Here is a 72,089-nt window from a genome sequence, read left to right on the forward strand (position 1 = left end):
AGCAGAATTAGGATATGGATATTGTTAGGTTATAGCCCAATCCATTGGCATTCCCATCAAGCTTAACAGGTTGAGTACTGTTTAGTATTGTTTAGAGGGGCGTTCATCAGGTACTAGTTAACAGAGGCTCTTTGGGGAAAAATCTATCACTTTCTCTATCAGACTTCTGACGAGTGTGTTGTTTGTTGTTGCTGCTGGTGCTGCTGTTTTGAGCTAGAGGAGGCTATAGGCCATCCCATCCCTTTTGCCAACCCACCCAACCTATGCAGGAGCCTAGGATTAATTAAAATCGATGGGGTCAACAATTGGGGTCGATGTATGCCCAGTAGATCCAAATCCTTGCTGCTCTCATGCATTACGAGAATTTCTACCATCTAAGCTAATATTGTAGCAAGTAGGCTTCTTCTATAATGCTGCAACAATTGACATGAGTGAAACAACTTGAATTGGAAAGAAATATATAAATTCTTGCATGGGACATTTAGTCAAAGGGTATGTTAATTGAAGGGTCCTATCTTGTCAATATATGACTTTGCACATCTTAACTTGCATACCTAAAGATTACTGCAATTTTAGCTTATAAGTATATGATTCTTGCATTGTGGTTTTTGTCGCATGACTCGTTTATTCTTGCTCGGTAAAATTGCGGAAGGAGATTGAATTCTTAAATGTATGACGAAATCCACCGAGGATGATTTCATGTTTATCTTTTTGACGCAACCAAGATGTCATATACACCTCAACTTGCTTTTGAATCAAAAGGATCACTATACTTTATCTTGCTTTTTAATTAAAAGAAAATTTTTTTTAAGTTTGACAAATCGCATCTGCTAAATGTTTGAGAATCTTCCATCTAGGAACATAAGCCATATAGTCAAGATAAGGAGATAGTGAACAAGTTGAGGTTTAATTTCATACACGAATTCTTCTTAGGATGCACCAACAAACTTGACTTGTACTGAAAAAGACCTGGGGTTGAAGCCTAGATCTTACAAAATAACAACCATGTCTCTTTCCAATACTATTTGCTTTACCAACAGAAGATTCCACTCATTGAATAGAAGCTGTTAGTAGTGCCCCTTTCTTCCCTCTGAAAGATTACCATCCTTATTCTAGATGCTAAATTGGGATTGGATATCCAATGTTGCCTTATCCACTCCGTACACTGTAGATGGGCAGCAAAGTTCACTTGCTCTGGACTAATATTACTCAACTTGATTCATGTTTGTTTCTATTATAACAATTAACACACACCACTCCCAGTTTTTATCAGCGAAGGAAAATATCACAAGATTTAGTATAGCTTAATATTTCACAGATTTTTCTTTTAATTTTGGCGGAGGGTATGTTTGGTTGCAATGAAATCCATGAAAAAGATAAAAGAAGAAGTGGGATTATCTCTTGGCTTTCCAAATAAATCATATAAAAATTAAATTATAGGCATATTCCCCTCAAATAACTTTATCAATTAAATTAGTCAAACTGTAAACGTGGCAGCCAAAGGAATCGAGATCACTTGCATGCACTCCACATAGCAAGCCACATGGCGTTATCCTACTCCTCTCTTACCGAATCTACGCATATATAAAGCACAGGATAAACTTCAACCCTGAATTTGTTTCATCAAATCAAACAGTAGCAAAGAAGTGAGAGGCGGAAAAGGAAAAGAAGATGCAGGCAGCCAGGGAGAAGGTGAAGGACTTGGCGAGCACAGCTAAGGAGAAGATGAAAGAACACAAGGTCACGGCGGAGGAGAAGGCCGAGAAGGCCGCCGCCCGGACGGAGGAGGAGAAGGAGATTGCTCACGAGCGAGCCAAGGCTAAGAAGGCCCAGGCCAAGATGGAGCTGCACCAGGAGAAGGCTCAGCATAAGGAAGAGACTGCTGCCCACCGTGCTGCCCATGTACCTCTCTTTGGCAGTCACCGCCAACCACCAGTCGTCGCTGCTCCAGCTTCGGCCGGAACGGCCGGCACCTCTCCAGCTACGGCCGGAACCACCGTCCCCACTTATCCTGGCTCCGGCATCCACCCTATTGGCAATAAGTACCTGTAGGTTTTCTTGGATGTGTATATAGTCTATGTTATGTTGGATATTTTCAAAATAAAGAGATGATGTTTGATTACAAAAGAGGGCTGGGTCAAATTCGAAGACTTGTTATTACGCGCCTGGGAGCCTGGTCTTCTTTTTCAAGCTTTCCATTTTTCTCCAGTTGAATGCTAATCCTTCATGATGATGATGGGAAGTGGATGGTGAACTGGTGATATCACTTTTATTTTTCTTATTTTCAAAATAAAAATATGGATTTATTTATATTTAATTTTTAATTTTTTAGAAATATAAATATATTTGGTATGATCATTATTTTTAAAATATAAATAAAATAATAATAGTTGGGAGGATGGTGATGATGATGTTGTGGTTGAGGTGATTGGTGGTGGCAATGTTGATAGTTTTGATGAGAGGAATAATGGTGGTGACTTATGACATTGGTTCGAGGTATAAATTTTTATTTAAAAATAATATAAATAATTTCTTATTCATTGCCACCAAATAAAAAAATGTCAGATTTTTTTTTTTAAAAGAGAAAAGAGGATGAGTAACACATTACAACCAAAAAACGCATTTTAAAGAAGTGAATATAGAATTAGAAAGCTAAGGCAAGCTCCAATTCTAGGTTTATTGAATGTTATATGCAAAACATCAGGATCTATTGGTCAAAAATAATTTATTATCGATCCCTTATTTTGGTGCCATATTTAATTATAAGTCCCTAGTCTTTTTCCATTTTTATAAAGTCTGTAGAAAAGATACAAAAATGTATAAAGGCGCTGGATTTTTTTTCTCTTTATTCTATAAATATTAAAAAGGAAAAACATATTTTTTTGTACAATGAAGTTGTCATCCAATTTTTGATATCAATTTGATCAATAAAGTCAACATATCGAGAGACAGATGGAGCTCAACATCGCCTGTGGCTATCATGTGGTTGTAAGTAATCGGGTGGAAAAATTAAAGATGGGCAAAAGTCAACTAGTTAGATCCTCTTCTTCAATTAAATTTTAAATGAAAAGGAGACTCAACTAATTACTTCGCTCTAGTCCTCTGTCCCTCCAAGTTGATATTTCCAACTTGAAGATTATGTGACACATTGGTTCAAAATTGAAACTTACAAGAACACATATGACTATGCAATATAACCAGTCAATGGACCAAGGCTATAGGCAAAGTTTGGGTGTGAGCCACTAGAACCACCACCTTTTAGAAGACCCCCTGGTAGACCCAAAAAGCAAAGTAGAGGCTCAGAAGAGCCTAAGAATCCATATTGGTTGTTTAAGGAGGGAACAATATTGACTTGCTCCTAGTGTCGCATGGTTGGTCATAACAAAAGAGTATGCAAAGGTCTTAACTGCAGCTCCTACCATTAGCCTAAGCAAGAAGAGGCAAGGTGCACAGTCCATAGCTCCCAAGAGATAGTGCATGTATATGATTGCCCTTTTTCACTTTATTAGAGTATGCTATATGCTATTTAAATGACTTTCTACATTAGTAATCTCAGATTGAATATCAGAGGCAAACTAGCAGTGCAAAGAAAAAATCAATGGCATATCAACAGCAAAGGAGGAAGTAGAAAAGGAAAGTAACTGATAAGCATTTTTTTTTCTTCTGAAATTACCTTAGAAACATACTAACAAAGACTGTTTAATGGGTGATGTAGGCCTCAACAACTCATGTTGACTATGGTTTGTATGCTTCAGATCAGAGTGAAGCTTTTTTTTGTGGCTGAGAGGTGCAGGGTGAATGTGGGTTCTACTTCTACATCTAGTGTTATGCAACAGATGAGAGAAATGTTAAAGTCAATGTGGTGTCATGTTGTTTCATGAATAGCCTAACCTGTTTCTTTATGTAGAATAAAGGTATCTTAAGCTTGTTAGTCAACCATTAATTATGGTGGTTTAGCCTGAGAGGCAAACATTTATTTATCTTGACATAAATTTATGATGTGTAATTTGCATTGGATGTGGCTTTGTAGGACCCTAACAAAGATAGCACCACAAGGAACAACACCATAAGAGACAGCACCACAAGGTCTGATGAATAAAGATGGACTGGTATAAGCAACCAAACATCAGTGATGAAGTCAATTAGTCAAGCCAAACATCACAGAACTAAACATAGAGCGTCATAATTTTGGGTTGTGGTTGTTGCCTTGAGACTTGTTTGCGGAGCATAGAATGTAGATTGTAGGTGAAATTGTCTAACTTAGTGAAATTGTATTGACTTAGTGAATGTTAGAGTTGGCCAATGGAAACCAAACATCTTTTGTAACTAACAACTATGATAATGTTGTTTTTGCACAACGGTAACTTACAAGATTATTGATTCAATTATTTTCATATTTCTGCTTTTGTACTTGTCATTCAGCTTTAGGTATTGCCCCATCTACAATTGCTTTCAGAGTTGTTTCTGTTATTATGTTTTAGGTAATGCTCCCACTTTAAGAGCATATGATTTGCACAAGGACAAAAAGCATGTACAAGTTGTTGGATAAACAGAAAGCAAGTATAGGAAGAAAGAAACAAATGAATTAACATCATCATCATTCTATTTAAAAACTAAGAAAGAAAGAACCCTACGTATAAAGGAACAAGGTCAGAAAGCATGTTCATTTAAAAATTAAGCACGTATAGATTACATTAAGCTTGGTACTAAACTAAAATGAATTACACCATCATCATTCCAAAACAATCCTAAGTTCTTGAATTACACCATCATACTAAACATTCTAAACAACCCAAAAACATATTAAACCCAAATGACAACAACCTTTGCGCATCCACAAGTTTATGAATTATGCCATCATGCTAACATCATCATTACAAAACAAGATTATCACCCAAAAAGACACAACCCATGATAGAAATAGTGCAAATAAAGCCATTTTCCTGAAACTTCATAAGCTTTGTCTCACAAGCAGAAGCGCACAAACTTGCATTTTCTCTCCTTAACCTCTGAATTTCGTCATGTAATTCAAGTATCACTATCATCGATCGAGCACACATAGGAGGGTCTATCCAACCGAAATACCCATAATATGTCTCCTCATCCTACACAATCAAACCATCCAATAATTGAATAAGAATTAACATTTGACAAATAATGCCTTCGGTTCCATTAAATTATATTTACATAGTATTTAGGGCAACCTACAAACCTCCTGCTAGGATTATCATCAGTCTACGAGGTCCACTATTGAACAAATGCATTGCATTTGCATTTTTTATGACCAACATTGCTTTTCTCGGATTGAGCGAAGTATCGGAATGGAGATGGAACATTGCTTGTTTATGAAGAGCCCGAACTATTGCTAGATGACTGTATTTATGGCTTAGAAGGAGCCAAAATCATGAGAATAGAATTTTTCTTTCATACCTGGAACGAACGGTTTCTCCTTTGGCTTCCCCTTTCCATCTCCAACCATTTTTCTTTCCCCTTGAAACTCTAGTCGAGGTAGATGGAAAAATGGGCAAAGAAAGGTAATGCTGGAAATAGAACTAAATTTCTATCTTGATTCTTTATTAATGTCATAAGATGCCCTGTTAGCAATGCTTTACTCTTTAATTTGCCACATTAGATTATTTACAAGCCATGGATAGACAATGTTGAGCTCCATCTATTTGATTGCCTAATTTTGCTTGAATTTTACACTTTATTGACCAATTAACACAATCAAAAATTGGATGACTCAAATTGCTGATACCCTAAACTTCATGGTACAAAAACATATCTTTTCCTATGGAAGAAAAGGCCCAAAACCTTAGTTCGCACTAATTCCCAATCAAAACAAAAAGAGTACCTCTTGCTTGTTTTTCACAAGTGATCTATTTTTTCTTGGCGGGGTGATGTGTGTTAAGGAGAAAAATGGTAGAAGCTAAAGCAAAAAAATTAAAATTTAAAAAAATGTTTAATTGCAAAGTTAAAGCAAAAACTTAAAAAAAAAATTCTCACTATCATTCTCAGAAATTATAGCTACCAATATCGGCAGAACCGATACCGGACACCGTACCGATTGTCCCGCAGAACGAGTCAGTATAGACTTGTGCCGTACCAATACAGTAGAAAAGGTAAGTGAGAGAGAAAAAGAGAGAGAGGAGGAAAGAGGGAGGGACCGTGCCGGGCCCGTACCGACACAGTAAAATAGGCAAGGGAGAGAAAAAAGAGAGAGAGAAGGAGGAAAGAGAAAGGAAGGCCGGCAGAGGCCTATTGAAGGCCAGCAACTCGGGCAGGAGGCGGAGAAAAGCTCTGCGGCCGAAAAATAGGGCAAATCTCCTATTTCATTTATAATAGAGTCCGATCTCTTTTTTTGTTTGCGATTTTTAAGTAAAGCTGTTTCCTGGCCACAAAGCCTAGAGGAGCATCCTCCGTGCAGTTGGCCGGCCTACACCTCCCTCTCTCTTCCTTTCTCTTCCTCTCTGTCCCTCCTCGCTCTCTCTCTCTCTCTCTCTCCTTTTCTCTTTCCTTCTCCTTCACTCCCTTCGACAATAAATTTTGTTTTCATTGCTGGAACCATGCCGGTCAGCTACCAGGATAGCTCGGAACGGCTGGAACTACCCGGTTCGAGACGATTCCGCCAACCCAGGTAGCTAAAGTAATATTCACTAGGTGGAGAAGATCACACATGAAGGACAGATCACACTAAATGCAATCATATATTTGCAACAATGATTGTTTAGTTTTGTATTACAGCAACACCAATTTTACCCTCCAACATGCCTTGGAGGTGATGATAAGTGTCGACTAAGCTCCAGCACTCCGATGCGTGACGCCAATTTCTACTGACCATTGGAGATTCTTAACGGTAGCACTGTCACAAAGGCCCGCCGATTTCCCGTTCAAACCCACCGCAATTTCCCTTGGTATTCCAATCTCTGCTTGATGTTCCCATCAACAGCCATAACCTGTTTCCTCATGGCCATGGCAGTGGATCGGGTATTGTACTTCACCTGAAACCTGGGAAGTGTCATCTGTGTATTAATGCTGTGAGCCTCGGGTCCGATCTCGTCCAAGAATTCATCTGCTACGTCTCCATCCTCATCGATCCTTAGTTTCCTTGTATACCACCTGAATCCCTGAACCAAGGAAAAAAACCCAGGAGGAAATAAAAGAGTAGCCATGTAGTACAGCATCTGAAGGCCCTTAGAGATGACCACTAAATGTAAACCAGGTATTAGAAAGCCTTTGGTTTATGAGACAAGCCACGCGGAGCTTATCTGACAAAGTTGAGCAAAGAGAAAATTAGTTCCCATTAAGAATGGACAGTATAGGAAGGTTCACAAAGCTGAGTTGTAGATTTGCACTTGTTGGTTATGTTTACAGTGAAGAGGTAAAGAGTTAACAGTAGGAGCATCATGAGTATGAAAGATCAGAATCAATAAGAGACAGCAACTAATTAGAAAGTTGACCACAAGACTGGGCTTAGCTTGAGCAACTATATTATCTTGGTAGCATACATCTTGATCGAAGATCACACGTCCATCAGATAATACACTATCAGCTAGAATTAAAATCAGTAGAGGCATTTTTTCCGAGAGGCTTTTACCTGATTGCCTTTTGATTGCCTTTTTTCTTCCAAACCAATTGGTGACACAACAACGGTTAACAAATTGACAGTTGCCTGTTCATCTCAAACATCAAAGACTGCAGTATTTGATTCATGTTGCACCTGATGAATCATAACTAAAGCAAAAACTAGGACACTAGTACTCTTGTAAATTTATTATAAAAAAGGTTTTAAGAAATATTCCTCATGCAAAGGCACACGCATCCACCCAGTACAGCAAGCAATTAGATTCAGGCATTGTTATTTTCCTCAATTATCTTTCAGTGATACAGTAGATAGACCAGTGCATACTCTAACCTTGCTCCTTATGCTGATGGCATGTCGACCTAAAGCTCAACAAAGAAATTCAATTCTGACATGTTATTGAAGCTCTTTAGACATGTCTTCCACTCTACACGTCTTTATCCACTGCAGATTATATCCAGAGTCCAGACTGTAGGCTCCCTATCTCTCGACACTAGTCTATGCATTATTATACTTCACATAATGTTTTTTTCCAATTTTCTTTTTCTAATTATGAATTTCGGCATTAAATCTCCACATATATAGCAAGCCTTTTCATAATGAATCAAATGGCATTGACAAATTCATATGAACCATCTATAACACTATGCAATGAAACTAAAAACATTTTGTCAATCTGATAAGCATTCCTAGGATATGCCAACTAACTGGCTTGACCTCTTTATTTCACTTATGTACAAAATGCACCGCCAGTGGCAAGATGAACTATAAAGTACAAACATAACAAGCAAGCCTATCTGATTCATATGTGTTCGAAAATATGTATCCTTATTTTCCCATATCTACAATTCCTATTTTGTAAGATTAGCTTCACCTCCATGAAATCTTTACTGTCAATTATGTGCTTTCTCGATCCATTCTTTAGAAATACTGTTGCTTTTCTTAGGCTCCTAATGGAACCCTTGCTAAGAAACTCCTGGCCTTGACTTTTACTAATCATATTTCACCAAAATTCTATCATCCTTACCCCATAGTAACCTACAGTGATCTCTCTTTCTCTCTCCCCTTTTGATCATTGCTAATTTTAAAAAGAATCATTCTAACCTTTGCCAAAGCCCTGCCTCTTTAAGATGCATACTTGACATTAGTTAATAGCATTCACAATCTTCTGTAATATCTGTTTTATAAGTGTGTGATTTGGCTTAAGGCTCTCAACAATTTCTTATAAAACTTGTTATTTAATGATTCCACTTAGTATCAATTAAAACAAATTTATTTTCGCTTCTTTCCCCTAGAAGAGGCCTTCAAATCATGTCAAAGGATCTGAAAAGAGAAGGAAACACCTAGTAACAGAGAAGGCAGTTGTAAAGAATAACTCAGGAAGCTTGAGGCTATGCTAGATGTTTCAGTTGATGTGCTGATTGGCAAATAAGAATCAATAGAAAAGACCTCAAATTGACAGGAGGATTCTCTCCAACAACTTGCCATTGAATGATGAAAAATTCTCACTCCAAGATTTCACCACCATATTCTAAACATCTTTTTGTCTCATTTCCTAGCACTTAGCGTATATAGACAGCTGGCACTATTTATGTTGTCAATCATCATCCCATTAAAAATGTATGATTGTATTATGTTAATCCTTTCTTTAACAAAAATTACCTATTTATGATAAGATGGATCCACTTTTAAAGCCATCAAATTCTCTCATATGCCACCACAAAATCAACAATCACATCTCCCATCACATTAACATTTCCAATCTAATCTGCTAATGTGACATCTTAAATTCTCTACTATTTTCCATAATGACAACATAAGGTTCCATAAACATAAATATTCTCATCTTCTAGAGTTCCTCACATTCATCTCATCCATGCATCATCTCTTGATTCTTAACTCTAATCCCATTTTATTGCGTAAGCACTAAAACCATCAGTCACCCCCTTTTATAAGTTTAGATTTGCTGTAGATATAGTGCCTAAGAAGAAAACAACACATTAATCACATGAGAAAGAGAATTAGTCAGTGCTGACACCAACACTTCCATACTATTTCCCTTTATCCATTGTATATACAAGTTATAATGATTGTCCTTCCCGACATGGTCCTTCCAATGAAGACCTGCACATTCCAAGATGGAAATCAGATTCATATTTTGTAAAGCTACCTCCTTTAGTCTTCATCCACCTCATCCTATTTGGAGTGGAATCTGTTTACTTATCATTGCAAATAAAAACCAATGCACTAAACAGAAAGACTTCAATGCATTGATCTTACAAAAAATACATCAAACATTAACACCCCCCTCCTCTTCTCCTGAGGAGGAAAGAAAAAAAGAAAAAGTGCACAACGTTCATATAACAAAATTTAAGTGCAACAGTATTAATATGAATTACATTTTAAATGACAGTGGTTGGTAGAAGAGCTTCAAGTAATGCTATGAAACGAGTACCTGGGGATGAATAATAGCTGAGCAAAGTAAAAATTCATACCCCTATGATCAAGGTCCGTCCTACTATCAGGTCAGATATCCATCAAAACCTTGTTACTAAAAAGATCCGAGATGCATATGGTGGATGATGTCCTATCAATGCCTCATCACATAGGAATTCTCATGCATAGTTAATTTTGCTCCAATTCATACATAAATGAAGAAGATTGTGTTGACATGTGGTTGCATTGGCAACTCATAAACAAGGGATACTTAATGAAATCTTTCCACACAGGCAAATCCATGGACCGAAAGTTCCATATACATATTGATTGCCTACTATACACATGTTGTTTCTCTTTTCTCTCATCTACACAAGCTCTTCAGTCCTCTCTTCCTCCACTTATCACGTTTACATGTAATATACATACCTATTCCTAAATGCTTCCTTCGACTCTCATTCATTATTCTTTTCTAGGTGGGAAATTTTGACAGTAACAATTAAAGTCACAGACAGTTCCAGAATTTCTTTATGAAGTTCAAATTTAATAATCAGATATTTCTCTTATACAAATTCGTTATTTCAATAGCTCCCTTAACTTTTTTTTCCTGCAAAATGATTCAGAAAGCCTGAAATTATGTTAAAGGTTGCCCTTAGTAAGATTATTGGTAAACAAGGTTCATAATGCCAACATTTAAGTACTTCAACAAGGCTTGATGACTATGATTATGGTCTCTTTTGAAAGATTCAGCATTCCTACAATCCTTCTTTAAAATTTCGGCACCATGTTCTCAGGCATCTTCTAGTCACATCTCTGACACTTAGTTTACAGTTTAATGGTAGATATCATCCATTAGTTCTCAAATTATAACCATTAATCTAATATTTTTGTCACCTTTCTTATTTGTATACATAGTCTATTTTATGATAAATTTCACCACATGTTTAGTGTCACCAGATATCATATGCCACTACAAATCAATAACAGCATCTTCCATCACATTGTGATTTTCAATCCACTACTTGACATGTCACATCTCAAACTTTTTATTGTCTTCCATAACTTGATGTAGACAACAAGCACTGACACATGGGTATGTATAAAAGAAGAAATCAACTTCATATGAAATTATAAGACTCTCCTCAATCATATATATGCCTATAGATACTATTAACCCCAGTTCTTCTGCTCCATTTGCCTTGATCTCTAGCATGTGTGTGTTATAGTCATCATCCTCCTCTACATGCACATATTAGCAAATGGTACTTCAAATAAGATCCCCAAGTTCCGAGAGCATGTAATAGCCTTCTCTACCCACCTCATCCTATTTGATGTAGAACCCCACATTTATCATTGCTATTAGAAATTGATGCATTATAATGAAAATACAAGATCTCGATATCTTTGTAAATTATAACTCAAACTTTATTAGTTCCCTCCTAACGTCCATCAAAAATTAAGGGCAAAGTCATCGATTGAATATATATGGAAGACTTCAATAACATTATCAAGGCCGTATTTTCATGGCCCTGTCTCATATCTTGTGTAGCCCTCAAACTTTGAGCTTCTTCTTTGATCAAGAATGCATGCAACAAAGAAAGTTTGATAAAACAATCACTAAATGCAATTCTTGGTTAATTCATTGATATCCAGATGAGCATTATAATACGTATTCGCTTTGGTAATTTAATCTCTGCAAGGTTTTCACATACTGGAGTCCACTTCATATATAATTACTCATACAGACATATCATCCCTAGGAACAGTCCGGTCCGGTCTTATTTCCTTTACCGCTTCCCCGTGTTACAAACCTACCCGCCCCAAAATAATACACATCTAACATCCTTTATCACCCATTCACCAAGCTTTTCTTGCTAAACACTTAAAAACAATCACGGTTAAACTCTACGAGAAAAAAAAAATCCTTTCTTTCTATTATCACTTAAATAAATGCATCCAAAGGCACAAATAAATCCCCAAAAAACCCAAATTTGCATCATGTAAAACAAAACCTCGGAAACTCCAATTCAAGAAACAACGGTTCTCGAGAAACCTATCACACAATTCATCAAGAAATCAAAACACAGCAAACAAAATCCCCCATTTCTCATCAATAAGATAAAGAATCAAAAAGGAAGAAAAAGGGCAAGCACCTGGACTCCGCCTTCGCCGGGACTGCAAGGAATGAGAACGGGCCCGACGCTAGACCTCTCAACGACGTGAGGGACCTGGACGCTGAAACCTTTGGCGCGGCCGCGCGGCAATCTCTTCCCCATCCGATCCTCCTCCTCCACCTCGCCGCCGCCGCCGCCGTCGGGCTCGTTGCCGTCGTCCCTTCCGATGCCAAGAAAGCCAGCCATCCTACGGAAGAATCCCATTGGGATCCAACCCTAGAAGAACAACCAATCGACGAAGAGATTTATATGAGAGAGAGAGAGAGAGAGAGAGAGAGAGAGGTGGTGGTGGGTGGGTTTTCTTATCTTATTTGGGGTTTTAACAGCGGGAAGAAGGAGAGAGAGAGAGACATAGAGAGAGAGAGAGAAAGGGGTGTGGTTTCTTTTTCTAAACAAAAAAAAAAAACAGAGGTGGAATTGAGAATTCCCGAAATGCCCCCACCTGGAGTGAATTTTGGAGATTTTGGTTACCAAAATGCCACTATTTGGTCCTGTCAGAAACTTGGGTGCGACCGTGCCATGTCCTACGGTTGCCTGATCGTTTCAATTATGCTTCGCATAAATTACTTAATTAACCTCTTGAATGGTAGAATTCTCTTAATATTTTCATAACAAAGATTTTTTTTTTTTGTTTTAAGGATAAATAAGAAGCCAACACACCTACTTATCTTGCATCAAAATTATTTTGTGTCAAGGTTAAGTAACGTCTCATATGTGATGCATGCGCGAAGGTAATTCCTGGTGAATAATCATATATATTGCATAAGTGAAAACCTAGCTATTGTGTTGTAACTTCAAGAAAATATAGCATTGGAAGGGGGGAAAATGGTAATGTCGATAATGATACGGTTAATGCTTGAAAATTATATAAAGCATTTGGAAAGCTTTTTTCTATCCTTAAAGTTTCATAGTCGTTATAAATATAAAATAAGATAAAGCAAAGTTTATTTTTTGGTCATACCATGGTTATGTAAGCTGGTGTAGGTAAAGATAGTTGCTATTGACTAGTTCTATTATATTATTACCACTTTTTATGTACTATCAAAAGCAACCATTATATGCCATCTTTCCTCTTTAGACCTCAAATATGGATAGTAGAATTTTCTTTTTGTCGACTTGTTCCATGCTAACTTTAGGTTATTAGAATGTTCATTAATTTCTTTTTATTTCAAAAGATATTATATATATATATATATATATATATATATATTTGAAATAAATGACCAAATGAATTTCAAGAGTTATGATAATTCTTGGAGAAGGAAATGAAAAATTAGTTAGTTAACCAACTATAATCCTCATTATTGTAGAATCACTTTTCTATGGACAGATTTAGGATATGTTATTGTGCATTTTTTACCTAGTTTATGGCCATGTGTTTGCCGTGTCAATGGAGATGCATATCGTTAAGCACACGATAAACTCTATATCAAGATTGAGCATGCCTCCTCTTGTTCACATTTGAAAGAAGAAAATAGAAATATTAGAAGAGGAAAAAACTTAAAAAGCTATATTTTTGTGTGTGTGTGTGTGTGTGTGAGAGAGAGAGAGAGAGAGAATAGATGATTTCTAGTTGGCTGCTACTATTGACCCTTCAACATTTGATGATGCACATGAAATCTGATCTCTTTTCTCCTTAGCTTTTCTCCTGCTAGAACCTAAACCAATAATTAAGAAGACTCAGATCAACATATCTAAAGTAGCTCGGACTAAAAGGTTATTGTTGTTGAGGTGATAACAGCAATAACTATGAAAGTGTTGAAAAACCTACCCTACTACTTGACCCCCAAGCAGCAGAAAAGCTTAAAGCTGCCTAACTATTGATATGAAAGCAAGATACAAGAGTTTTGACCTTGCCATTGTCCAATCTCTCCCTTGCTCATTTGAGAATGAGAGCAATCTTGTGGTCGACATCAAGGTTCTAAATGAGTCAATCAACTCATTCAGGTTATCTCAACCAACAACAACTTTGCCTTTTTGTCATCGTGGCTAGGAGAAGGAGCCACATACCAGCAAGAAGGGACTAATAGGAGTTATCAGCAATGTGAAAAGACTCAATAGCAATGATTGGTGAGGATAGAGATAGTGGGAATACCCCATTTCCTTGTCTCCAACAAGCCTTCTTATGAGTTTTATCTTTAACTACATTGAATTTCCTCATTCTATTAAGAATGGACTTTTAAGACATGCTCTATGATTCATAATTCTGTTCAGGCATTAGTAGTACACGGCTGCATATTGAATGAATGATATGCAATAACGTATCGTAGAAAGATTGCTTCTTGAAAGGTAAACCTATTTCCATCTAGTGGTGGATCTATTTGGAATGCGATTATCTTTCCTACCAATGAGTTTGCTCTTGGGAAAGATCTAAGGATCAAAGCTTAGTGGGAGCATATTACCGTCAAATTATAAGTGTTCATAGATGAAGATTTGTTTGACTAGTGCATTCTAATAGCTAATCATTCTACCTTCGTATGTGCTTCTTCCTGTAGTCTAGGATGCATGTAAATGGGAGAAAGAAAATGAACGAAAGCAATGTTGGAAGAAGACTTTCGAGCTCCTTTAAGGAAAGATAAAAGATGAGAATGATGATATACCTTCATATTAGTAATGCATCTTTACAAGAGTTTCACATGCAAGATATTCCAATTTTCTTATAATTACTCATCATATGCATCATTTCTTGAAACGGTTCCATCTTATCTACTTGTGTTATAAATTGACCTTTTCTCAAATAATACATCATGCTTTACTTGCTATGCACTAACATGTAGATAAACTATCAAAAAGGGGTTATTTGTTACTCTTATTAGTTAAACTTAAACTAATGCTAATCCAAAGGCACAAATAAACCCTAAAAGGACAACTTTCAATATTGATAAAACTCCAATTCAAGAAATTGCTTTTCTTGAGAAAATGTAAATTTTGGAGTTTTGGTTATCAAAATGCCTCTATTATTGAAATTGCGAGTTTACTTGCATCATCCTCACGAGGCCAAGAAATCCGGTGATTCTTATGAAGAAACCTTAAATAAATCTAACGTTAGAAAAAGAAACAACTGGAGAAGAAATTTTATTTGAGGGAGAGATAATGGTGAGTGTTTTTCCTTTTCTTTTGATACTTTCGACAGTGGGAGAAGACTCTTGATCAGTACAGAAGTATACTATGCCATATTGTACTAAACCGATAAGATATTCGATATCGAAATTGTGGATATTGCTTGTATAGTCATATACTGATTTAATGATGATGGTTTTTTGGAGGTAAACCAAACACAATATGGAGATGTTTGTAACCAACGGAAGTGTGGTCATGTTTTTTAAAGAATTTTGTTGCAAGCGTCCCAACGTGAAGATCAGCTTCGTTCGCCCAATGCCAAACCTGTGAATCGTTCTACTGTCACGTGTGCTCCCCGGGTAATCTAAGACGCACGTGGGTGAAGGAAAGAGGCGAGCGAAGGGAACCGTGGACGAAGACTTCCGAGCTCCGACCGCGCTCAGAACCACGTACCAATTCTTCTCCCTTTTCTCTCTCCAGGTCGCATCGCGAAAACCTTATCTCGATCTTTGAAACCCTAGATCTGAGATCCCCTGTTCTTGTTACAAGAGAAGGGAACCATCTTTATCTTCCTCCGGCGACTGGCATCTCTCTCTCTCTCCCTTCTTCTCTCTGGGAGATAGGGCTATAATCGCCGTGATCTGGGGTTCCGGAGCCCTTCGTTCGTCTCGGTGCCGGAAATCGGGCTTCAGAAGAGATGCCTGTGGCCGCGTCGGCCATATACTTCCTTAATCTTCGCGGGGATGTCCTCATCAACCGCCTTTACCGCGATGACGTCGGGTAAGAACGATTTCTGGAAACCATGGTTCGTGAGATTTAAGTCTGATTTGATTTCTTGGTGTAATAATGAAATTTGGGCGTTGATGATATCTCATCTGCGATAAAATTTTGATTTTTTTGGGAGAATGTTGAGTTGATATGCGGAATTACTTGTGGCATGATGTAAGAACGAATTAAAATTGTCCGATTATTCACCAAATTGGAGGAAAGAAGGATCCGTTGAACATCGGACTTCTTGGTTCGAAGCCACACTTGGCTTTTGGTGAACTACAATTGAAAGAGGGGAAGAATGAAACCCTTTTTTTTTTTTGGTACAAAGAATGCCACCCTTATGTTTTGTATAAATGTACAAAGAATGGTGGATGTTTTCCCATTGTATCAAAGCGCGGGCCTTTTTAATTAAATAGCCACATATTACTAGTTCTCCATTATGATCAGATTCACACAATGGGAACATGAAGCTAAAGGAGAAAAAAATGTGATAATGTCGCATGTACTGCATGTTGTAGAGTGATGCTCTTGAATTTTTATAAGCATTAAAGGAAATAAATTATTTATCTCCTATTTTTTATAAAATCAGTTACATCTTGGGTTGGAACTTGTACTTTGGGTCTTGTCTCTGCAGAGAAGCCTTTATGTAGAGGGTCTAACGAGGTGAATAAAAGAGATCAGAGGGAAAACCTGTTGATCAACTGTCTTTCTCCTCCTCAATCAACTTGTGTTTGTTTCAAGATTTGATAATGAGGGAGCAAAAGTTGAATGGATTGTGGTGTACTTCTTCTAAACCTATACTCTAAAGTAGTGAATCACAATAGTGATAGGAGTATAGAGCTAGGATGCCCCAAATTTGCCACACTACTTGATTTCTTTTATATCCTTAATATTCTTAAATTTTTAAATTTAATTTGCAAACAATTTGCTTTCCTCTGACATTATTTCGTTTTATGCACTTCGGTCTATCATTTCTAAAAAACCTGCATTAGCAATCATCTGGATTCTTCTTTTATCATTTCTGCCTAGTAGATACCTAATATACTGTATCATAATGTACCACAATCAGTTATACTGCATGTTTTCTTGTAATGACATGCATGGTTTCTCTAAAATTGCGCCTTATCCAGTGGCAATATGGTGGACGCATTCCGAATGCATATAATGCAGACAAAAGAACTTGGTACTTGTCCTGTTCGGCAAATTGGAGGGTGTTCTTTCCTTTACATGAGAATCAGTAATGTCTACATTGTGATTGTTGTTAGCAGCAATGCCAATGTTGCTTGTGCTTTCAAGTTCGTTGTTGAGGTATGCCTAGTATCCGCCTTTCGATTTCAAAGTGCTGTTACTCCTGTCTTCCTCTATTTATATGGTTAGTTCACATGCAAGCACCCTTGCCCGAAAATAGCATCATAGCAGGTGTAGTAAAGGGGTACCAACATAAATTTCTAGTTTTTGTTATCTTAAAAGTACTTCCCTTCCCCAACTCCACCCCACTTGATGTATATGTACATATTACATTTGATGAGTATTGACATGCTTTGATTTTACATTGCAAATTCCATCAAATTTCTACTTTGCATGACTATTATATTGGTGACCAGGTTTTTGTGTGTTGCTTTCCTTATGGTTAATTTTTACTGCTGTAATTTTTAAAAATACAAGGACAAAGAGTTCACTAAAGCATCACAGCAAGTGTGCTTGGGTTGCCGTGGGTCATGTTTATCTGGGTGAATACAATCTTTCACTTTTGATAATGAATTTAAATCATCTCAAACCTTGTTGTAAACATCACGTGGATTGCAAACATTAAGGTTGGGACAGCTAATCCTTAGATGAGATGAAAATATTAAGAAATAATGTGTATGTCTAAAATCAGAATGAAATCAAATGTTAATTGGCTGAGGCAGGGTTGTGTGCATTGAGGCTGGAGGAAAAGAATTACCCATTGTTTTATATGGCTTTAGAAAACTAAGACGGAAGAGGATGTATTTGCAACGGATGCTTATCAATTGAATGAAAAAGAATGGAAGGGAATGTAGGAAAGGAAGACATTGCTTCCACTAGTTATGGGAGTTGTCGGTGGTTGGTAAGAAGGTCAGAGAATAGGCTGCTTCAAAGCAGGTTTACGGGCATTTTTTTGTTGGATCAGTCAAGGCTTAGTGTTGCCCAGTAGATACAACCCAAGAGGGGGGGTGAATTGGGTCTTTTAAAACTTTTATGCTACTTCTAAAACTTTTTGATTAACTATGCTAAGTTGTATAGATGCACAGTGAAAGTTAAACTTAGCAAGGGTTTGATGTATAGACTGCGACTTGATTAAATATGCTTGCAACTAAAGGATGTGCGGATAAGAATTAAGCAAGCAATTTATCTAAGTAAGTAAGTGTGTTAGTTAGACAATAACTAGAGGCATTACAAACACAAAGGACATATAGTGGTTCGGTGCACCCCAGCACCTACATCCACTCCCCAAGACCTCTTGGGAATTTCACTATAATCCTACCGATTACAGCCGGTTGTTTTACAAGCTCACAACCCAACTTGTTGTTTTACGAGCGCACAACGAACTCGGTCGGTTTTCCCAGGCTCACCGACTAGAACCAACCCCGATTGTTTTCCCGGGCTCACAATCAAACCCTTACACGTTGGTTTTACCCTCGGCTCACCAACAAACCTATCTCCGTTGGTTTTCCCCTTTGGCTCACCAACAAACCTATCTCCGTTGGTTTTCCCTTTGGCTCACCAACAAACCTTACACCGTTGGTTTTCCCTTTGGCTCACCAACAAACCTTTAACACCGTTGGTTTTTCTTTGGCTCACCAACAAACCTTAACCCCTTGATTCAATCCCTTGATTGAATCAAGTTACAAGATATTAAAACAAAGTATAAAACAAAACAAAGCTTCTTAAACAAGCAAATATGACAATATAAACAAATAGAGTAAAGAGAAGCCCTCAAACGAGTTTTGAACATGGAGGAGCTCGGCTTCTTCTTTACTTGATCCTCCTCTGATTTGGCATGAAGTAGAGGATCCCCGAGGCAGCACACGGATGGAGAGGAAGCTTTCGGATTCACTTGGATGCTCTTCTTCTCTCTATTTCGTTTTGGATGGCCCTTTTGTGCTTATGGGAGATTTCCTTTGTAATCTCTTTGAGATCTCTTTCCTAGATGATCTCTCCCACTTCCATGCCTTCTCCCCTAGCTCTCCTCTTGTTTTTATAGCTTTAGATGGCGTGGAAACAAGAATCTAGCCGTTAGAGACAAAAATAGAGCCGTTGGACACAGTCTGCACTTCCTGACAATATTACCGTTGGGATCGGAGTCGACTCGCGCGATCAGGAGTCGACTCGCCTGTTGCAGGAGTCGACTCGTGCTTTACTGGAGACGACTCGGCCACTGTTCCAAATTTGAATTATGGTGCATCCTCGACTGGGAGTCGACTCGTCTTAACCCGGAGTCGACTCGCCAACTTCTGGAGCTGACTTGGCAATTTCGGAGTCGGCTCATCCACTGAAGTCCGTGGATCCAATTTTGAATTTTGTCCTCTCGAGTCGACTCGACTGTCCTGGGAGTCGACTCGAATCTCAGACCCCGAACTCCCGATCCTCTGTCTTTTGGCTCGTCCAGTCTTGGAGTCGACTCGAACTTCCTTGGAGTCGACTCGGCTCTCAGTTTGTGAAACACAACCTTCTGCCATCTTGGTGTAGCGCTGCCTTGGAGTCGACTCGAGCTGTCTGGGAGTCGACTCGAATCTCAGAGGCAGTAACTTGGTTTTCTGTCTGTTGATGGTCGCGGAGTCTCGGAGTCGACTCGTGCAATGCGGGAGTCGACTCGAATCTCAGAGTCCCAAAAATGCTCTCTGACTTTTTCCTTGTGTTCCGCTGAGAGTCGACTCTTGCTTTCTTCGGAGTCGACCTACCAACCATCGGAGTCGACTCGCGTTCCACTGGAGTCGACTCGAATCTCAGACCCGAAAACTGCTCTCTGACTTTTCTGCCTGTGACTCCTAGGAGTCGACTCATACTTCTCCGGAGTCGACTCATACTTCTCTGGAGTCGACTCGAATTCCACTGGAGTCGACTCGAAGACTGTTCTTTTGAATTTTTCTTTTGATTTTACTCCTCCAATTTGAATCCTTTGAACTTTAAGCTTGGGCCAATAAATTGTAGCTTTCTTCCAACTTGAGAGCTTTGGAGGCCTTCTTGTGTTCTTCCAACTTGCTATGTTCCTTGCAAAATAAATATCTTTCTCCTTGCAACATAAACATTAGTATCTATACTTCAAGGTTTTGTGATCATCAAAATCAATCTATGAATCAATCTTTGGGTCATCAATCTCCCCCTTTTTGATGATGACAAAACTTGGAGTATATGCAATATAAAAGATATTGTTTTCTAGAAGTAATACATAGCAAAGTTGCATGAAGTAGAAAACATATATTTTTAAAACATACTTCATGATAATGCTTTAGATTTAATCAGCTTAACACAATCAACATATTTCAATTTAAGCTGATTTGTATTCAATTCAAAGCATAAAGGCATTATGAGCATATACTTAGATATTTGCATATACTTAGATATTTCTCCCCCTTTTTGACAACATCAAAAAGATAGGGAAACATTAAGCACAAAGATAAGAACACTCAAATATTTCTTTCCCTTATTGTACTCTGATTTGAATGTTAAATTATTGCAAGGATATGAATCATATAACTTAAGGCAATAATATTGGAATCAGATTAGTGAGCACAGATCAGAGCCAATGAAGATAGTTTTCAAGAAGTTTTCTAAGTTGATACCACAGATAGTTTTCTAATCAAGTGTAGGTGGAATCTTCCTTAGGTTAATTCAAGAAGTAGAAATCTAACCTCTCTTCAATAATAAGTGTGAAAGCTTGTTCATTTAAGATCTTGTGCCCAATCTATTAAGTATTTTATCAACATGAGAGCAATTTAACTAATTTTCTGAGTATAAGAGCAATATATTAAGTATGATTGCAAAGTGCTTTTATGGTGTAAAAATATTGTGGCATAAATACCAAAATATGAATTCATGCAATTTATAATATATCTTAGAGTATACATAAAGTTCAAGGCTTTGAAGGTTCTTTTAAAGCTCTTTTAAAGACTTTATTCTTTTATTCCTAAAAAAAAATTTGATACATAAAAATATGAATTGGCACACAATTTAAGTTTTAAAGATCAAGTCAATTAGGACTCATTAGTGAATATCAAAATAGATTTTCTAAAAGATACTCAAGAAAATTTTACACGTTATTCTCCCCCTTTTTCATTAAGTTAGAGGCTCTTTAAGCTCAACTTGCAATTTGGTTCATGATTTATGCATAAGATATACTAACCAAATAACACGCCTCAAGGTGTATCATAAAGATTTTCAGATTTAAATTTCAGATGATACATATTGGAGAGTATTAGGATCACTTTTCATTTAGTATTCTTTCCCTCTCCTTTAGTTATAGATTTATGCGATTAAGTTCCATAAGATCTTTCCTTCTGAAATTTTCTTTCTCCCCCTTAATTGATCATTCCATTTTAAGAGTTTAGAATTTGTAGATAATGTTCCATAAGATTGTCAATCTCAAAAATATATTTCAGCTTATTTTCATAAGACTCAAGGTTTGAGACAAGACAACCTTTATAGAACTCATCTCAAGGTATAAACTTATAATTAAAGCAAGTATTGTAATATAAGGAGGTTCATCAAAATCAATCCATAAAAATCAAGGTATGCATCAAAATAAAGTGTCTTTGGGATAGGATACTGAATATCTAAATCTCCCCCTCAAAAGATGCATTCTTCTTTAATCATTTTAAATTGTTGAATTTCAGATTTTAGTGATAAACGTGAATAACACTGAAATTCTGTAATATCAAGAATGTAGAGTGATCTAGAAATATTCAGAATTTATAGTAATCACTCTTTCTAATCCTTTAAGAACAAGTTATGCTTTCTCCTAATCTTAGAAAAAATGTATAAAAGTATTAATCAGAAAATGATTCAATTGAAGCTCAATTTCTTTCAAAAGCATTTACATTTTCTTTCTTTTAGAGTCATTTGAGTGAACTGAAATATTTCTAGTTTTAAGATCATTCACTCTATTGATATTCTGATGGAAATCTTTAAGAATGTAGGAGAGAAAAACATATAGATGATCATTGAGGTATATATATTTATAGAACTCAATTTCTTAATCATAGTTTTTCACCAATGTATTCATGAAACACAATAAATCTTTTTAATATCAAAATAAGATCATATATTTAGAAATTTTTGTTTGCAATCAAGATCATCGAAAGACACATCATTTGGACCAATATTAGTACATTTTAACGATAAGAAAAGATATGTTTCGGATGCGTATCGGAGCAATCAACCAAGGCATCAAAGTGCTCTGATACCACTTGTTTTTCTTAAATTAAGATTTTATTTTAGAAATCATATTGAGTTTAAGCTTTTATACGAAATCAGATTCTGAATTTCATAAAGATTTTCAAAAGAGGCTTTCAAAGTCATAATTTGAGATATGGATCTTCCACATTATAGCTTATCTTAAATCATTACGATTGAAAACACATATTTCAAGCATATTCAGAATATTTGTATTTATGTTGAATTTTGGTATGAGTTAGCACATTATATACCAAAGTTAAGCAAGTTGATGGATAAGACAAACTCAATTCATTTTGCCTAAATAGAGATATCCTTCTCTTCTCCCTTTTTTTTTTTTACAAATTTATTTAACTTTCAGATTTTAACGATGATTGTGAATAACAAATCTGAATTTTCTTTTCAATAAAACCAAACAAAAGATGTTATGTAGCATTTCAAACATTCAATCAAATTGTCCAAGTATGGGGTACTACAAAAGATATTGAGAACCCATAATTTAAAATATCATGCCACATGCAAAATATAGTGTGTGTTAAGTCATACATTAAAATATTAAGAACAAGCATGTCAAGTATCAAAATCAATTCTTTTCAAATAAACTCCCCCTATTTAAATATAATTTTGCACTGATTTCATCCTTAAAGTGTGTTTCCATGTGACTAAAAATTTGAATTGATTCTTTCTTGTATACTTTCATTTACTTTGTCTTTCTTTTAACTTTCTTAAGCTCTATACTCTATTTGCTCCCTATCCGGTGGAGTTGGGAAGGGGCACGAGGTACTACCACTAGCCTCCCTCTTGTGCCGTCCCTAATATGCCCTACACCGAATAGTTGGGTCAAATAGTGCCGGGTACTACCACTAGCCTCCCCATTGGCACCATCCCTATGATGAGCAATATAGAAAGGTTAAAATGTTTACTTCAAACTCTCCCTGTTTGAGTGTAATTAATTATAGATTTTATCCCTTCCAAATATGCCGAATATATTATGCTTGTTTTGCTTTTCCTTAAGATTGAAGTACTTGCCTTTGCTCAGATTTTTCATCTCTTGAACAATGTCCATTTTCTTTTCTTTATCTCTCTCTCTTTTTGTTATTCTCAAGTAATTTACATGAAAGAGCAGAATAAAGAAATAATCTTATGTATCATATATATGTATATCATGCAAACAACATTTTCATTATGCTCAAGGATTCATAACTTCTCACAAGTTATTTTACATCAAAATTTTAAGCATATACTTGTGTATTTCATGGTTATGATATAGGCAAAGAAATAATTTAGTTTGGGCAAACCATGAAACAGTTTCTAAAAGTACAAGTCAGTCTATACACATATAGACATGATATCAAAAATTAATAATTAAAGAATTTAATCATGCCATAATAAGATTTAAGTTATTGACTTTGCTCAATTAATTTGTGAGAGAAGTATCTAGAATTACCAATTCATTCTGCATTCTTCAGTCAAATACCTACTAGATTCCTTATGTATGAACTTTTGGCTGAAGAAGGTTCTCTCTCTTGTTTGCATGTGAATATTTATTGTATCTTACACGGAGATATCCTTCAAGTTGAGATCTTTCATTTTCTTGCTCAAGGATCCTTCTTCACGCCAATCTTCTATAAGAGTTTTCTTGTGGACTAACGTTGGTCAATGAAGATCCCCTTTCCTGTTTGTCTTAATTTGGAGTTTGAGAGAAGATGTTAATTCATTCATCATATTTCAAACTCACCTTGCAATATAACTCTTCATTAGTAGAACCAAAAATGATGTCATCAATGCATACTTTGAGCAAATAAGATTCACTAATTCTTCTTTTTGATCCATAGATTTATCACTATTACTTTCTATCAAAAAGGTTACTTAAGCTTTAATATCATGCTTTTGATGCTTGTTCCAAGTTATATATTGCTTTATCATATTTGTAATGAGTGTTTTCAAATATGGTGGTTATTTAACATATATCTTCTTTAATAAAATAAGTACCTAGGAGTGCATTCTACACATTCATTTGATAGAATATAAAGCTCATAAAGCAAGCAAATGATAATGGTGATCTTTACTTCTAGTCATGCAAGAATCAAGATCTATTTCATCTTTTCTTGATTTAGTCTTTTAGTAGTCATCAGTTTTTTTTAAGTGCATTTCTGAAAAACTTAATTTTGTTATAATTATTAACAAGTTTTCAGATTGTTAAATGTAAAAGATTAACCATATATAATTTGATCTTAGTATCTTGACAATAAATCATTAGTCTCATAGAGAATAAGACGACTTGATATTTTTGCAACTAAAATCTTTTCATTGAATATTCTATATGCATTGCTTGATGAATGATATCCAAGGATAGACATATCTCTATCAGATTTGGCATTATTTTTTATAAGAACATATCAAGCATAACATGTACGACTGAAAAATATGAAAGATATGCAATGGTTCATTTTCCATTTTTCAGAAGATCAAAAGGAGTTTTCATCAAAAATAGATCTAATAGAAATCATATGTATGACAAGCAGTGATGATAGCCTTAAAAAAAAATCATTTAAGTAGATGACTATCATACACAATTGTCTTTTTCATTTCTTCAAGAATTCTATTAACCCTATTTTACTTAAGGTCTCCTTGGTGCTGAAATAATTAATTTCTGTATAAACTTTATCAGGATTTTGGTTTTCAACACTGTGCCATGATTTACAGTTTGGAAACTTTTATCATTTGAAACATTTTTACAAGATTTAGCAAATACAGAAAATATTTCAATTTTATTTGCCAAGAACACATCCAATGTAAGCTTTTGAAAACTTAGTGATGGAAACAACACCTTTAGATTTAGAAATTGATTTTTGTTTGTTTCCTTAGTTAGCATGCATAGTGAACTTTGACCTTTCAGAAGATAATCTAAGTAAGCCAATGGCAAGGTCTTTTGAGATTAAGTACATACTAGCATGAGTTGATTTTATATGCCAAAGATGGTTTCTTTAATCTTGGTATTCATAGTGCATATATTCAAAAGCATACCAAGTACACATTATCATATCTATGATCAATAAATAATAATGCCATGGATAAAAAAAAACTCTCAATCAAGCATATAGAGAATTCATAGAGTTATTCTTAATGAATTGATTAATCTTTTAGCAACTTATCCGATAGTGAGTAACGTATACTATAAAATGAAGTGATTTGATTATATTTTCAAAAGTATTTTCTATATCACAAAATTGATCAATACATGCAATTCATATTTTAATCGAATACTAAAGTAATTTCAATATGAGAGGATGCAATAATAACTTATGTCATTATTTCTTTTATTTAACTCATTCTTCTTAATTACATTTTAAATTCAATTCCTTAGCACATGTCTAGAGCACCCATTGTTTAGATAACATCTTTTATTAGAACCTTGGATAGCTAGACATACTTGCTGAAGAATAATCATATTTTCAACTTAGGAACCCAAGCTCTTTTGGGTCCTTGTAGGTTAGCTATAATTGTTCCTTTTGTAACCCATATTTTCTTAATAGCTATTTTGTCCATGAATTTACAGATTTTAGGATTACAAGAGATGTATTTCTGTATCCTCTTGTTGAATTTAACAAACTTAGATCGAACATGAGTAGTAGAAAAACTTTCGGTTTTCTGTTTTTCCCTTTTAGGTTCATCAAATTTGTAATGTATAGATTTAGGAACAACAGGAGAGATTTTACTTAGCTTTTGTTTATCAGTATTATGAGAATCTGTTTTAGAATAATTAAAAACTGTTTTAACAAACATATTCTTAAAAGATTTTTGGGTGTACCAAGGTTGATATCCTAATGTAGCTTTATCAAATTCAGCTCTTTGATTATTTATCATTAGGTTCAATTTTTCAGAGCTGAGGGTAAATCTTTCAACAACAGGTCTTAATTTGTCAACTTCTTTAGTTAATCTTCTGTTATCTTCTGAAAGTAATTCATTATTTTTCTTAAGTTTATCATGACTTTTAGTGAGAGATTGATCTCTTTGATTTAGTTCTTGATTTTCTTTCATTAAGATTTCAGTTTTACTAGTTAGTTTCAGTTTTTCATCGATTAGAATTTGATTTTCTTTTGAAATTTTCAGATTTAGTTTCTTAAGATTTTTATTCTTTACAGCTAATTTTCTACATTCACTATACAAATCGTGAAAAGCATTTAATAATTCATCATAAGAGAATTCGTCTTGAAAATCATTTGAGGTAAAAGTAGATTCAGATTTTACCTTGTCTTTCTGTGCCATAAAGCACAAGTCTGTTACCTCTTGTAGTTTCTTGGAGCTAATATCATCATTGTTGCTCCTAACTTTTATTTTCTGGCTTGACTCTTTCTTGGTCAAGGCTTTCTTCCTTTTTATCTCTTTCTTCCTTTCTTCTTGCTTCCTTTTCTTCTTTGTCTTTAGGAAGCTGATTTGCCTCGGAGTCGACTCGGACCTTATTGGAGTCGACTCGGTGAACTTGAGAGTCGACTCTGAGATACTTGGAGTTGACTCGACTGAGGGAGATTCAACACCCTTTTCTGCAGTCTCATTGTTAGTATATATTTGAAGCACATGTGAGCTAGTCTGAGATTTATCATAAATATTTTCTAAAGTATCCCAGATCTCCTTAGCAGATAAGCATGCAGAAATTTCATTAAACTTCGTTTCTTGAATAGCACAATATAACATGTTCATAGCATTAGCGTTCAATTGTGCTAAGTCCTTTTCATTAATAGTTTGTGAGAGTGTGTGAAGGTCATTTGTTATGATTTTCCATAGATAATAGTTTTGTGATTGAATGAAAATGCGCATGCGTATTTTCCAATGTGGGTAGTTTATACCATTAAACAGTGGAGGTGTATCAATTGATTGTCCTTCTCCTAGAAAACTATCTATTTGAGTTGTCATGATCTTTGGCTCTAGTCGGTTAAGACTACAAATAATATTTGAGCACCTGCTCTGATACCACTTGTTGCCCAGTAGATACAACCCAAGAGGGGGGGTGAATTGGGTCTTTTAAAACTTTTATGCTACTTCTAAAACTTTTTGATTAACTATGCTAAGTTGTATAGATGCACAGTGAAAGTTAAACTTAGCAAGGGTTTGATGTATAGACTGCGACTTGATTAAATATGCTTGCAACTAAAGGATGTGCGGATAAGAATTAAGCAAGCAATTTATCTAAGTAAGTAAGTGTGTTAGTTAGACAATAACTAGAGGCATTACAAACACAAAGGACATATAGTGGTTCGGTGCACCCCAGCACCTACATCCACTCCCCAAGACCTCTTGGGAATTTCACTATAATCCTACCGATTACAGCCGGTTGTTTTACAAGCTCACAACCCAACTTGTTGTTTTACGAGCGCACAACGAACTCGGTCGGTTTTCCCAGGCTCACCGACTAGAACCAACCCCGATTGTTTTCCCGGGCTCACAATCAAACCCTTACACGTTGGTTTTACCCTCGGCTCACCAACAAACCTATCTCCGTTGGTTTTCCCCTTTGGCTCACCAACAAACCTATCTCCGTTGGTTTTCCCTTTGGCTCACCAACAAACCTTACACCGTTGGTTTTCCCTTTGGCTCACCAACAAACCTTTAACACCGTTGGTTTTTCTTTGGCTCACCAACAAACCTTAACCCCTTGATTCAATCCCTTGATTGAATCAAGTTACAAGATATTAAAACAAAGTATAAAACAAAACAAAGCTTCTTAAACAAGCAAATATGACAATATAAACAAATAGAGTAAAGAGAAGCCCTCAAACGAGTTTTGAACATGGAGGAGCTCGGCTTCTTCTTTACTTGATCCTCCTCTGATTTGGCATGAAGTAGAGGATCCCCGAGGCAGCACACGGATGGAGAGGAAGCTTTCGGATTCACTTGGATGCTCTTCTTCTCTCTATTTCGTTTTGGATGGCCCTTTTGTGCTTATGGGAGATTTCCTTTGTAATCTCTTTGAGATCTCTTTCCTAGATGATCTCTCCCACTTCCATGCCTTCTCCCCTAGCTCTCCTCTTGTTTTTATAGCTTTAGATGGCGTGGAAACAAGAATCTAGCCGTTAGAGACAAAAATAGAGCCGTTGGACACAGTCTGCACTTCCTGACAATATTACCGTTGGGATCGGAGTCGACTCGCGCGATCAGGAGTCGACTCGCCTGTTGCAGGAGTCGACTCGTGCTTTACTGGAGACGACTCGGCCACTGTTCCAAATTTGAATTATGGTGCATCCTCGACTGGGAGTCGACTCGTCTTAACCCGGAGTCGACTCGCCAACTTCTGGAGCTGACTTGGCAATTTCGGAGTCGGCTCATCCACTGAAGTCCGTGGATCCAATTTTGAATTTTGTCCTCTCGAGTCGACTCGACTGTCCTGGGAGTCGACTCGAATCTCAGACCCCGAACTCCCGATCCTCTGTCTTTTGGCTCGTCCAGTCTTGGAGTCGACTCGAACTTCCTTGGAGTCGACTCGGCTCTCAGTTTGTGAAACACAACCTTCTGCCATCTTGGTGTAGCGCTGCCTTGGAGTCGACTCGAGCTGTCTGGGAGTCGACTCGAATCTCAGAGGCAGTAACTTGGTTTTCTGTCTGTTGATGGTCGCGGAGTCTCGGAGTCGACTCGTGCAATGCGGGAGTCGACTCGAATCTCAGAGTCCCAAAAATGCTCTCTGACTTTTTCCTTGTGTTCCGCTGAGAGTCGACTCTTGCTTTCTTCGGAGTCGACCTACCAACCATCGGAGTCGACTCGCGTTCCACTGGAGTCGACTCGAATCTCAGACCCGAAAACTGCTCTCTGACTTTTCTGCCTGTGACTCCTAGGAGTCGACTCATACTTCTCCGGAGTCGACTCATACTTCTCTGGAGTCGACTCGAATTCCACTGGAGTCGACTCGAAGACTGTTCTTTTGAATTTTTCTTTTGATTTTACTCCTCCAATTTGAATCCTTTGAACTTTAAGCTTGGGCCAATAAATTGTAGCTTTCTTCCAACTTGAGAGCTTTGGAGGCCTTCTTGTGTTCTTCCAACTTGCTATGTTCCTTGCAAAATAAATATCTTTCTCCTTGCAACATAAACATTAGTATCTATACTTCAAGGTTTTGTGATCATCAAAATCAATCTATGAATCAATCTTTGGGTCATCACTTAGGAGAAAATTCTTGTGAAAAGTTTCCAGGATTTTGGATGGTTTTCTAATATAAGGATATCATAGTGTTATAGAAATGTGAATGTGCATACAACTTTGTGCAAAATGTCAGGTTAGAGGGGCTTAATTGGTAGTTAAGATTTGAAGGATTGGTTAAATCTGGCATTTAGCTGAAAATGCAGCCTTCATGTATTTCACAGTGTGTTTGTGTATGGTTGCTTTGAAAACATCCTTAGGGGCATTTCATCGATAATATCATTTGGCACCATAATTTGCTTGCCTTTTAGATTCTTGGGTTGCAATTCTTTCAAGTAGAATGTTTTTCCTGATACATCAGAGAACAATACATTTGCCAGCTATCCTTGTAATGAGAAATCTCTAGAAAAGCTTATCCCATCATATGTGCACTGTGTGTAAAAACTGTAGTGAAACAGTTGACCCTTTTTCTGCATTATGGAAAAAGTAATGAAGATTTTTAAAGCACTCGCAAAATGGGGGTATTTTTAGTTTTCCTCACCAATAGTATCAAACTATTATGTTTTGTAGTTATGGATGTAGTACTAGAATCTTTTATAATGAAGTACTGCCTTTAGATTGGGCATGTTATATGAATGCTTCCAAGCTTGTGGGTAACAATGGTTAATGTTGTGGAAGCTAAGACTTTGCTTGATCTGTGATCATACTCAAAGTACCAAGGGGGTGTTAGAAACAAGATCCTATAAACACCATCAGATAGGCTTTTTAAGGTGGTGCACCTGGAGAACTGACCTTTTATTTTTATAAAGGTGGTTGCTTTTCATTAAAGGGTGTTTTGGGTTGCAATTTGACTAGTGTCGTGATATGCTAATGTGTAGTTAGGAGCTAGTGATCAGGGTTGCATCGTGAATTCATCTATCTGTGTCAAGGATTGCGGTGCCATGTGACTCATGCCAGTGATGAGATGGCATGGTGTGAAACATGTCATGCCAGGCGTTCTATATGCCCAATTACTTGTCAAGGCTCATGGTTATAATAAGGGCTTGTACTAGGCCATATTGATTCATATAGGCCTGTGTCAAATGACATGTACCAACATGGATAGATACTGATGGACAGGTTTTGACTTTCAAATACTGGTTTTGGAGACCATATCGATACCTGACCGGTACATGCTCTATCGACTGCCAGTATGATACATCCATTGGTCTTGACACTCAGCACTGGATGGTCTACTGGGTACAGTTCTCTGCCTGTGTGGTAAAGTGCACCTGGTACAGACTAGTATCGTTTGATACTTAAATCATTGGGTTGTAGCTTGCCACATGTGAAACAATTCTGCAAACCCTTGCATCTTATTTATACCTGATTAGCATGCTGTGCATATCATCAGGTGTGCATATTGGTAAACCTGCACCGAAATTCTGGGTCTATATTTTGTCTATCCTCTTTATATGGATGCATGCATCACACACATACATTAGTCTACTCACGACAAATCCTGTTCACTCTCAAGTAGCATTTGAGCTCCTACTAAAACACAAACTGGACTAGCTTTTGGACAACGGTAAAAGACAAACTTTTACTCTGCTGCCATAAATCAAACATTAAATAACTACAACTAAGCCTAACAGCTACTCGTATCCTACTTCTGATTGGATTTGAACACCTGTCCTCCAAACAATGGACTAGTAAGTCCTTGGTTGACATGGATTCCCATACATGAGTCCTCTCCTCCTTCGAATGAACTCGTCCCCGAGTTTCCTCCAGGCTGCATCTTCATTTCGTGATATCTGTACAGATCTGCAACATTGAAAGATCTGGAGATGCTCATGCGTGTCAGTAGATTAACAACATATGTATTATCTCTATTCCTTTTTAGAATTTTTTGAATGGTTCAATCCGAAGTTTGAATGTTCCAATCCTCTTTTTCTTAATATTGTTATACTTGCGTGCAGAAAACCTCTCTCTTCTAAGATTTACAATGGCCGTATCACCCACGTCAAGCACCTTTCTCCTTTGCATCACCAAAAACTGGAGGACAGCTAGACATGCCTTTCCCTTCTTTTTGGATTTAGGAAATCTCATCTTTCGTGGGTGCAAGAATTATTCTTTTAGCATCTTTGCAGAACACAAAAAATATTTCTATCTACATAATGAACTGCCATGGTCGCCCCAAAAGAAGATGACATGCCTCAATCGCAATCACATCACACCAAATCTCATTAAAATTCCCAATAGAAAAAGGAAATTTTGCACGATGAGTTAACTTGACTTCACCACCTTTCTGAAACCAAGCAAAATGATATGGTTTGGGATAATGTTCCACCTGAAGCTTTAACTTATTCACCATGTCTTTTGACACAAGATTTTCACAGCTATTACCATGTAGAAAAAAATGTCATACTTTATTCTCTCAAAAGAATGCAGAAAGGATACACATATTTCATTCATCATCTGTTGGTGAACAACTCCTCATTTTTGATACGAAAGAATATAGAGCCTAATTGCTGCAACAAAACTAATATCCAGACCTCATACTTGATATCATTTCGATGAAAAGAAGAAACAAAAACTGGTCCTGAAATCCTTACAAGTCTACTTCGGGAATCATGACTTATTAGATCATATTCATTTTTCTCTACAAGTAGCTATTTAATGGGAACTCATGGTGATGAAGAGCTTGAGTGGCATTGGGGACTTACTGGTTGCAAAACGCATAATCCTTATTTGAAGCACTTCTTGGGTCAGCTCAAAAGATCCATTTATCCAGTGCATATTACCATAGATTCTTAGTCCGAGACTCTAGGTTGGATTAGAGGTAGATGGTGGTACTGCTCATGGAATTGTGAGAAAGAAGGCCAAAGGCAGTCTTGGTGGGCCTGTGACAGGTATATCAAGGAAACCAAGATTTCTTTCTCAACTATATGATAGGTGGGAGCATTGCATGGATAGACCGTGACAAGAACATAGGGTGAAAAGGAGGTGCCATGCATTTGTCTAAAAAGAAGCCAATGAAGTGGACATATGTGGCATCATGAAAAGGAAACAAGAGCCTGTGGAAAAAGTGAAGTTGGAATCATCATATCTCATTCATCTGGACCTTCCAATTGATTAGAATGTAATAGACTCCTCCTAAGAGAAATCCTACTCTTACTTTTGTGTGGAATGTTGATTGCTACTGCTACTGCAGCTGCATAATGAAATATTTGAGGGGATCTACAACAACAAGACTATTTGAATGTTTAGGCTTAGTAACCTATTCGACTATCATTTTCTTGTCTCCTGCTGCTGCTTCTTTGTTAGCTTTATCATTTGCTATTCAAGATCCTGCCCTAATCTCACTCCTTTTCTGATGTTGCTTGTGCTATGTAATTTTTGACTGATCTGTTTCAGAGTCTGCCATTTCATTGTGTTTTACTTGTGACCCTTTTTTTATTATGTAGCTTGGTATCAAGGACGTTAATACATTAGTTAATAGTATCTCTGCCCTAACCATACTTGTCACCAGCAACTATGTCAAAAAAGCAACGCCAAAACTTGCTTGTATTAGTTTCCTTATCACATTGTTTCATTAGTAATGCACCTTTTTGACGTATGACAGGCTGTTGCATTGTTTAAATCTTATTTTGGTGGAGCATTTGACGAAGATGCCATCAGGAATAATTTTGTTCTGATCTATGAGCTTCTTGATGGTATGCATCTGAACCATGGTTATTCTCTGTGGGTCATGGTTTCATCCTGTTATCTGCTACTAGCTATACTATTGTTGAATTTTAAGTGATTTTACTCGAAGTTAGCTGTAGCACTTAACCAGTAGTTAGAGAAGAAATTGCTGCTGGTTTGACTGGTTGGATTCATTATTCCACGTGAAAGAAAAACAATTGTATTAAGACATTTTTTGTGACAAACATGATGCACTTAAGAGACTGTATTTTTCTGCATGTATTTCTTGTGCCTGTATCCGGACATTGGGCTTCCTAATTGACAGCTAACCACACTTTGTTGATCCACTAAATCAGTGAATATAACTTCTTGTCATCATTTTATGAAATGCATTGTGATGTCTTCAGTCTATGCTTTAATCTCTTGCTCCATCTGTGTGATCAAACACATAGCTTCACCCTTATGGGTCTTTACTATATTTTGACAAAAGATTGTGATGCTATTGTCTTTATGTGACACGGTCTTCTTAAATGCATGGGAATAATTATGTTGCTGCTGAATGTGTTACTAGGTGTAGGGAGGATTCATTTCATATCTTGACATGCTTCTTATGACTAGCTGCCAACTTAATGTCAACCCTTCACCTTTTCCTTCAGGCTCTGGAATGGGATTTGCAATTTTTACTATGTATAGGATTATATTATATTATTGTCAGCACTTATTGTAACATTTACAGTTGTCAGCAAAGTGTACTCCTCTTGTTTCTGAAGTTCTGTAGCTTAAGTTTAAGGTTGTGTAAGCATAATTTAATGACTCTCAGAGAATAACATATAATATTCTTTAAGTGGGCATAGATGGGTGTTGCTTGCTTGTGTAGTCAAATTAGGTTAGTGGTTATTCTGGTCATTACCAATGGCCTGTGGCACTTGAGAACCAACTTCAGCTGTGAATGGATGAGGAGGTTGCCATGGGCAATGGTGGATCTGGTAGGCAGATTAGTTGGTGGTAGTTTTGAGAGTGGTTGCAATAAGCTGGAATTAAAAGGCCAGTATGTCCAGTAGTTGAGTATTAATAATCACTATTTATTTGTAGTTACTTATGGAAATTGCAGTAATTTGTGGCAGCTCTCAGTCAGTGAGTACTTGTTCTAGTGGTTATGGCTGTTGATTCCTTAAACAATTAAGACTGGTAGACCTTGGTGGCTTTGATTAAGGAATGAAGAGATGAAGGTCACAAGGTAAGACTAAAGTGTTATTGGTTGCTTTTATTTTAGAAGATATCATGACAATTTATAGGAGGTGGTATTGACAGCCAATAACAAAAATATTGGGTGGCAGTGATTAGTGTTGCCTACAATAATAGCTTGAGACAATGGTCACATGTGGTATCACATGGTTGTAGTATATAGGTTCATGATGGTGGTTGAGTGGTTAAAGAAAGAAGATGTGGAGAAATGTAAATTCAGTCCATGGTAGTGATATCCGGCTTAGTTGACTAGAGAAGTTATGGTTCTAGAAGTCAAGATTGGGACGATACTGCAAGTATTTGTTAACAAGCCTCATCCCTAGTAATGTCAATGAACCAAGTCTTGATCGAGCATATCCAAAACTTATGTTGCCTTATCTGAAGACTCATCCCAAAACAATGCTAAATCAGGCTGTGGAATGTCTATTATCCTCGTAACTAATCCTGCTTGTGAGATTGGCTTTATGTTTTTAAATGTCATATTAAGGAACTTATATTTGAACACAAGTTGTTTATAATGCATTTAACTAATACATAGCGAAAAATATGTTCAGATAACGGAGTACATGTAGCCCCTCAAAACATGATGTAATTGCAGTTGAGGGGTCCATATTGTTCCCAACTCCAAAGAAATGGCATGACTTGGTAGTTTGCCATGATTCTGTTCAGCAATTTTACCGTCATTGTGATATGCTCTGTCATAGAAAGTGTTTGCTTGGTCTGCCAAGGCTTTGGCCGTTACCTGCCCATCCCTCTTAGGGCTGATCCTATCAGACAATGTTTATTAGTTGGCCACGTACTGGGTACCCAGGCAATCAGCCAAGGCCTAAGTGGCTCATGGAGATCAGGTTTGGAGACCAACCTATTTCTTTCTCATTAGTGTCCAAACACCTTATTTAGTAGCAAATTGTACTAATTGTTGATCTTCAAACAGATTATTCATCAGTTGGTAGAGTTGTTGCATTTAGTCACTCGAAAATTGATGCTTTATGAATGGTTAAATAATACCATTGCATAATTTTCAGGGAAAATTTGTAATTTTACCAGTTACACGTAATATTGTGTCATTAAATACGGTTCAAATAAATACAAAATGTTTGCTGAATGACTTCTTTTTTTTTCTTTAATTTCTTTCCTTCTTTCTAGTTTTTGTCTTCTTTTAAATGCTATCCACCTAGTCATTGTTTTCTGCTTGATCTTTATTTGGTCATTTGGCTGCCCACATTCTACAACCACCTTTTAAAACATTGTTAATATCAACCCCCTTGCATACTTGTACGCTCTTCATGGTCAAGAAGATCTTCACTTAGCCCATTGAAGATAATTTTGATCGGTTTAATCTGATAAAAAGTAACTGAGACATTAACTCCATTATTAGACAATCAAGCAAGTTCGCTTCTTTACTTTGCAGATTAACATAGAGAACTACTGGATTGCTTCCCATGAGTAAATAACCCCAGAAAATTTTGGACAGAAAAGCATGACATGTTTTCAAGTAACACAAGGTTTTTCCCAGAATGATCTAGAAAGAAGCTTGGTTTTAAAGCCTTAACATTTCTACTATCTGATAGCAATTAACATCATGTGATTGAATCAACTATGGAACATATATGTAACACTTCTGTTCTGGATATACCATCTCATTGAAGAACTGCTTATGTGAACAAATGCGCAGCATCATGAAACTTGCATATGGATATGCACACGGACTTAAAAGCCACAGGAACATGATATTACCTTTGCATACATCATCAAACCATGGAGGCTGTTGCAAATTTTTTAAACGAGATGCCAAGTTCTTGTGATTAATCAACAGATGTGACCTAGCAACCAAAATAGAAAAGTGAAGAAAATGAAAATCATGCATTAGGAATAAAATGTAGTAGTTAGACTGGATTGTGTTTTGGCATCATGTTTGGCATTAAGGCTTCAAAAACTGACATATAATTTCAGAAGATGCTGTTTTAGTTTGTGGTTTATGGCCTCTGGTAATAGGAAGTTAGGAACTATAAGAAGGGATCTCTAGATGAAAGAACGGAGGAAAGAAATGAGCAAAAAGAAAGAAAAGAGTAGCAGTACGAGGAAGAAAAGAAACAAGGTGAGAGGGAAGCCGCATAGTTTGTTCTATTAAGCAGTGCACTTCTCCCTTCTCATAATGTTATTGTTTAGCTCCACTAATAAGTGGATAAGAGCCTGTCGGTTCCCTTGAGTGTTAGCCACTTAGGGAGTCTGTTACAACTAATTATGTGCAATTTCTTTGGCTTAAGGTTACTAGTTAAGTACATGCCTAATTCCGTTAAAAGATGTAAACTATCAGCAATCTTTAGCATGTGTAATGGTTACTTAAGACAGTAGGCTGATCCTTTTTAAAGGTAATAAGGATGCCAAAACTTGTCTCACTGATGAGTCTATGCTCATGAATTTTCTGAAGGTATGCCAACCTTAATGTAACCATCATCTCATTGTAGTTTTTTTTCACTGAAAGTAATCATCTGATAGTTTCTGCATGCCATGGACCTCTAAATTTTTTTCCCCTAGGAACTCTGTATGCATTATCTTGTCTCTTGCTTTATAATGGTTAAGAGGGTAATAATTGTGTCATCTTAGTCTCCTTGCAAGCAATATAAGCTCGGTATCCATCCGGATGCAAATGTCAGCCAGTTGCATTAAAGACAGATGTCATGTGTAAATTGCTGAGTTTTATACTATATTTGCTAAGGTTGAATTTCGTTGTTAATCTTCTGCATTTGTATGTCCTTTATTACAGTTATTGAGTTTCATGCTCTCAGTTTTTGTTGCAATATGTTCAACTTTCTGCTTATTTTATCAGTTGACTGAAAAATGAGCTTTTTTTTTTAGGAGAAAATAAATGAGATTTTAATCCTGCTATCCTCTTTCCTTTTTTCAGTATTTATGTTCAGATAGTTACCTGTGATTGACTTTAGATGTGCATCTGTCTCTGTTTTTTTTTTAATTAAAAAAAAAACTTGTCTTCTGTCCTTATATGCTTCCTTTGAAGATAAAATGCTCGAACTCTTACTATTGGTACTAGTTGATGTTATAAATACTGTAACTATTTGTGTATTTGATGTTGCTGACGTAATCTACAGAAATTATGGATTTTGGTTATCCCCAAAATCTTTCACCTGAAATTTTGAAGCTTTACATCACTCAAGAAGGAGTTCGCTCTCCATTCTCATCGAAGGTCAGATGTTAAAATTGAGTGATCTCTCAATGTTTGTAGATAGTGTGCTTTATTTCTTATATATGCTTTTGAAAGTTATAATTGCCCTATCATTGTGTTTATAGCCATCAGAAAAGCCAGTCCCAAATGCAACACTACAAGTTACAGGTGCTGTTGGTTGGAGACGTGAGGGTCTTGTATATAAGAAGAATGAGGTGAGTCTTATTTTGCACCTTCTTGCTATGAATTTTCTATAACAAATACAATTTTTCTCAAGCTAGTAAATTTCAGGTTTTCTTGGACATTGTTGAAAGTGTTAATCTTCTTATGTCTTCTAAAGGTAACCAGTGAAAAACATCAGCTCCTGATTTTTGTTGTTATACAGAAAAATATTTTTTTTGAAGATAAACTTTTCCTGATTTGGTTATTTAATGGTTATATAGGGAGCGTTCTACGTTGTGATGTGACTGGAAAGATTCTTATGAAGTGCTTTCTCTCTGGGATGCCTGATCTAAAATTAGGCTTAAATGACAAAATTGGTCTTGAAAAGGAATCGCAGCTCAAGTCCAGGCCAGCAAAAAGGTAAGTTCATAAACCTTTCAGGGCTGTTTGGTTGTCAGATTTTTACTAAAAAATTTCTGTACAAACACAAAATGACGAGTTTTATGAAAACACTTTTTTGGTTGTTTTCCATATAAATGGTTTTGTACAGATTGGCATGTTGCCATGACAGTAAGGGCATTCACAGTGAAATTCTGAGCAACGTTACTAAAGGGGGTGTTTCATATTTCTGTCTAAGGTCTGGAAAGAGGGGTTTTGAATGCCTTAATTGATTCCAATGAATATGCGAGAAAGAAAGTGGGCTGATATGACGGTAATATAGTGCTTCCGAAGGTTTAATAAGTCTGGCCCTAATAGTTAGGATTCTTCTGCTCAAGTTTCTTCTCTCCGAGTCAATGTTCAGAGTGTAAATTTATTGGTTATTTCAAGTGATAAATTGGTGTGTGGAACTAAAACAGACTAAAAGAGTGTCCATTTTGTGCTGCAAAATTTTGTTCTGAGAATGTGCTCATCTAAAAAAGCTGGTTCCTTGTCTCGTTGAAATTTCTAATGTAAAATTCACTCCCTTCTTAGATTTGTGCATTATCTTGCTCATAATCTACTAAAATTTTCTGCCACATTGAATTACAGGTTTGTCTCCAATAAGATTTTGTTTTGTTTGTTAAAGTTGTATGTCTGTCAGCAATTATGGCTCTTTGTTTTAATTATTTGCCAATAGACCCTTCTTGCATCAATGATAACTAAATATTTATTCCTTTTTTTTTTCCTCAGTGGAAAGACCATTGAACTTGATGATGTTACTTTTCATCAATGCGTAAACCTGACAAGGTTCAACTCAGAAAAGACAGTCAGTTTCGTGCCTCCTGATGGTGAATTTGAGCTGATGAAGTAATTATACTACCATGCATTTTTCCCTAGGCCACCATTTTTTTAGCTTTAAGCTGTGAAATATCTTGCAGACTTTCTTTTTCTTGCTATAAAGCCTGTTAAAGCCATATGCTTTTTGTCATATCTATGTGCATGACTTGTTGATTTCTAATATTTGTAATGTTGGGCTATCGTTGTAGTCAAGGTTTCTAGTTATTCTGTTTCATACTAAAACTATTTGTGGACTTGTTTCAGAAAATTGATTTGGAGTTAAGGCAAACATGTCTAGAATTATTAGCACAACAAAAAATGTTTATAGAGTTGTACTGGAAAATGTTCAACGAGAGTTTTAGATGTGGTTTACTTGATTGAAGAAACTGTCTACCTTGATTGCTAGACCCACTCCTGAACTTAATGTAGTTTGCATTATCAAAGCAAAAACCTAAACTAAACACCTCCTGCTCTAACTCTGAATATGAGGTGTAATGATATCTTTATTCAAACACAGGCATTTTTTTTGTTCTGTTCATTTATAGAATTGCTGTTCACCCATCTTAGTTTGTTCATGCTAATCACCTCACTCTCCCACTTCTTTGTTATGGTCGTCCTTCCATTTCCGAGCCACACTCTTTATTTTCAAAATGTTTGTCAACCTGTTCCATATAGCTATCCTGAGTCAGTATTTACATATTTTTAAATGCAAAATTCACTTCGATATTCATCTTCATTTTGTTAATCATATAATCTAGCTTTATTATGTGTCATATGTAAAAATGTTTTGCCCCCTAATCTAAACTGAGTGAATTTAAGAGAAATGCGATACACTGGTAGAGGTTATGTGCCTTGTCGGATAAAGTGTATGGTTATGGTAAAAGAATAGTTATCTTAATCAGATATCTCAGTCATGACTGTGTTTGATGCATTTTACATAACCAGGCAATCTCAAAGAAGTGCCATGGACAAAATACATGAAGATTGATTGTTTCCTCTTTCTTGGTCCAATGGTAATATTCTATATTCTCAGGTACCGTATTACCGAGGGTGTAAATCTTCCATTCCGAGTTTTGCCAACAATCAAGGAATTGGGTAGGACACGCATGGAAGTCAATGTCAAGGTTTGTCATCCACGTTATAAGGAATGCTTATCTCTTATATTCATATTTACCTCGTTTACATTATTCTGCAGGTGAAGAGTGTTTTTGGCGCAAAAATGTTTGCACTAGGTGTTGTAGTTAAGGTTCCAGTACCAAAGCAAACAGCCAAGGCAAGCTTCCAAGTGACATCAGGTCGAGCCAAATATAATGCCTCTATTGATTGCTTGGTTTGGAAGTAAGTGTTCTACATTTGTTCACACATGTATAATTTTTGGATGTCAATGCTCCATTTTGTCCATTTTTCAGTCAAAATGTCAAAATCTTTTTGAGTCCTTTTAATTTGCCATATATTCTATGTACATGCAATGATATGTTATTTGTGTGTGTTTAAAAAAAAAATTGCAAACCTTGGTGGTGTATTCGAACTTAAATTATGGAGCTTGTGGGCTGTTTTCTTGTTTTACTAGGGGATGTTATTTACTGGCATTGCAAACTTCACAAGATGGGAAAACTATTAGGAGTCCATCCATTTAGTGGTTTCATGATAATTTGGAAGGGAAGACCTTCTTCCTTTTTTGGTAGTAAGGTCCTATCTATTGAGGAATTGAGCATCATTTTTTAAATTTAAAAATGTTATATCTGCAAAGTCGATTGGAGCATTGAGCATTGCTGGTATGATGTGATCAGAACTATAAATGGGTGCTAGAGCTTTAAAGTTAGTTTCCAGAATTGAAGGTGATGTGGGGAAGTGGATAGTCTTAGAAACATTTTAATAAGGAAGTGTTTAGGAAGTAGGTTCAGATTTGAGATTCCGGGAAGATCCCAAAGCAGGTGCATTACTCTAGGTAGAAGATTCCAGCTACTAAGATTTTAAGATTTTAGTTTGTTAATTTGTTTTCAAGTTTTCTTTTTTCTTTTCTTAATTATGAGTACAAATTGTTACAAGTCTTCCTAGGAGTAGTGCATCTAGCTGCTTCACTTTTTGGATAGAACTAATTAAACTGCTTTTCTTGATGCATTACTTTATGTAGACACATCTATGTGGTTTCATTAGAGAGCAGAATTTGAGCTGTCCTTCATGAGAGTCTAATCACAAATGTTGTTAGATGCTTTTGTAGGGGCTGCATCTGCAAGGACTGCCTTTATTTTAAATGAGTTTTCCACCAGACATTTGAATTACTTCTCTCTGTTTTACCCTGACAAATTCTTTAGGACATGTTAAATTCATATTTTATGTTGGCTTTGCTCAAATTTGATAGATTAGAATATAGTTATTAAGTGCTATTTGAGCTATAACAATAAAGTGGGCACTGCCTAGAGAAATGTTGCATTAATCAGTTGTTTTATACTTTTAAATACTTAATGTGCAGGATAAGAAAATTTCCTGGACAAACTGAAACGACTATGAGCGCAGAGGTTGAGTTGATTTCTACAATGGCAGAAAAAAAGCAGTGGACTCGACCTCCAATTCAGATGGAATTTCAGGTTTGTGTAAAATCTTGAGTACAAAGTCTTTTGATAAAAAATGCAAATTACCTTACATTCTTTACTTGAGGAAACACTTCTGGTCTTGTTTTCTGAGTTAAATAGATCACATGTTCATTGCAATCGATTGAAATTGATAGCTTGTTTTCACCCTGTTTCCCATGCTATATCTGATAAGCAAAGAATGCTGAATTGAACAAATGGAACCTCACATTTTTCTTATTAGAATTTTCAACATTATAATTATGAAAAGTAGCATTTACTGTTCTTATAAGAGAGTTTTAACTCGAGTTAGTTGGAACATTCAGAGGTATTTTCTTCTTGCAGGCATGAAAGTCTATATACGGAATGTGTCTGCACATTTAGGATTTTTTTTGAGTTACCTCCTGTTAGATATTTCTTCTTTCTTGAAACTTCCGTTCGTTTGGGGCTCTTTTCTTGTTTTCTTTATTAATTCTTTGGCCAGTTACCTTTAGCTGTCCTTGCTGTGTGCGAAAATGAGATCATTGCTTGAAGTTGCGCTGTAAATTCATACTGTAAAATTTGCTCTGCCCAAGTGGAACTATTTAGTCTGCTATTAGTTGCTTATAGTTGCCCTATTATATTCCAGTATCCACCATCATGACTCAGCAATATACTGCCACATTTCCTTATGCAGGTATCAGCATAATAGGATGTTCAATTTATAAAATAATCCCGTAACTAACATTGAAGCTTGGTTTCACTTGTGTTCTTTTATCAATCTGGGGTCTCCGCGTACATGCTGTTTGCACTATATGTTCTAAAACTGATGTTTGAATTTCGCTGGTTTTGTAGGTTCCTATGTTCACCGCATCAGGTTTACGAGTCCGATTTCTCAAGGTATGCTTCGAATTAATGCAGCTTTATATGTTTTCTGTGGCTCTAGGACCTTACTAAAATTAAGTCCTCATTTCTCCAAAATATCTGCAGGTTTGGGAGAAGAGTGGATACAACACAGTAGAGTGGGTTCGTTACATCACAAAAGCTGGGTCATATGAGATAAGATGTTAGAATCTGTGACTGCTCTCATGCATGTCGACAAATCTGTTTGGTCAGAAACCCAGCTTAATGTCCAGTGTTGAGAGCAGAATGCTATACTTCATCATGCATTTGCTGTTCCTGCAAGACAGCCTCTAGTGTTTCCTCATTGATGTGTATCTTGGTAACAAACAAGCTATGTGTTCTCTGATAGGTTCTGGTGGAAGATCAGTATGGTATTTGTAATTGCTGGAAATTGGTTTATTTTGGTAGTGATGATGCTTTGTCTATGAGGTTTACTGAAAGTGATCAAAGATTATTGAAGTGAACAAGACAAACTTGGTTTTCATTTACTTGGTTGCTTAAATTCTCAAGCTAGCTATAACTAGATTTCCAGCGCAACACCAAACTAATCTCATGTTAGCGGTCTTAGGTGCGTCTCAAAATATGCCACACTATAGTTTGATGGTTACATATTATGACTCTTGACAACAATGAGAGATGTCAGATACTTGCAGGTGACACGAAGAGCAGCATTACGTTATTGGCGTTATGGATTCTGTAAGATCACCCTATTTCAGATTATTAGGGCAACTAGAACAAACTAAACTAGGGCATCTAGACACCTTATTATATTTTCTTATACAACCTAGCTTTGTTGTGGACCTGTGGTCAAGTTAGGCAAACCACAACCCTGGCACAATTACAATGATCCTGTCTGTAACTGGCAATTGGTCTAACTTATCCCACTAACATAATTTTATTGACCTGCACAAGTTAACCAACCATAATTTTATCTCTGCTTGCTATAGAACCGTGACCCTAGCCCTATATTAGCCATTGGCCTAATCTTTTTGATTACCATCACTCAACCACCCTACTCATAGTTAGCCATAATCTTTAGCCACCACCATAAATCTCGTAGCTTTAACATTTTTGATAATCCCATGATTCCATCCAAACTGGGTTTGTCATTTGTTGCAGTCAACCTGACACTTCAACTGCGTAATTTGATCCACCCAATGCAAGTTATCATAACTTGTTTTTTAGTAAAATTCAAATATCAGCTGTTACATCAAGTTATCTTTAATTTCTTAATGATTGTTTGGTGTCTATAAGTTTTCTTGAAAATATAGCTATAAAACATAGTTTCTGTAAAATATATTTTTTTAAAAACAGGAGAAGAACTGTTTTTCATATAACTCATTTTTCAAGATTTATGATTTGCCAGTTTTGACAAAACAGATTTTATGAAAACAACGAAACAATTATTTTTATACAACTTATTTATTTTGATTTCTTTATAAAGTCGTTAATAAGACTTATCAACTAAACAGCCTCTTAGATAACAGTACTCACCATATGCAAGTTGTAATCTCTAGAATTTATAAACTACCAAGATAAAGATTAGTAGTATATGATAAACTTTAAATCCTTATATGCCCCCTCACATATGATTTGTTAATCGATGAAAGTTTACATCATTTCAACCAACTTAATGTATGCCAAAAAACCATGACATTAATATTATTATATCACATGAACCATCTTATTCATTTATTTCAGGACAAGTTATTTTTATCATATTTATAATACTAGGTCACAAGTTCATTCTTCAATCAAGTTTTGCTATAAATAGCCCTCCATCTCAACACGAGATTGACACTTTTCCATGAACAGAACCTATTAGCAATCTCTCATTGAAATCCATATAGTGTCCAAAGCCTACTTCTATCAAATTCATTATTCTAAACTAAAACCACTCTTCGATGGTATTTCAGGAGGAGTTCTTGAAGAAACAAAACATTACAACTTCCCCCTTCCTGCTCTTACTCCTTATAATAATCCGTGCGGTTTAGGCCTACTTCACAGAGGAAATAAACCAAATCCTATAATATCTTTTTAATATTAATCTTTGTTTATTCTTCAATTAATTATTTGTGGATTACATCTTTACACTCATCCATGAACCAAAATTTGATGAGTAGTATAGTCTAGGTGGTTAGTTTCACCGAGGACTGTCCATATGGGAAACTTCCATACTAACCTCAATGCAAATATTCACCCCAAAAAGGAGGCGGTTGATGAAAAAGGCACAATCTTTTTTCTAATCCAAAATTTTAAAACAAAAATATATTTCCTAAAATGATTAAAAGAAATGAGATGGGTTAATTAGTATTTATAAGTGGAACTGCTTGTAAATTAATCAAAGTCCTCATCTACCTAAGCATGTGAAGTAGCATTAAGAGTCCAAGAAAAATAAAGGGGTTGCATCTGTTCAAGAAATATTGTGACAAGGCGACAGTGATTAAGGAAAAGATAGAAAATTTTGTGTAAATCCTTATCAATTTGGGGAGGATATATACTTCAATCTCCTCCCTGTTAATTGTTTGCTCATTTATTGTTTTTATTTGTACCGGTTACTAAGCCTTTTGATTCTAAATCAGTCTATTTGTTTCTTGAATGTTTGCGAATCTTTCTTCTCATCTCGTTAAGAAACATAGAGTAAATTAATTAATATATATCTTGGGATTATTTGCGTATGAGTCAAAACCTCATTTTTCTAAACCAAAATTTACATATTTGGCCTTCCTTTTCCCCAGTCACCCTCAAATTCTCCTTTCTCCTCTCTTTTCCCCCTTATAATATTTCTTTGAAATAGACAATAATTTTCAAATTTACAAATTAAATCCATTATCTTTCGTTCAAAATTTTTGCTATATTAGAAAAGATTTTTGGATCTCACTTCTTAAACCATCTTCTTCTCCAATAATTGGGTAGTCTCGGTAAGTTGAAAGAAAATGATGATTGCATAACAGTTAAACAAAGAATCGCATATTGATATTTTTTTAAATGATTGATGGGATAGGATGGTTTTTTAGAAGTTCTAGTGATTTGATGAAGTAAATAGCAAATTCATCCATGATGAAGGAAACATGGCCAATGCCATAATTTTATATTAAGTGACTTTCTCAATAGTGAAATATAAAACTTTTCATCCCCGTCCATTATTTTGAATATGGTGAAAGTATCAAGTAAATTACGAATGGATTGTTTGTATTTTTACCATACCATGACAAAAATACTAGATTATCTCTAAAATATTTTGCTAATCTATAATGGTGGTCCCCTCCATACATTCCAAGCTTGTTGCTTTACATAATGAGTTGTTTATTTTATTGTGAATCTTAGTTAGTTGCTATCTGAGGTATCACTTTTGGACTCCTCTAAAATCACATGTTCATTATTGACCTCTAAATGATGTCAAATACAGTTAATTCCCTTTAATCAAAGTCTTTGTTTTGTAATATCTGCATATGATATCTCCCTATAATAATATACTTAAGTTGCTATGCATGCATGTGCTGATCAACTAGTTTATTATCAAAATGGGTTCTTAAAACAATAATTTGATGTGGCAACTTTATTTTCACTTAATCATCAGATGAACAAAATTTGGAACGAAGACATACCTATTTCTATCATAATACTTGCTCTTTCACACATATAACATAATGACTGCATTTTATCAATCAGTAAAATTGCAAATTCTTATGATAATGCATGCATTCGTCCATTCATATTTTCTATATGTTGCTTCTACATTAGTAGCAATTATTTGATGATTCATTCTATTTCCTCTGTGTGGTAGTACACCATCATCTTTTGAGATGTTCCAATGCATCTATGACACAGTGTGCATGTCATTAACTGAAAGCTTTATTGACTCAAAAAGTCGGGCCCTCACTAGTCTTAATAATCACTATAGTTCAATAAGTTAATTGATGGGCAATTCTGTATTTTCATCATCAAATGCACATGTACTACAGTTTTCATATGAATGTAGTACTTATAATAGGCAGACCCATGTAAATTTTGGCCTCTAGCATTTCAAATAGATGCACGACAGCTCTCAAGCAATGCTAAAGTCCTAACTATGCTAGTATTGTTAATCCACTAAGTAATCCTTGTGCATTATGCACAAGTTTTTAGGTAGGAGTGTCAAGATTTTGTGATGCTATTTTATTGTAAGTATAGGATCAGGATCGATGCAGCTAGGTTAGACGAATTCTGGAAAAGAAAATAATTTGATACTTTCATGGCATGATCCATTAGGAGTGCAACAATATTAGTTCTTTTTATGTAGGCTTATATATCAATTTTCATAATTCCATTATAACAGGTTACATCAATTTTTGCAAAACACATGATAACTTATAACAATTCTGAGAATAACTTAATTTGGTTCCTAAACATATTTCTGTGGGACACGGATGCAATAATCCATGCATGGTGAATACAAATACGGTAGAGCAAAATAGGATTATTAATTAATCATCATTTAGTTGGAAAAAGTAACATGCCTTCTCTTTATCATGAGGAACATCTTTAGATGCTTAGATCTCCTCCATATTCAAATTGCAAGGATACGCGCATAGCTTTCTTTAAATCCTCTTCATAAACTATAATGTCACTTGAATGTTATAAGAGTTGATCGTCTTCTGGTCTTGTGAGGGCATTGTGCTCAACATCTTCAAGGGGCATCTGGGAATTGCTTTTTATTTAGATGATGTGGGTAATAATTATCAGATAACCGTTAAGGAGTTCTATCGTCAATATCTAGAATAGCTTATAACAAACCACTTCTGTGCTTTCTATCTGGGGTGAGAACTAAATACTTATGAAATGCTTAGCACAACCATATATGCATACTGTAATGTCCGGGCCCAGAACCTACTAGGCCCAATAAGAAATAGGCCCAGTTAAGGGTTGGGCCCAAATTTCACTGTAGCCAGCATAATTATTATCAGGAAAAAAAAAAAAAAACGAAGGGATAAGACCGACAGGGAGGGGTTACCGCACCCCCTGCTGGCAGCCGATGCCGGCGCGCCGGAGACAAGGGGGGGCGGCGGCCAGTCCCGAAGTATGGAGGAAAGGAGAGGATGGGACCTCTCAGAGGGGGGTCTCATCCTCTAAACAAATATTTAAGCCTCTGCCGGCAACCCCAAATCACAGACCCCCCTAAACACCGAACGAGAGAAAGAGAGAGGGAGTCTCGGTGAAGAAAAGAAGGGAGGAAAGAAAAGAAGAAGAAAGATGAGAGAGGGAAGAGGGGACTCCCGTGTGCGGCCGCGAGCGTCGCCGGCGCCCTGGAAGCTAGGTAAGCCCCTTCCTCCCTATCTTCTAATTTATTCAAGATAACAAAGAAAGAAACAAAGAGAGAAAGGAAGGGGAAGAAACAGGGCTCACCGCGTGCGGCCGCGAGCATCGCCGGCGTCGCTGGCCTCGGCCGCGAGCACCGCGGCGTTGCAGCCGGCCGTGAGCACCACGACCATCGCGCGGTGCGGCCGTGGGCTCAGTCGCGGGCATCCCGTGACACCGCTAGCTCTCCCGGCGCGTCTCTCCTCCGTGGGAGAAGGGAGGGCCGCCGTAGGCGCCGCCGGCCTCGGCTAGCCTCTCGAGAACTCCGTCACCCTCATCCCGAGCTCGCCTTCCTCCCTTCGCAGGAGAAGAAAGGGGGGAAGGAAAAGAGGGATCGGGAGAAGAAAAGAAAGGGAGGAGAACAGAAGAAAGAAAGGAAAAGAGACAAGGAAAGGAAGGTTCGGGAAGAAACAGGGAAGAAAAGAAAAAGGAAAGAAAAGAAAAGAAAAGAAAAGAAAAAGAAAAGGAAAAGAAAAAAAAAAGAAAAAAAAAAGAAAGAAAGAAAAGAAAAAGAAAAGACCCTATCGGATCAGATCTGGGTTCGGGTCCGAAACCCGTTAAGCCTAATTGACCTATATGAACCCCATCTGGTTTTAAACCGAGCCCAAAGGTTCCAAATTGGGTAAATTGAACTTGGGCTAGATCCTTGGATGGGATCCAGGCAAGTAAGTTCATAGTGTGATGAACTGAGAAATTATATAATAAATAAATGGGGAATAATGTAAACCCTATGATGTTGTTTTAGGTGATTAAGGATTTGTCACCTGGACTTGAGCAATTTGGAAAGCGAATTGAGGTAAGTAATCTGTCTTAATCCTATCGTAGATCTTGTATTACGTTTTATAAGATGAACCAGTGTTTTTCATACAATTTGAATTGTATGCATGATTAGTGAAGAATGTAAGTAACCTGTCCTAATCCTGTTATGGATCATGTTATGTTATTAATGTTTCCTAAGCATTTATTTTAAGTATATATGTTTCATACATGATATGTTACAATGCATAAGTAACTTTAATGATCCCAGAAGCTATGGCTATGTATGCAATATGATGATACTGATATTATAATCATGCATGTAAGTTTATAAAGTCTTAGCTAGCCCAGAGGCACTATAATGGGCTCAAAGATGCTACTGAGAATGACTGAGCCGCCAGTGGCTGAATAGTAACTGAGCTGCTCCGCCAGTGGCTGAATAGTAACTGAGCTGCCCCGCCAGTGGCTGAATAGTAACTGAGCCTGCCCCGCCAGTGGCTGAATTGGAATTGGGTCTGCCCCGCCAGTGGCTGAATAGTAACTGAGCTTGCCCCGCCAGTGGCTGAATAGTAACTGAGCTGGCCCCGCCAGTGGCCGAGTCTGACTTCGCAGTAGCATCCGAGAGTAAAAGGACCACGGCATGCCGGGGGCACGGTTTCATATGCATATATTATGAAAATTTTGTGATTTGCACTACTGCTTTGTTTAAATTGCATACATATTATGCCATGATGATTATCAGATAAACATGCATGTCAGCTTCTCAAACCCTGATTTACATGTTTAGCCTACTGGTTGATCCGGTAGGATTATGCAGGATTACTTACTGAGCCGTGTAGCTCATATCCGTTCATTTACTTTTTCTTTCAGATCCTCACCACTGATAGCTGCCAGAGACACGTTAATTTGGTATTAGCGCTTCTTTCTTTTGGGGTAAAGCAAGTATACTTTTGTGTATATAAACTACATAGAAGCTCTGTATTTGGGTACTGACCAGCATGTTGTACTAAGAATGCTTTCATATGAAAAGATTTGGTTGGTTTGACTACCCTATTACCCAGGTATGAGGCTGTGTGCTATTGTGGGCGGTAGTCGGCAATAGCACGGCCGTGTCACGGATCCGGATCCGGGACGTGACATTTTAGTGGTATCAGAGCAATAGGTTAACCATGAGTAAAAATTTTAAATTTTAATAAGGGCAGGGGTAGTTAAATCTCATTTAGTGAAATTCCGTATAATTGGAAAGAAAGAAAAGATTTTATTGGTTGCATCATCAGTCAGTCACGAAAATTGCTTGACACAAATATTTTGATAGGTGATAATGAGCAACAAAAAGAAAGAAGTTAAGGCTAATACAAAATCATTCTAGGGGCATGATTATGGCGGGTATGGTATTAGAATTCAAGACTTAAGACGACTAAGGATTTTGGTGTTTGGAATCAGAATGCTAGCAAGCCATGCCAAAATAAGAATAAATTATTTTGGAGATTTCTCGATGGAGTAATTTGTATTTGGATTATGATTAAATTAGATTTTGACTGATGTTAAGTGGAGTACTAGCAATGGAATATTAAAGTACATTGTGATTATTTATGTATCAGTATATAGGTGATATTGGAAGTTTAACTTGATACTGGGTACCGTGGATGATACTTCTAGTTTGAAGTTAATTATTTTGATGATAAGATAGGGTTTATTCATAAGTTGTTTAAGGCTTGGACAAGGAAAGGTTTTATATTCTTCGAGGATGAAATTTGTATGACAATTATGCATGAAACTATTATATAGAAAGAAAGTATATTTGAGAATGAGATTTAAGAGTTTCTTCTTGTTTACTTGGAATGTGAAATATTAGATCTTTTCAAATTACAATGCAAGATTGGTATTTTGATTGGAAGTCATTTAGTAAATTCTGAGATAATTTTCAATCTTGAAGAATATTTTAGGCTCAAATGTTCTACTATGGATAAAGTGCAGTAGTTTGTGATCCTGTGATAAATCAATTAAACGAATATTAGTTGATGTTTTGACAAAAAAAAAATGAGAAGAAGAGAGAATGAAGAGGACATGGGGTCATTAGGAAATGCGAGCGGAATCAACAATAGAGTTGACATGGGAACAGACCCAATAGCACATGATGTTTCAGGGGTTTGTACTTAGTGACCCTGCTTCTAAGATTTGAAGTAAACTATTTCATCTCTAGTAGAGGGGCAATTATTAAATGCTTTCATTTATCACTAAGAAGCAAGTCTAAATTGTTTTATGAGAAAGGTGAAAAAAAAAAAAATTATGGATGATAATTCCACGTATCATTATCTAGTGCAAGGAGCACAAAAGAAGAAGATTTTTAAATAAAGATCTTACGACAAAAGTATGCATCTCTTTCTTTTAACGGAGATGTGAGATCGAGAATCACCTTCTAGCAATGCTAAAATAGGGCAGATTATTGTTCATGCAATTTAAAGATACCTAATATAAGATTGGGATATTGAGAAATAATTTTCAGAAGTTTACACAATTTCGAGCTTAAAATGTCCTAAGATGACTTGAGAGCTTATCTCGTATTAGGAAAGAAGGCTTATTTTCAATGAATGAAGTTGTTGAAAATGTAAAATTCCTTTTAAAGCGTTGTCGCTTATTTAAGAGGATCTTATGTTGGGATACCCTTTCTTTGCTCGCTCATGGAAAAGTAAAAAGAAGTTTTGGCTAAGTAACATTCGATCAAGATGGAGGAAAGATTTGAAATGCAAATACAGATGAGGAATTAAATAGTTCTGTTTGTAGGCAAATAGTATGTTGATCAAAAGTTATTTGTGAATTCAAAGGAATTTGATCAGAATGCACAGCGAAAACATAGTGATCTGAATTATTTATCTAAGTTGGCCAGAAGTATTATTCTTTTGATTCGGAAAGTTTTAATAACAAAAGATTTGATCTGCTTTCTTGTGTAGTAAGATTTTTCTGGATAAATAAAAGGAGAATGTTCTGATTTTTGGATAGCACTGTGCTATCCTAGATTCTCCAGTTTTATGTCATGCTAAGAAACTTCTTAGCATCTTTTGACATGAATTAATAGATCATCGATTTTGATCTTGGATCTAGAATACGTTGGTATGAACCTTCTCCCTCCTAAATTTGAAGCTTGAATTTTTTAATTAATATCCATCCTTTATTCGATTGAAAGAAATTGAGGTTGTCAATTGACTTTGATGAATATCTATCAAGGGTGGATTGAAGTTGTTTATGATCTAATCTTGTGATAGATCGGGTAATCGAGAGCAGTTGATACTTTGACAAAGAAACTCGAAGTTCTTATTCAGAATTGAGATGTAGATTTTTGTGTATAAGAGAAAAGTTTGATTTAGATCACCTACCAAAAGAATCAAATCTGAAAATGTTAGACCTTATTCTTTTGATAAGATCTAATGATGAAACTGTATTGATGAATAGAATTATTGAAAAATTTGAATTAGAATTCTAATGGAGAAAAGTGTTGTTGATTCTCTGAATAATCTGGAGACAGCTATATAATTTCACCAGTGAGTTTTTCTATTGTGGCAATTCCTGGAAGATTTTGAGCATCTTAAATTTAGTATTAACGGATTGATGGTTCCTTAGGGCTTAGACCTGGAATGGCCCCTACACCTAGCTATAACATTTTCAATCTTTCTCTTCGAAAGGGGTTTGAGGTTTTGCTAGGATAAAGGTTGATCATTAAATTGTAGGCAAAGTTAAGAGAAGAAAGAGGATTATAGATTATGAAAAGTATTTGATGCTAATGCTCTCACCTATTTCTATTAACCCGATTACGACCGTTGTGTGGACTTAATCGAGAGCAATTAATTTCTTGGGCCAAGAATCATAGCATTTAAAATCTAAGGTTGGAAGATTAGTCCTCTTTTGAAAGAGATCAAAGAACTCCTACGTGTCATAGATGGAAAGGTTCAAGTTTTGAGATGCCATGACTTTGTATGTCAAAATCTTATCAGTAGGTACTCCGAGAGAGAGACTAACTGAGATCTCGAGGATGACTCAATGGTTGACTACTTTTAAAAACCAGAACCTAAGGTATGTTTAATTTCGAGGACGAAATTTATTTTAAGGGGGGTAGGATGTAATGTCCGGGCCCAGAACCTACTAGGCCCAATAAGAAATAGGCCCAGTTAAGGGTTGGGCCCAAATTTCACTGTAGCCAGCATAATTATTATCAGGAAAAAAAAAACGAAGGGATAAGACCGACAGGGAGGGGTTACCGCACCCTCTGCTGGCAGCCGATGCCGGCGCGCCGGAGACAAGGGGGGGCGGCGGCCAGTCCCGAAGTATGGAGGAAAGGAGAGGATGGGACCTCTCAGAGGGGGGTCTCATCCTCTAAACAAATATTTAAGCCTCTGCCGGCAACCCCAAATCACAGACCCCCCTAAACACCGAACGAGAGAAAGAGAGAGGGAGTCTCGGTGAAGAAAAGAAGGGAGGAAAGAAAAGAAGAAGAAAGATGAGAGAGGGAAGAGGGGACTCCCGTGTGCGGCCGCGAGCGTCGCCGGCGCCCTGGAAGCTAGGTAAGCCCCTTCCTCCCTATCTTCTAATTTATTCAAGATAACAAAGAAAGAAACAAAGAGAGAAAGGAAGGGGAAGAAACAGGGCTCACCGCGTGCGGCCGCGAGCATCGCCGGCGTCGCTGGCCTCGGCCGCGAGCACCGCGGCGTTGCAGCCGGCCGTGAGCACCACGACCATCGCGCGGTGCGGCCGTGGGCTCAGTCGCGGGCATCCCGTGACACCGCTAGCTCTCCCGGCGCGTCTCTCCTCCGTGGGAGAAGGGAAGGCCGCCGTAGGCGCCGCCGGCCTCGGCTAGCCTCTCGAGAACTCCGTCACCCTCATCCCGAGCTCGCCTTCCTCCCTTCGCAGGAGAAGAAAGGGGGGAAGGAAAAGAGGGATCGGGAGAAGAAAAGAAAGGGAGGAGAACAGAAGAAAGAAAGGAAAAGAGAGAAGGAAAGGAAGGTTCGGGAAGAAACAGGGAAGAAAAGAAAAAGGAAAGAAAAGAAAAGAAAAGAAAAGAAAAAGAAAAGGAAAAGAAAAAAAAAGAAAAAAAAAAGAAAGAAAGAAAAGAAAAAGAAAAGACCCTATCGGATCAGATCTGGGTTCGGGTCCGAAACCCGTTAAGCCTAATTGACCTATATGAACCCCATCTGGTTTTAAACCGAGCCCAAAGGTTCCAAATTGGGTAAATTGAACTTGGGCTAGATCCTTGGATCGGATCCAGGCAAGTAAGTTCATAGTGTGATGAACTGAGAAATTATATAATAAATAAATGGGGAATAATGTAAACCCTATGATGTTGTTTTAGGTGATTAAGGATTTGTCACCTGGACTTGAGCAATTTGGAAAGCGAATTGAGGTAAGTAATCTGTCTTAATCCTATCGTAGATCTTGTATTACGTTTTATAAGATGAACCAGTGTTTTTCATACAATTTGAATTGTATGCATGATTAGTGAAGAATGTAAGTAACCTGTCCTAATCCTGTTATGGATCATGTTATGTTATTAATGTTTCCTAAGCATTTATTTTAAGTATATATGTTTCATACATGATATGTTACAATGCATAAGTAACTTTAATGATCCCAGAAGCTATGGCTATGTATGCAACATGATGATACTGATATTATAATCATGCATGTAAGTTTATAAAGTCTTAGCTAGCCCAGAGGCACTATAATGGGCTCAAAGATGCTACTGAGAATGACTGAGCCGCCAGTGGCTGAATAGTAATTGAGCTGCCCCGCCAGTGGCTGAATAGTAACTGAGCCTGCCCCGCCAGTGGCTGAATAGTAACTGAGCCTGCCCCGCCAGTGGCTGAATAGTAACTGAGCCTGCCCCGCCAGTGGCTGAATAGTAACTGAGCTGGCCCCGCCAGTGGCCGAGTCTGACTTCGCAGTAGCATCCGAGAGTAAAAGGACCACGGCATGCCGGGGGCACGGTTTCATATGCATATATTATGAAAATTTTGTGATTTGCACTACTGCTTTGTTTAAATTGCATACATATTATGCCATGATGATTATCAGATAAACATGCATGTCAGCTTCTCAAACTCTGATTTACATGTTTAGCCTACTGGTTGATCCGGTAGGATTATGCAGGATTACTTACTGAGCCGTGTAGCTCATATCCGTTCATTTACTTTTTCTTTCAGATCCTCACCACTGATAGCTGCCAGAGACACGTTAATTTGGTATTAGCGCTTCTTTCTTTTGGGGTAAAGCAAGTATACTTTTGTGTATATAAACTACATAGAAGCTCTGTATTTGGGTACTGACCAGCATGTTGTACTAAGAATGCTTTCATATGAAAAGATTTGGTTGGTTTGACTACCCTATTACCCAGGTATGAGGCTGCGTGCTATTGTGGGCGGTAGTCGGCAATAGCACGGCCGTGTCACGGATCCGGATCCGGGGCGTGACACATACGCTCCTCGTTTAGTGCAGAGCTATCTTCAGATGATCCTCCCTGTGCTAAGTTTCTTTTTGACTTCAAGAATCACATGAATGGTGGATCATAATACTTTCTTTCATCAAAAAAAAAAAAAAAAAAAACAAAGGACAGCAAACTTTCATATTAATGGTCTGAATGGTATGCAAAAGGTGCAAGTATAACGGATCGTTTCGAAGATGAACAATAAGAAGAAGAAATTTTCTTTTGGGGAGAGATGGAAGCAAAGGAAAATGATAGCCAGAGAGGAAAATTGGGTCCCTTCAAGTTGATGGAAGAATTTAGCAGACGACTATATAATGAATATAGCGAGGATCGAAGAAGAAACTGATGTGAAAGTGTGTTGACTATTTGTCACAAGACTACCTCAAGGTATTCTTTACCTGGTAAGGGTCCTCACATTTATACTGGAATTTAACAGTACATTTGGACCATCCACATGCCACTGTTAAGCACATGACATCGTTTGTATTGTGGTTAAGCACAAGACATAGTTACAATATGGTTTAATTCTTCTGGTCTGAGAATTTGGAGTGACCCGATAGAATAAATATAAAGTATATGTCAATGTCATCACAAACTACAATCATGACCTAATAGAACCACCTGTATCTCTTGTGCTTGAAGTGATAGGTGACCTTTTCTATTCCTTCAAGTCTCATAAAATGTGTATATTTTGCAAACGTTATAGAGGGAGAAGAACTTTCTTTTTCCTTTTTGTAGAAAGAGAGCAGAGAACATTGAGTTGGTCCTCACTATCACATTACTTGGATCAACAAAATTAATGCAGCACTGTAGGAATAAATACTTAAAAAAAGGCAGCAAACCTTTGCAAATTAATTAATCATATCATTCGATGGAATAGGCATCTTTGCTGCACTGATGGAGATACTGTCTTCATTCAATTTCTATGCAGGAGCCTGGACCTACCGACCTTATGCAATGTTGGGCATAAGATTAATATTTTCTGCCAATATTTTTTAGTATATTTAGTACGGTTAAATGATTTAGTTGCAACTGCATAGTGATAGCACTAGCCAACATAATTAGAAAGAAGACCCTTTCATGATGATAGGGGAGCGGGGGTTGGATTTCAGTGCAGTACGAATGCTATCATGTAAGAAGGAAAAGAAAAACTTTCAATGCAGTACGAAAGCTATCATGTAAGAAGGAAAAGAAAGACAATGAAAGTTACTGTTGTTTTTCATAATCCAATATCCATAATTACCATGCTGGTAACTTAGGAAAGATAGGAATCTAAATTGAGTTTCAAATGATCTTGACTAGTGTCCAGTGTCATCTTTGGTCTACATTCCTTCTTTCTAAACTTAATTGAATTGTCAAAACTAATCCTCAGTAGGTTCCCATGAAGAATGCTCCATCAAGAAATACTAGATCTTTACTTTATGACCGAATTATATTAACAAGCAGTAGTCAAAAATTACATGTATATTTTCTCCTGCAAAGAAGAAAGGATGGCTGTCAAGTTCTCTCCAACTTCCTGGGAGGTACAAAATGATTCAATGGGCTCTGGACTTTTCCTTGAAACTTCAAAATTGATTAAGACCAGAACTATTGTCAAATCTACATGCAATAATGTGGTGAAAAGGAATTTAAGTTCATGTATATTGACTCCTAGATTGTGACAAGCATTCTAACCATCGAAGTCCATGGAACATAAGTTTGTATGTTTGATGTCTGAGGGAAAAAGGCAAAGTTAATATGAGAGGCAGATTGTTTTCAAAAACCAGATTTAAAAACTTATGGAAAAGAGCAGGAGAAATTGATATGTCTAGGCCTCCAGACAAAAATGATGAGGAATCACATCAAGAAGAGAACAAGAAGCAATCCTTGTAAATCATTGTATAGGAACTTCGATATTGCTATGTAATGTTTGTCTGGAATCCAAAGGTAGTATGTAAGTTCATTTATTTAGTCAACTGGCATGAGATAAGAACCTTTAAGATGTTTCTTAGATTCAAATTGTTCCTTAGTTTACGAATGATCTAGACAAATAATTAGAGAAATCAAGTCTTCAAAGAGGCTCTACCATAAAATCTGAAGCCCAATTAGTACCTAACTCTAAGGCGTTCTAAAATTATACAAACAAAAAGAAAACCTCCCAAACTCCCCTATACTTGAAAAGAATCTTACGGAAATAAGGCAAAATAAAAGATTTTGTGTGTAGAGGAACATCTAATCCTCAGAGGTGATTAAAAAGGTATGATTTCCGGACAACATTGTGGCACAGGAACGTGTGTGTTCTAATTATCTGATGCAATTTAATTAGAACTAATCTGATCTGAAACCCTAACAAGGGGAACTGCCAAAATCAATTATACAACAAGATGAGGCATATATCACCGCATATCATGTTCCTAGTCTTATAAGTAAATGACATTAAAACGAACATGTTACCTTAGCAAAAATAAAAAATCATGTTAAATATATACATAACTTAGTACACCATGTAAGCATAACTCTTACTATGAAATTTATTAAATGGTTGTCAGGATAAACCTGGTTGAAAATAATCTAATAAAGGGGATTATCAGAACTAGATCTTCCTTTGGATGAAGGAACTTTGAAGGTGTTCCATTGTTGTGGTCATATTTCTATATTTCTAATATTACAAAGAAAACATTTGCCCCACTCTTTAGACGAAAGAAGAGAGTGAAGAAGAACAAACATTAGATCAATAGGCATAATTCACTTCTTATATTAAGTAATATCCACACAAGAGGATAATTTAAGGGATTTTCATTCTGTTCAAGCATAAGTTTAAATACTCATGATTTCCGCATTCTGATCTTTGCGTTACCACCCCAGGAAAGACAAGTACAAATTAAAGGGAAAAAACATCTTCTCAAAAAGGAATCAAAGGGAAGGAAAAAAAAAAGGAAACTTTGAGCTGCTCCATGTTAAAATTGTAGGCTTTTGAATGCTGTCATTAATTACAACTAATTATCTTGAATATCTTCATTAATGAGATGTGAATAGATATGTGGTGAGATCAGTACGAATTGCACTCATGCGCCCTTCTTCTGTTATCTTCTTTTAGGGTTTCATCAAAAAGTTCTACAAATCAACACAGTAGAGTTAATAACACTCATGAAGAGTTGTTAATTACGCATAATATCATAAAGACAATCCTGACCTGAATATTCCTCAGTTAAATGCAAATTATCCTAAGAAGATGGTGTATGGGAAACTTGGGGATAGAGAAAACAAGATGTAAGTGATGAATCTTACAGACAATATATATATAATCATGCGTCAAAAGCACAGGTACAGGATCATGTACGTAGGAAGCATGAATTGGGAGATCTTAAATACTTTTTTCGAGATCAGTCAAGATGATGATAGGGATCAAGCACCCAAAAAGCCTCGTAACCCTTTGCTTCTTGCTAAGATGCCCAGATTTGATGTTTTTATGAGCCTCAAACACAAAGGTATACAATAATAAACCAGATTTTACAGGAGCAAGTAGAAAAAACAAGAACATTCACGTCACAACCTCCCACCGTGTAATTAGCTTTAGCCACAGGATGTAATGCAGCCACCACGATCTCTAAGGAGAAGCAGATCATTAAGGGAAAAAAATATCAAAAAGGTTTATGTGCCATATGTATATTATACTAGATTTTCCCACTCCTGATCATATTAAATGTTCGAGTAACAACAAAATTAGGAAAAACACTTGCAAGAATAAATAATACTTCCCAAAATTATTAAACAGTAGTGAGAGTGCTGTCTAAGATTACTTAATCTTTTGAAGGAAAAGAAGCAAGGAGACATGATGAAACTTGGGCTTTGGAATGACGGAAATAAGTTGAAACAACAAAACAATATCATGGATATAAGAGCCAACATTTGCTTCTTTTGGTATCATACCATCAACGCAACTCAAACAATATCGTGAAGTCAGTTTGAAAATTCACTTCCCATGCCCTCCTCTCCCGCACCCACTTCTCACTAATATATAAACAACACTTATCAATAAACCCCAATCTTCTACATACCTTATGTTTTGTTATACATATATATATATATATTGTTTTTCTTCATAGAAGCCATACTAATTTTATCAAAAAAATAAATATAGAATGGGATTGCAGGAAATAATATAAGAAAGCACAAGTCATGTTGAAGATTGCTTTTTTCCTTAGGAAGGATTTGGACATAACAATATTCTAAAACAACTCCCAGCAATAAAAAACCAGGCTTCTGTGCATCGTATGCCTAGTTTGTTATATTTTTTATTCTGTCACATATAGAAGCCTCAAATATCAGTAACAAAATCCACACTAACTTCAAAAGGAACTTTAAATATAGAAGGTGGGATAATACTACAAGTAGAGACAGTAAAACCCTAGTGCAAAGGGATGTAGTAGCAGTCTCAAACCCATTGTTTTATGAAAACAAGATTTAGAGTTCCCATAATAAACAACAAACAACATGGGGTGATCGATCAGAGGGAAATGAACGCATAAAAGGTAGAACCTACAGCCAAGTGACCAAAATATCAAAACGAGAGAGAGAGAGAGAGAGAGAGAGAGGGAGGGGGAGTAATTGTACACACAGGTCCTCATAAATTCATGCCAACCTTTTCTGCTTCCATGAATTTGATCGATGAAGCTCCCATGATTATTGCCTGTGATCAGTAGGGCGGCCGGCCTGCAGCACTACCGGACCATCCGGCGTGCCCGTCCACCGGCAACTGAGGCATGTTGAGCGGCAAATTGAAGAACGGCAAGCTAGATGGGTCAGGAAACGGATTCCCAGCATTCCCGCTTCCACCAGCACCGCCACTGTTGGTCCCACCGCCACCTCCACCGCCACCGCCCGAGCCCTGGGACACGGGCGGCTGCATCTGAAGCGGCGGCGGCTCCTCGTCCTCGAGGGGGAGCCGTTCGTAAGCGACGTTGGTGAACGATGCGGCGATGACGATGACCGGCCCGGTGGCGATGAGCGCGCCCACCACGTTCCCTCCGACGACCTGCCCCTGCCCGCCGGCGAGGAAGATGGTGAGGCTGGTGGCCCCCGGCGGGGCCGGGGGCGGGAGGAAGGAGCCGGAGAGAGAGAGGATCTCGAAGCGGCCGTGAAGGGTGATGACGGCGCCCGCGGAGGCCGGCTGGCGTAGGCTGACGTTCGCGACGGTGCCGCTGCCGCTGAGGATGCAGACGCCGCGCTGGCGGCGGCGTGCGTACGTGGCGAGGCAGTCGAAGACGTCGCAGCCGCTGCCGACCTCGAGGATGTGGGCGCGGAGGGTGTTGGCGCTCTCCCGGGTGATTATAACTGGGGGCTTCGGCTTATTCTTCGACCCCGGGGGGCGGCCGCGGGGGCGCCGGGCGCCGACGTCTCCCGGCCCCGTGGCCAAGGAGTTCCCGTGGGGAGCGACCAGCTCCAGGCCGCCGGAGGAGGCGGCAGGGGCGGAGTCATCGCCGCGGCCGCCTCCGGATCCACCGCCGCCGGCGGAATCGTCGGAGTCGGGGCGCTGGAGTTGGATGTCGGGGCGGTGGTGGAGGGGGCGGACAAAGCGGGAGGCAGTGCCGAGATCTAGGCCCGCCATGCCGGCATCCAAAGAAATATAGTAATTATTGGGGGGAAGAAAACGGTTGAGTTGGATTTTTTTTTTTATAAAAAAGGGGAAAAGGGTGGGTAATGAATTGAAAAAGGGCGATTTTTTTATATATATATATATTTTTGGGAGGAATAAAGAAGGAGAAATAAAAGCGAAGGTGGTGGTGGTGGTGGGGGTGGGAGGTGGAATGGAACCCTATGGTGAGGGTGGAAATATAGAAAAAAAAAAGTGGAGAATGAAAAGAGGGAGGAGAACTTAAGCGAGCTTCAGATTTCAGAGAAAGGGAGAGGAGGGAGTGGGCAATGCCTAGAGGCTAGAAGTCGATGACACCAATAAAATATAAGAGAGAGGGGAGGGAGCAGGGGAGCGATATGATACGTGATATAATGTGATGGTGATGTCAAAGCTCATCAGGGTTAACATTAAATATTATTATATTAAAACTAGGTTAGAGAGGGGTTAAAGTTGGGGAGCTGTGGTTAAGAAGAAGAAAGTGGGAGGCCGGTGGCTGCGGCTGGTGGGACCCGCGTCTCGCTCTTTCTCTTGGCTAGGCTTGCTTTGGTTGGCGTGTGTGGCTAGGGTTGCATGGCCATGGTTGGTGGTACCAAAGAAAAAGCACAAGCTTGGTAGTACACCGTAGTTATGTGGATTGGAGTGACCATCCGATGGAACGGGGTCATTGGATAATTTTAGCCTTATTTGGTATGTTTGAGGTTGGACGAATCGTAACTTCATCTATAATTTGGCATATGGACTCATCTTGTGTTTTTACCATCACAACCTATGGATCACATTATTATTTTTATAGAAAATGCAAGCTTAGGCATCTAGTACAAATAATGTTTGTTTAGCATCACATCATACTCTATAACCATCAAATCAAGTTAAATTTTATTATTTCTTCTAAAAAAGTTGGATTTTGTTATTGCTTGATTATATATAATTTCATAGATTTCGCACTTTTTGGTTTATGCCATGGCAAGTGGGTATAACATTGGTTACATTGTTGCTATAAATGCTTTTCCAACAAGATAGATAAGACTCGCCCCACACATTAACAAAGTAGATTTTAAAATAGATGTTCTTTTTTAAAAGCCATTAACCTGAGGCCATCTATTTTAATTTTCGAAGATTCATCATTGATAAACTATACTTGGATTACATTTTGTGAGTAGAAGAGATGACCTCTAAAATTATAAGGAGATCTAATAAATTGGTCATTATATTTAAGATTGTCTAGATTGATCTCCAACAAATATATATTTAAGGAGATGAAATTTTCAATTTTGTCCATGACAAGGAGATCGAGCTTGTACCTACTACCTAGCATAAACATTTAAGAGCAGAACTAAAATATTATGCTTTAATTAAGACCTGTGCTTTTATTTCATAGTTGTCCTTCGGTGCATTGTGAAGTGATCATGGGTCATAATTAATCTCAAAGTCAACATTGTGATGAACCATTATCACAATGAAAATAGCTTTATATTACATAGCAGACTTGAGCTGCATCCGATAGTGATTACCTTCACAGTGTATGCATCATCTTGTAAGATCTATTTGAACAGATTAATGCACATAGCTTGACCCATTCTTTGTCGTAACAGCGTGCCCCCTCCTTTGCCCTCCCATTCTCATCAGAACAAGATTCTTTTACATGTGGTATATTTTAATATTTAATAGCGATGATAAAGGACTACTAAACCATGGTATTAGGAGGATTCCTACGGGCTCTATTTGAGTTTAAGGGTCTCTTTGATGCTTGTTTGACCAAAAGATCACCTAACCATTTTATATTATTGTTTATCTTTGCAAAAGTAAAAGATAGACCTTCATCACCCTAACTTTCCATGCTTGAGGTTCTTTTCTTCCTCCACAAGCGGCACCAATTAAATTTCAGTAAGGATTCAACGAGTCCATCCGATCCAACCAATCATTTATTTGAATTTGCTATTGCATGGTCATGAAACACAACAGGAACAAAGTAACTTTGAGCTAACAATATTAATATGCAAATCTATGACACCTCCAACTTCTGTTGATGAGTAAACAAATGAAAAGCCTAGAATTTAAAATTCTTAAATTGTCTAGTATATATTTGGAGTAAACATTTTCTCATCTAAGTGATTAGTGTTGTAAGGTACAAGAATGCTCATTATGATGGTACGGTAATGCACAATTATGCAAGTGATGGTGATAACAGTATCTCACGATTATATAATACACAATCAAAGAAAGGATCGAGTAGAGAAATTAAGTTTGTTTTTTGAAGACCTTCACACCTTAATGGGGCCTTTCCCTTGAGGCGCCAAGCCGGCTAGGTGGGAGCCGAGTAGAGAGGCAAATTACGGAGTGCAAAAAGCACGCAAGGATCATGTGTAGTCGCTAAGGCATAGTAAGGCATGAGCCATTGTAGCGTTGTCGGCCATTAAAGCAATCGTCGCTTTCATTGGGAATGAGTTTCAGAGCTGCCTGCAAAACTCGAGTTTAGGTTGCATCTTTCACGCAAGAGAATGATTGATCTTCTTTCACGATGTCAACCATTGATTGCAAATTGCACAAATCTCAAAGCATTCTAATATTTTCTATCCATCCATTTGTACAGATCTTAAAGTGGCAATTGCGCCATCCAACAGTTAAGGTCATGAATCATTCTTTCGTGTGAAAGATACAATCATCACATATAAAACTGAAGCAGCTCTTGTTGGGAAAAAGAGCATCTACCCAATCAATATAGCCCAAAATGATTTAAAAAAGAATAATAGTATAAAATAACAACAGGGTAAACTTACATGGTGCAGTTGTATGTGTATGCTTATAACAGTCCTCCAGAGATTCTAAATTTATAAGCCTGCCAATTTGGTCTTGCTTGCTTTAGGCCAATCAAATGTTTGGGGAGTACCTTGGTTAGGTGATGCTAATTACATTATCACTTGAATCTTTTGATGAAATTAGGTCCATTTAAATCTAGTCAGTCGAGACTATATACTAGATTTGATGTAGAACACTAATACCCAATTCCGACCCTTCCTTGGTTCCAAAAAAATTTAGATGATTGCAAGAGTTCTATTTTGTGATTTCGTATGTGATTCAAAGTAAGTTCTAATCAAGATCATAGATTATCCCGTACTAATTTGCAAATCACATGCGACCAGGTATTTCACATTTTAAATTTTTATGTTTACTTTTTAGAACTAGGATGAGTGGAAACCTTATCGAGTACCAGATTATTTGGAATGCAATCAAATTCTTGTCTTTTATTTCAAGCTGTCAACACAAACCACTTTATCAACTTCTTTCAAATATTGGAGAGTTTATCGTCCCGGTTAGTGGGTACCACCAGAACCTAACTCGTAAGTTAGGGTTTGAGACTTTGAATATGACAAAAAGGCCAGAATTTAAATTTATAGCTCGAAAGGGGTGAAACTGTCAAAGGAACAACAAAATAGAACGAACATAAAAGTCCGTAGTTTCCCACCAGCTCTCTGACTACGAACGTCGCCTTGAGCCAGTCTTTTCCCGCTTACTCCAATCCGTCCTGTATTCTGCTCTTTCCACCAATCACCCGACGCCACGTCAGCATACTGGACGTACGCATCACCTGTCGCCCTCATCGCGGTCAGCTCGCCCACAGTACGATCACCGCCTACCGCCGTACTATTCCGCTCCTCCCATTGTTCCCTTCAGCCCTGGGCCCTGACCTTTTCTTGAAGCCTGAATGCAATCACAGCTTCTGGCGGTGAGCTTAAGAAACTATCTGTCATGAAGGTGTACTTCCTTATCCATTTCCCATGTAGACATACTATCCATGTACAAACAATGGTAGCTTGCCCTCGCACTTCATCTAAGAAATTAAAAAAAAAAAGAGCCAGAAAGATAAAAAAATAAAAATAAAAGACTGGCAGTGTAGCAGTTGGATTTGGATTAGTGTTGTTTGCTGCCCATAGATTCCCTTGCTTTAAGGTTTCTAGCGACTCCTTAAGCATCTCTATTTAACTAAGATATTAATCATATGTGGTCATTTTAAAAGCATAGACAAAATGGATATGTAATGTGAAAAAATCATAGAGGTAATTGTGGAGTATTAAATTTTGATGATTAATCATCATAATTCCCATAGGTGTACATTTGTGCATGTTGATCTTCGCACCTATAAACAAAGACTAGTAAATTAAATAATGGAAGCTATATATGAGTGGAGTTAGGGCCTTGTGGAAGTGGATGCAACATGATCCCTATTTTGTTCCTTGAAAAATGGTCATGACCAGACAAGTATCGACAGCGAGCAACCCGAGGCCATTAGCACATTGTTACCTTCACCACTTTGACCTGTTCACGAGATGCAGATGACCGGGGCCAAAGTGGTAGTTTGGTGGAAGTTTCATGGTGGATGGCTTGCATCTATTTATCACTTAAGCTTTAAGAAAGCCATTAGAAAATGGAATTATTGGTCTCGACCCTCGATGTCACTATCAAGCAATGGAATTATTGGTCTCAACCGCCGATGTCACTTTCAAGCAATGGCATAGTATGGATGTCACATTTTGACTAGTGAAGAAATCAAGTTCTCATGAAACAAGGTTGCATCAAGAGAACCATCAAGCTTTGTTTTGTGATGTGGGAGTTTGGATCCTCTGCGTTTGTAGCTTTTGCATTGTAGAGTTCTGTACTATAGTAGATAGAGTCTATGTCATCCACCTTAGAGATGGGCGACTCTTATTCATTCCTAGAATACAACAAGGTATCATTAGTGTGGTATATAGCGCGTCATAATGATGAAGAATAGCTGCCTATCTCCAATAAGGATAACTTGGCGGCCATCCATGGTAGTATCGGACTGAACGTACGTGCAAAAGTGGCACTATAAAGGGTCCTAGGTCTTGATGTGGATGCTTGATCCCTTTATTTGAAATCTAGTCCCATTAGTATTTTCGAACAATGCATAGATGAGTCGGTCTGATGATATGGGGATTTTAAGCCAATGAAAAGTTTTCTTTATTTTATTTTCCAGTGTTAGGGCTTCACTGTCATCTCGTTTAATTACCCCTTTGGTTTTTCTGCCTTCATAATGTGACAAGTTGGCACTGTTCATCCTCTCACAAATTAGTGAATGAATAGACTTCATATAATATATGAAGTTTATAATGCTTCAAAGAAGGCATTGCTTAGTTAAACTTGGTTACTCTTCACTAGGTTTTAAATCATTCTAAATTGCTCCTGGAGCATTCAAAAATAGGTTTTAAAATAGAGCACTCGATAGTCGTGGTGATTGAAGATTTTTTAAGAAGTGCTACTTTCTTCTATGCCAAATGTCCTTTCCTTGATAAGCTATGATGTATATGGACAATTGAAATGACTAAACTTAGGGAAGTTTCTTCCATCCAATCATTCAATAATGAGAACTTTCTCAGGGCCTTAAGACACAACAATACAAAAGATAAATGCAAACCACCCTGGATGCTGGTACAGGAAAGTAACTTTTTTAGATTTTTTTTTTGAAAAATATTTTAAGTTTTAGCCACCCTGGAAAAACGCAGATTAAAAAAGAGAAGGATTAAGAAAAAAAGACTAGGTGACTACTCTGTCAACATTATTTTATATCCATCAAAAGAGAAATGTCTGCTCTATAATAACAAATTTAAACATTGTTAAGTCAAATATTAGAATATGTTGCGGTCTAAGATGAAGCTACGGTTGCTTAAGATGATTGTGTGTCAGAAAACAAAATGACTGTCTAGAACCTTTATGTTAGAATTTAAAACGCATTATTAGTTTTATTATAATGCTATTATTACAGTCTATATTTTACTAGACAGTAAAGGGAAAAAGGTATATCTACAGTCTGTAGAACTAGTTTAGATTATACTACCGAAATCTTACCAAAAAGTTTATTTTTAAATGTTATCCTGGACATGGAAAAAGAAAAGATAAAGAAAAGTATAAACAAATTAACTTTTATGGATGATCTAATCTATGTACTACTATCATTGTCATTCCCGTAAAATATTTTGCAAGAATCTACGAGTGATTTACTTAAAAAGAAATCAATCTAAAGCTTGGGTTCTACTACCAAATTACCAGTTAACGTGATTGCAGTTAACTGGTATTACTCTAACGGCCGGGAGCTGTTGCATATACAAAACTTTCACCAGGAGATGTTGCTAATGATGATCAACTTACTCAATTGACTAGCATATTGTGATTATAGGCAAAACACTCAGAAGTACAAATTCTGTTCACTAAGAATGCTGTGGACCTAATAATGAATGAGGTTGCTTTTATGAATTGGATGTCTTAATTGTATGTTGGGGTTGGATACATCACACCAGCCAAAAGAGAAGGTTGAACCAAGGCTACTCTCCTTGTTAATAGGATGAGCTGGTAATGATGAAAGGTGTACATCTCATGCTAGGTCCAATCCAGTATCATTATATCTTTGGAAATATTGACAAGGATGAACCATGGAATTGGACTAATATTTGGATGTTGTAGACCAAAATCTATTTGAAAATGTTGGAGATGGAGGTGGACCTTATTGAAGTGTGTCTTTTTTTTTCTCTCTTTTTCCTTGTTCTTAGAAAAGTTGGTACTTAGCTTTGGAGGTAAGGATTAGTTTTGATAGTTTGGTCCAATACTGAGCATTTTTCAATCATTACAAACACCAGATTATATATGAAGCTAGACACCCTCAAATTTCCTCTTACTAATTACTAAATGACTTTTAAGAAGAATTCATAATGGCCTCATAAGTCCTCCATTATTTTATTTCTTTTAATAAAATGGCAGGGGGATTTTCCTCTCACTTATTCTCAATATATATATACATATATATTGCCCGCTTAAGATCTTAAAGTACCATATATAGAGTGTCTAGGCGGAACAGAATGATGAGATTCCTATAGGGGAATTCAAGTCTTCTAGTTCTACTTTCCAGGCATTATCATGCTTAATCTCTATTGTTTGAAGATGTTTCTAGCCAAAAATAAACATCATTAAGGCTTTAACCAACGTGCATGATGGGACATTCCCAGTGATAACCTCAAGCATTCATCATGTTCGAAATATCTTATGATCCATATGAAATAAATTATTCTACTAACATGGAACATATTCCTGCCGTAGTTTAAAACAATCATTTCTTATCTATTGAGAAAATGTTTGTGGAATATGCTCTTGTCTTGTATGATTGTAACATAAGAGTGGTGGACCTCGGTTGGATTTGGCGGCTCGGGTTGCATCCCAAGATGGCTTTATTCCTTTAGAAGGTCGCTTGGGGTAGGCTACCAACGAGGCTTCTATTGTCTGAGAGGGGCATGGACATCTACCTCCAGTGCCCTGAGTGTTTGACAGATGAGTCTCTTGATCATGCTATTTCCCAGTGCCACCGGGCTAGGAGGATCTGGAGGTGAGCAAGGTTTTTCATGGAGCTCTGGTGCCATGCAGCGTCCTTTATAGAGAGCCTGAGACGCTCGGTAGGTGCCCCGTAGTCTAGTAGACGGTGCGGGCGACCTACACTGCTTACCAGATTTGGCTTGCAAGGAATGTATGGACGTTCGGGGAGTCTAGCCCCCCTCCGGGAGTGGTGGTGGAGAGGGTGAGGCTGCTAGCTGTGGAGGTCTCTCAAGTGGACTATTCAGACAGATCTTTGATAGCTCGAAACATCTGGAGCTCTATTTCTGCTCGTAGAGTGTCCCGTACGGTGTTTTTCACCTGGGAGCCCCCACCTCCAAGTTTTCTCAAGGTTAATTTCGATGATTATGTCGCAGGGCAGCGTGAGGGGAGGGGCGGGCTTTGTGGTCAAAGGCCCTGATTTCAGGATGATTGCTGCTGGGGGCTGTTAGTTGTTTAATACTTTGGTGCCTGCGGCAGAGTTGAGAGCGGCTTGATCTGGTCTGTGCTATGTGCGGCATGCCCTGCAGGCGAGGTTGGTCCTTTTGGAGGGCGACTCTAGGACGATCATTGGGTGGATTCTACGAACTTCCAGAGGGATCGGCGACTACCACCCATTACTGATAGATATCCAAGCCATGGTTCGGGATGGGATGGCCATTCAGGCGACGCATATCTACCAGGAGCCCAACGGGGCGGCCGACTAGGCAGCTTCATTTATTGCTGACCATTCAAGGGGATACTTATGGATGGGTGAGGCGGAGTTGCCGAGTACTCTCCGAAATTTTTATTTTCTTTACTCTCTTGGCTGTATTCGTACACATTTGGTATGATACTTTTGTTTTTAGCAAAAAGAAAAGAAAAAAAGATTCTTTACTCCTACCTAAGGATCGCTCTGCTCCTACCTACAAGGATTTAAGAGTTTTTGGATGCCTATGTTATACATGTAACATCAATCACAGACATAAGTTGTATGCTTGAGCTTGACAATGTGTCGTTTTTGGCTATCATTCTAGCCGAAAAAGGCTACAAAGTCTTTGATCTTTCTGCAAACAGATGTTTGTCAGTTAAGATGTACAGTTTCATGAGAATATATTTCCTTTTTCACTATTCCAAGTGTTCTTCCAACCCATGTTATTCCTATCCTATTTTGGACAATGATACATCAGAGCCTTTCCTCATTTCTTCCACTTCAACAACCCCTACACCAACCCCCTACTATGCAGTCCATCTCCATTCCATGAATGACACTACTTCCCTTCCTAATTCCTATTGTAAATTCTACTACTGCTTCACTTCATCTTTCCAATCATGTTCAGACTCAACCACCTTATCCTTCTGATTGTAACTGTTCTTGTAACTGCGAATAACTCGTCCCCAACAGCTTCCTCCACAGAAAGTCCACAATGCACGCAATATCCCGTTTCTCTCTATTTATCGTATGATCATTTTGCTACTCATGATAAGTTTTTCTTAGCTGCCATATCTTCCGAAACCGAGCCTCGAAATTACGCAGAAGCAGCTAAAGTACCGTACTAGAGAAAAGCTATGGCAGCTGAGATACGTGCACTAGAATCAAGACATGGACTCTTGTGCCTCTTCTTATCAATAAAAATCCAATCAAATACAAAGCAGATGGAAATCTAGAGCGTTACAAAGCATGTGTAGCTGCAAAAGGATACGCTCAAGAAAGAAAGCCTATACTTTTGCTTCTGTAGCTAAATTAGTTATCATTCGTGGCTTGCTCTTGCTGCAATACAAGGCTAGTCATTTCATCAATTCAATGCTCATAACACAAGCAAGCGTCCAGAAACTATTTGCCAAATTTTCTATTGCTCTCTTTGAAGCTGGTTTTCGACAATCACAACCTGACTATTCTTTATTTGAATATATCAAGTCATCTAAGGTGCTCTACAACTAGTTATATATTTCTAGAAGAGTTTTATTTCTGGAAATCTAAAATATAGTATTCTGTCTCATAATCTTCTTCTCAAGCTTAATATATATCACTCTATGGTTAACGCCACTTGTTCATTAGATAATTTGAGCTAAGATTATTCAAACACATCAGACTTGTTTGGTTCGCGAGAAAAATTTTACCGCACTGAAATATATTTTCTAAAAAGCTGATACTTGGGTCTATGACACCTAAAGGGATTTTTGCATATTTGGTTGACTATAGAAAATAACATATAAAACACATTTTTCAAAGTAACTTATATTTGACTGAGCATCCATTTTTTGGGCAAAGTTGGGTAAAATATTTGTTATGCCTTAAAATTAAATATAATATTCTCACTTACAATATTTGAAACATCAACGTTAATAGTATCAATCGAAGGAGAATATTAAGACATGAATGTCTCTACTAGAGCTTCACCGAAATTGGAATGCTTGAATTAGATCATTATCAACACCTTCATAGTCATTCCTTCTCGTAATGTCCCGATAATTATTTTTAAAATAATCATTGTCAAAAGAGCATTTTGGGTTTGAAGCAGAGTTAGCTATGTGCGGTGGCTATACACATTCCAAACTTTTTGAAGAGACCAACTTTGATCCATTTTAGTATGATCCATTTAGAATGATGGCTTAAAGATATTCTTGAAAAAATAAAAACTACTAAAATTTTCAAATCGTGGGAAAGTGACTTTTCTATATCCTACATATGTTTTTCTTTCTCATAACATATCGAAAGTTATTTCCATCAAAATACTACTTTTCTATCTCCCAATTTTAAAATTTCTCACCAAACATGAGTTATTTTTTCATTTTTCTGTTGACTACACTTTCACTACCCCTCCTTTTCTAGTGAACTAAACGAGTCCATCATGTCTTTTCCCATGACCGAAGAGATATTCTTACCCAAGCACTTTTTTTTTTGATGTTATAGAGACCAAGGGAGTTTATCCCATTAGCCACTGGCTTTTATTGAGATAAAAGAGTTCAAAATATACAAGATATACTCTGTGAAATATACAGGATGAAAGTGAGCTTTGCGAGTAAAGGATTTTACTAAACGAGAGAGAAAAACTTCCTTCTTCAACAAAGGAAGAACTCAGATCAAATTAGAAAATCGGATCCAAAAAGGATGCCTTCAATTTGTCAAGAAGCAAACAATGGAGCAGATGAATAGTTGCTGATCACTTGATGCAGATCAAAGAAACCAAATATATACATCTGCTTCAGCTCAAGGCACAAAACCACACCAGCAGAAGCAAAAACACTCAAACAAGATTCTGAGGAGATGCTGAACAACAGCTGATAAAAAAGCTCCAATCTAGTTCCAGTTCCAGAAAAGCAAAACAACAGAGCACAGCAGAAAGCATGCAGAAACAGCACAGAAGTCCAACTGCAGAGGCAGCAGGAGATGTAACTTAGCCAACATTGCCTTGGATCCTTTTCACTTTCTCTCTGCTTTCCGAAATTACAAAGTTCCTGCTGATTACCAAAGAATGACTGATTGTTAAGATTATGCAAGATCCTGCTAACCATTACAGACAAAGAGGAAGAAGCATTGAGAAAGAAACGGGAGTTCCTTTCTTTCCAGCAAATCAAAAGAATGGCCACAGTTAAGATCGAGATAGCCGGCTTCACATCCTGATGAAAGTGTGAATTCCTCCAATTACACCAAAGTGCTCTAAAATCTCCTTCAGGCTCAGGTACATTGAGGAGACTATAGATCTGCTTCCAAATAGAAGACACAAAGGGATTAGTGATGAATATGTGAGAAACAGATTCAAAGGGGGCAGCCTCCAAGATACTTTCCAGTTCTTTTCATAATAAAGCCTCTAGTGTTAAGCCTGTTGAGCAAGCACAACAAGATGCAGCACTTCACTTTAGAAGGAGCTTTTAGTTTCCAAAGAGAGATAGCAAGATCCCATTTTACCCCTCTAGCATTAATAAAATTAACGATACAGTGATGCGATGGTGATCAATGGGAAAAGTCAGCACATAATTAAGCTAGCAAAGCCTGAAGCTGATTAACCTGAATAATGCCTTCTT

The 72,089-nt window shown here is 37.2% G+C and overlaps 3 protein-coding genes and 1 pseudogene across 5 annotated transcripts; 2 read left to right on the forward strand and 2 right to left on the reverse strand.

The window, feature by feature from the left end:
* Window positions 1-1,604: 1,604 nt before the first annotated feature.
* Window positions 1,605-2,127, forward strand: LOC103706381 (uncharacterized). Its single transcript, XM_008790456.5, has one exon. It carries the CDS (start codon window positions 1,672-1,674, stop codon window positions 2,050-2,052), a length of 381 nt encoding a protein of 126 aa, XP_008788678.3. The 5' UTR covers window positions 1,605-1,671; the 3' UTR covers window positions 2,053-2,127.
* A 4,550-nt stretch (window positions 2,128-6,677) lies between these two features.
* On the reverse strand, window positions 6,678-12,551 carry LOC103706379 (uncharacterized). 2 transcript variants are annotated; one of them, XM_026804399.4, is made up of 3 exons: window positions 12,172-12,551; window positions 7,598-7,672; window positions 6,678-7,127 (listed from the first exon to the last, which is right to left on the reverse strand). In XM_026804399.4, exons 1-3 carry the CDS (start codon window positions 12,394-12,396, stop codon window positions 6,891-6,893), a joined length of 537 nt encoding a protein of 178 aa, XP_026660200.4. In that variant the 5' UTR covers window positions 12,397-12,551; the 3' UTR covers window positions 6,678-6,890. The 2 variants fall into 2 exon arrangements, with proteins under 2 accessions (XP_026660200.4, XP_008788677.4); XM_008790455.6 differs by lacking the exon at window positions 7,598-7,672 and having other exon boundaries at window positions 12,172-12,540.
* A 2,903-nt stretch (window positions 12,552-15,454) lies between these two features.
* On the forward strand, window positions 15,455-43,004 carry LOC103706378 (AP-2 complex subunit mu). 2 transcript variants are annotated; one of them, XM_008790453.6, is made up of 13 exons: window positions 15,455-16,032; window positions 17,154-17,331; window positions 33,170-33,260; window positions 37,587-37,681; window positions 37,786-37,875; window positions 37,952-38,000; window positions 38,104-38,242; window positions 38,993-39,109; window positions 40,113-40,203; window positions 40,275-40,417; window positions 41,553-41,667; window positions 42,484-42,528; window positions 42,619-43,004. In XM_008790453.6, exons 1-13 carry the CDS (start codon window positions 15,950-15,952, stop codon window positions 42,697-42,699), a joined length of 1,317 nt encoding a protein of 438 aa, XP_008788675.2. In that variant the 5' UTR covers window positions 15,455-15,949; the 3' UTR covers window positions 42,700-43,004. The 2 variants fall into 2 exon arrangements, with proteins under 2 accessions (XP_008788675.2, XP_088569093.1); XM_088712967.2 differs by lacking the exon at window positions 38,993-39,109 and having other exon boundaries at window positions 15,502-16,032.
* A 16,415-nt stretch (window positions 43,005-59,419) lies between these two features.
* On the reverse strand, window positions 59,420-61,045 carry LOC103706377 (AT-hook motif nuclear-localized protein 23 pseudogene; annotated as a pseudogene).
* Window positions 61,046-72,089: the final 11,044 nt, after the last annotated feature.

This window comes from Phoenix dactylifera, chromosome 16, assembly GCF_051530095.1.
Source record: "Phoenix dactylifera cultivar Ajwa chromosome 16, Ajwa_hap1_PhDact_Kaust_v1.1, whole genome shotgun sequence".
NCBI lineage: Eukaryota > Viridiplantae > Streptophyta > Magnoliopsida > Arecales > Arecaceae > Phoenix > Phoenix dactylifera.

What these genes read in the sequence shown, in the direction of transcription:
- LOC103706381 (XM_008790456.5), top strand. Translation starts at nt 1,672, where the DNA reads ATGCAGGCAGCCAGGGAGAAGGTGAAGGACTTGGCGAGCACAGCTAAG.
- LOC103706379 (XM_026804399.4), bottom strand. Translation starts at nt 12,396, where the DNA reads ATGGGATTCTTCCGTAGGATGGCTGGCTTTCTTGGCATCGGAAGGGAC. An exon ending in CCGGCGAAGGCGGAGTCCAG is followed by an intron (nt 7,673 to 12,171) that starts GTGCTTGCCCTT and finishes TGAGATGAACAG; the next exon opens with GCAACTGTCAATTTGTTAAC. An exon ending in GGCAATCAAAAGGCAATCAG is followed by an intron (nt 7,128 to 7,597) that starts GTAAAAGCCTCT and finishes TCCTTGGTTCAG; the next exon opens with GGATTCAGGTGGTATACAAG.
- LOC103706378 (XM_008790453.6), top strand. Translation starts at nt 15,950, where the DNA reads ATGCCTGTGGCCGCGTCGGCCATATACTTCCTTAATCTTCGCGGGGAT. An exon ending in CTTTACCGCGATGACGTCGG is followed by an intron (nt 16,033 to 17,153) that starts GTAAGAACGATT and finishes CGCCTTATCCAG; the next exon opens with TGGCAATATGGTGGACGCAT. An exon ending in GGTGAATTTGAGCTGATGAA is followed by an intron (nt 39,110 to 40,112) that starts GTAATTATACTA and finishes CTATATTCTCAG; the next exon opens with GTACCGTATTACCGAGGGTG.